Source organism: Lepidochelys olivacea, assembly GCF_965140295.1.
Source record: "Lepidochelys olivacea isolate rLepOli2 genome assembly, chromosome: 6".
NCBI lineage: Eukaryota > Metazoa > Chordata > Testudines > Cheloniidae > Lepidochelys > Lepidochelys olivacea.
This window is the reverse complement of record NC_140416.1, coordinates 8,295,624-8,367,331: the sequence shown is the minus strand read 5'-3', so window position 1 is coordinate 8,367,331 and position 71,708 is coordinate 8,295,624. Positions and strand designations below refer to the sequence as shown.

At 48.4% G+C, this 71,708-nt stretch overlaps 3 protein-coding genes across 3 annotated transcripts; 1 reads left to right on the top strand and 2 right to left on the bottom strand.

The window, feature by feature from the left end:
* Window positions 1-40,973: 40,973 nt before the first annotated feature.
* Window positions 40,974-41,912, top strand: LOC311522354 (olfactory receptor 5B21-like; the record flags this gene model as incomplete). The annotated part of the gene is made up of 1 exon (XM_084631602.1): window positions 40,974-41,912. One exon carries the CDS (start codon window positions 40,974-40,976, stop codon window positions 41,910-41,912), a length of 939 nt encoding a protein of 312 aa, XP_084487728.1.
* Window positions 41,913-58,494: 16,582 nt separating this feature from the next.
* On the bottom strand, window positions 58,495-59,433 carry LOC311522722 (olfactory receptor 10W1-like; the record flags this gene model as incomplete). Its single annotated transcript, XM_084632210.1, has 2 exons — window positions 58,495-58,848; window positions 58,957-59,433. 2 exons carry the CDS (start codon window positions 59,431-59,433, stop codon window positions 58,495-58,497), a joined length of 831 nt encoding a protein of 276 aa, XP_084488336.1.
* Window positions 59,434-70,323: 10,890 nt separating this feature from the next.
* On the bottom strand, window positions 70,324-71,265 carry LOC311521774 (olfactory receptor 10Q1-like; the record flags this gene model as incomplete). Its single annotated transcript, XM_084630351.1, has 1 exon — window positions 70,324-71,265. The coding sequence occupies one exon, from the start codon at window positions 71,263-71,265 to the stop codon at window positions 70,324-70,326; it is 942 nt and encodes a 313-aa protein (XP_084486477.1).
* Window positions 71,266-71,708: the final 443 nt, after the last annotated feature.

Sequence of the window (71,708 nt, the reverse complement as noted above, 5' to 3'; positions counted from 1 at the left end):
CTGTGCTGATGAGCTCTGCATGGTCACCTGCAGCTTGTCACGCTGGCCAAACAGGAAATGAGATTCAAACGTTTGCGGTTCTTTTCCTGTCTACCTGGCCAGTGCATCTGAGTTGAGAGTGCTGTCCAGAGCGGTCAGAATGGAGCACTCTGGGATAGCTCCCGGAGGCCAATACCATCGAATTGTGTCCACAGTACCCCAAATTTGAGCCGGGAATGTCGATTTAAGCGCTAATCCACTTGTCAGGGGTGGAGTAAGGAAATCGATTTTAAGAGCCCTTTAAGTCGAAATAAAGGGCTTCACTGTGTGGACGGGTGCAGGTTTAAATCGATTTAACGCTGCTAAATTCGACCTAAAGTCCTAGTGTAGACCAGGGCTATGATTCAAGGAAAGTAGATCTTCCATAACAGCATCCAGTCTTGATCTGAAGACACCAAGAGATGGAACAATCGCTGCAGGAAAGTGATGGATTCTCCTATTGTTAATTGTCTTTACTGTCAAACATTGGTGCCTATTTTCTAATTTGAATTTGTTTGGCTTTAACTTCCAGCCACTGGTTCTTGTTCTGCCTTTCCCTGCTAGATTAAAGAGCCCCTTTAGTATCTGGTATTTTCACCCTGTGTCACCTCTTGATCTTCTTTTTGATCAGCTAAAATAGTTTGAGCTCTATAAGTTTCTCGCTGTCAGGTATTTGCTCCAGCCCTTTTATGGGTTTTTTTGCAGTTCTTTTCTGCAACCTCTCCAATTTGCCAACGTGCTTTTCAAAATGCAGTCCCCAGAACTGGATGCAGAATTCCAGGATTGGTCTCACCAATGCCATACACAAAGCTAAAATCACCTCCCTACTTACTACTTCCCTGTGATACCCTGATCCACCCAACTCCTCCGCTGCTTTCAGACCTCAGCAAGTATAAATTGCTCAAAGAGAGAAGTACTACTCTGGGCGTCCCTTTGGTTAAGGGAAATCCTGGGCCAGGTTACTGTCTGGTGGCTAGATTGTGCTGATAAGGCCCAGGGCAGAGTAAGGTGCCGAGACAGGAACATAAACCCAGCTCTCCAGGCCAGTACCTCAGTCAGTAGTCATCCTTCCTCTCTACACAGCCAACATGATAGACTCTTCCTGGCCTGCCCTGTAACCACACCAGCTGATAGTCACCTCCCTACTCACTACTTCCCTGTTAATATATTCAAGGATCACATTAGCCCTTTTTGGTGCAGTATCACCCTGGAAGTTACAGTGTTTCATGCTGGATTGTGACTCAGATGAAGAGTAAACCCAGCCCTCCTCAGGTTCCATTGAGGCTCGGTGAAGTGGATAAATAGGCACAGAAGTTGGTGGGGAATGTGCAGAAGTCCAACCCTCTGCTCAAAGCAGGACCAATCCCCAACTAAACCATCCCAGCCAGGGCTTCGTCAAGCATGACCTTAAAAATATCTAAGGAAGGAGATTCCACCACCTTCCTAGGTAACGCATTCCAGTGTTTCACCACCCTCCTACTGAAAAAGTTTTTCCTAATATCCAATCTAAACCTCCCCCACTGCAACTTGAGACCATTACTCCTTGTTCTGTCATCTGCTACCACTGAGAACAGTCTAGATCCATCCTCTTTGGAACCCCCTTTCAAGTAGTTGAAAGCAGCTATCAAATCCCCCCTCATTCTTCTCTTCCGCAGACTAAACAATCCCAGTTCCCTCAGCCTCTCCTCATAAGTCATGTGTTCCAGTCCCCTAATCATTTTTGTTACCCACCGCTGGACTCCTTCCAATTTTTCCACATCCTTCTTGTAGTGCGGGGCCCAAAACTGGACACAGTACTCCAGATGTGGCCTCACCAATGTCGAAAAGAGGGGAACGATCACTTCCCTCGATCTGCTGGCAATGCCCCTACATATACATCCCAAAATCCCATTGGCCTTCTTGTCAACAAGGGCACACTGTTGACTCATATCCAGCTTCTCGTCCACTGTAACCCCTAGGTCCTTTTCTGCAGAACTGCTGCCTACCCATTCGGTCCCTAGTCTGTAGTGGTGCATGGGATTCTTCCATCCTAAGTGCAGGACTCTGCACTTGTCCTTGTTGAATCTCATCAGATTTCTTTTGGCCCAATCCTCTAATTTGTCTAGGGCCCTCTGTATCCTATCCCTACCCTCCAACGTATCTACCTCTCCTCCCAGTTTAGTGTCATCTGCAAACTTGCTGAGGGTGCAATCCACACCATCCTCCAGATCATTTATGAAGATATTGAACAAAACCGGCCCCAGAACTGACCCTTGGGGCACTCCACTTGATACCGGCTGCCAACTAGACATGGAGCCATTGATCACTACCCGTTGAGCCCGACAATGTAGCCAACTTTCTATCCACCTTATAGTCCATTCATCCAGCCCATACTTCTTTAACTTGCTGGCAAGAATACTGTGGGAGACCATGTCAAAAGCTTTGCTAAAGTCAAGGAACAATACGTCTACCACTTTCCCCTCATCCACAGAGCCAGTTATCTCGTCATAGAAGGCAATTAGATTAGTCAGGCATGACTTGCCCTTGGTGAATCCATGCTGACTGTTCCTGTTCACTTTCCTCTCATGTAAGTGCTTCAGAATTGATTCCTTGAGGACCTGCTCCATGATTTTTCCAGGGACTGAGGTGAGGCTGACTGGCCTGTAGTTCCCAGGATCCTCCTTCTTCCCTTTTTTAAAGATGGGCACTACATTAGCCTTTTTCCAGTCGTCCGGAACTTCCCCCAATTGCCATGAGTTTTCAAAGATAATGGCCAATGGCTCTGCAATCACATCCGCCAACTCCTTTAGCACCCTCGGATGCAGCGCATCCGGCCCCATGGACTTGTGCTTGTCCAGCTTTTCTAAATAGTCCCGAAACACTTCTTTCTACACAGAGGGCTGGTCACCTCCTCCCCATTCTGTGCTGCCCAGTGCAGTAGTCTGGGAGCTGACCTTGTTCGTGAAGACAGAGGCAAAAAAAGCATTGAGTACATTAGCTTTTTTCACCTCCTCTGTCACTAGGTTGCCTCCCTCATTCAGTAAGGGGCCCACATGTTCCTTGACTTTCTTCTTGTTGCTAACATACCTGAAGAAACCCTTCTTGTTACTCTTAACATCTCTTGCTAGCTGCAACTCCAGGTGTGATTTGGCCTTCTTGATTTCACTCCTGCATCCCCGACCAATATTTTTATACTCTTCCCTGGTCATTTGTCCCATCTTCCACTTCTTGTAAGCTTCTTTTTTGTGTTCAAGATCAGCGAGGATTTCACTGTTAAGCCAAGCTGGTCGCCTGCCATATTTACTGTTCTTTTTACACATCGGGATGGGAAATTGGATGTGAAGAGCAGGATGGAGGAAAACAAGCAGCTAAACTTGAAGAGCTCCAAACTGTACTATATAGACCCTAGGATATCTGTGGCATGGTGTATAAAATGGGGAGTTCCAGTGGAGAAAATCTACACCAAAGCCCAACGTGATAAATTTGCCTGGGCCATTCACAAGAACAATGAGAACTTTGAATTCTAGTCTCCTGTTTCATGGTGCTCTCCAGCCGAGTGCAGTGCCCAGTGCCTGGTGTGAGCATTTGGAGATGGAAATGAAGATCAAGAGAAACCATGTGTGAGCTGATTCTACAGAATTGTTTAAATGATCAAGCCATGCCAAGAAGGCTCCATGGGGCTAACGCTGCTTAATTTGAATCCTGCTTTACAAAGGTAGCCCAGTGACACCTGCACTAGAGATGATTCTTACTAGGCAACTGTTTCCAAACATGAATAAAGTGATCACTTGCTGTTTAGCTTTAGTTGGAAATTAGTCGGGAGTTTGTGTGATGTCGACAGACCAGCTCTGTAATGCTGATAGGCCAGCTCAGGTCAGAGTCTCAGAACAATTCACTTGGGTGCGAATCTCAAAGAAGTGTTAAGTGTGCCAATTCACTTGTCTGTTAAATGGTAATGTTTTTGTCTTCATTTATCTATAACTGGTTGAATTATATATATATAATATCCTGTACTTAATTAACCCCCTAGATCAAAGGATGTTAAGTGTTTAGATGTGAATTGATATGATGTGTAAAGCTGCATGAGAGCTAACAAATTGATCCTAGATTACAGTAACTAAATGCATTATCTCTGTCCTTGTAACTGAATGCCCCATCAGCTGGGATTGCAGCCTTAGAACTTAAATGAGAAGGTTGTTAACTTCAAAGCATGGGTCAGTATGTAGGACAATGGAAGATCCACAAACTTTGTCTGCAAATAGTCAACCAAGCAAGAGCCCATACTGTGCTGAAGATGCTTGCCACACTATTTTCAATTATTAGAAGGCATACAGGGAGTGATTCTGCATCTTTGATCTATATGGATCCTGCTAGGGGGCATTCCAGATACAAGATAGAGGTCTTCAAAGCCATTTTGGACAGTCCTGAGAGACTTGTGGAAATCCGCAGACATCACATCACTGCTATCAGTTGGAACTACAAACTAAGACTCACCTGTAATGTATTTTACCTGCTTTATGCTCTCAATAACATTCATTTCTTTTTCTTAGCTAATAAATTTTTAGTTAGTTTACTAAAGGAATTGGCTACAGTGTTGTCTTTGATGTGAGATCAAGAGTGTCCATTGACTTGGGGTAAGTGACTGGCCTTTTGGGGTTAGGAGTAACCTAATGTGTGGTGTGGTGAATTTTGTTTTAATAACCTTTCATCATAGAGTCCAGTTTGTCTGGGTGGTACAGAGAAGCTAGAGAGTTTATGGGGATTGTCTGTGGCTCCATGGTATAGTAATATAGTAATCCAGGAGCTGGCTTGGTGAAATCTAATTACAGAATGTAACACCAGTCTGGGATGTCTGCCCTGGTTTTTGACAGTCTGAGCTGAGATCGGCACTCTTAGCTGTACGTTTGTAATGGCAGGTGCAATAATGAAATTGTTTGACATCTCCCCAGCGCTGAACAAGAATGACCAGCTTAAACTCAACCCGCGTTTCTTGGTGATTATTAGAAATACTGTGCCAAAGCAATGCAGGTATTGACAGGTAACGGGAAATTCACACAGACTCGGGGGGGTGTGTGTCTGTGGAGGGGATCCAAAGCTGGTGGAGCTCCCCTGGGGGGCTTGGAGCGGAAGTGCCATCTGTGCTGAGCTGTTGCCCCATGGGGTGTGGGGCAGGGATTCTGCTCTAGGTGGATTTTTGAGGTGGGGAGAGAGCTGTGAACCAGATGCCCCTCCCCACCACTCTCACTCTCTGCACTGAACCTGTTGCCCATCAGCTGCCTATGTGAAAACGCCAGGTAACTCCCGGAGCCCACTCTGGGCAGCGTCAAAGGGCAGCACCACTGTGTGGGGGTCCAGAGGGGACAGGCTATGACTGGGAAGGGAGGGAGGGAGGGGAAAGAGCAAGAATAAATTCTGTTCCTTCTTTGTGCTCAGAAAAGGACAAACAGAGAACAGCAGCAAAGCGGGACGGGAGGGGAGGGGGGAGAGTTGGACTCAGCCCTCCCCCGGGGCATTTCCTGCTCTGCTGCAAGCGACTAGAGAAATGGGAACAGAAACTACCTGTGTCTGCGCCAGGGTCCAGCTGGTTTCTGTTTCCCCAGATGGGTGTGTGTGTGTGTGTGTAGGAATTGGGGCGAGGCTGGGGCATTCACTCTAGGGTGATGGGGGCCGGCACTGGCTGAGATTGCTGTGCAGCAGGGCAATAGACAGAGCAGCATCACATCATAAGGATCAGTGCAATACACTCACACACCACCACCACCACCACACAGGGATCAGGGCACTACACAAACACAACAAACTAGTCAGCACCACACCAAACAGGGATCAAGGCAATACACACTCACACATGCAGCACCACAACTCCAGGGTATTGGCAGAATGGTCCCTTTGGGGACAGCCCTGCATGGTGCTGGGCTGAGAACTCAGAGTGACTCCTCTGAGGCAGCTGTATGGAGGAATTGCCATCTCTCCCTGCCCTCCCAGGCAGCGCTGGGCCACCCACCACCACAACCCCTCAGGACACCGGCCAGATGGGGCCATGCTGGAAAACCGCGTGTGGAACAGCGTCCCAAGGGGACAGGCTGAGAGCACCCACCAGGGCAGGAGTTTGGGTGTGAGCAGCCAGGTGCCTGTCCGTGGTGCTACCAGGGAGTATCCAGGAACAGCCGCTGCCTTTGGCTGACTGGCTGCCATGTCTGTACCGGGACAGCAGGATGACAAGGGCCTTCTGTTGGAATCCAGCCCCCATCCCCGGTGGGGGCACATGGCTAACCTCCCCAGCAGAGGCCACAACGGGTAGCCAGGGCTCCCACCTCGTGGGCAGCACTGCACAGGTGCATTGTGGGACATGTCCCCTTCTGCAGCTGCAGGGGGTGTTGGCTCCTGCCCAGAGACAGGGTAGAGAACCAGTGCGAGCAGATCCCTGTTGTGGCAAGTCCTGTCTCCTGAGGGAACACAGGGAGCCTGGTTCCTACTGCATTGGAGTGCCCTGCAGGTTTGCGGGACAAGCACATGGAGAACAAGGCCTGGAAGGTGCCGGGGGGAGGGGGGAAAGGGGGGGGAAGACGGTGGACAGGGGAAGGAGTGGGGTCCATGAGCTAGTTTAGCTCCATACAAAAGGGGTCACAGGATGGAAATACCCTCCCCTCCCCGGGGAGGCAAGAACCACCCTGAGTAATCGAAACCGAACTTGATTGGTTTCCTGGAAAGCAGTTTGAGGGAGGGGTGCAGCACCAGAAACAATTGTACCAAACCCACATCCTGCTGTCTTGTGATCACTGATCATGTGTGGCTGGCCTACCAGCTAATCACACCCCCTTTGGGCCAGAGAGAGCTTGTCCCCTCCCCACATCCTCCCCCTATAAAGCCCAGCCACCTGTCTCACCTTCACCACACAAGGGTTACACCTTGCACCATGAGCAGGGCTGTGTCCTCCAGCATTGCCACGACTGCAGGACTGTGGAAGAGGATGGCTGTGAGTCAAGGTAAGGGAATCATAGAATATCAGGGTTGGAAGGGACCTCAGGAGGTCATCTAGTCCAACCCCCTACTCAAAGCAGGACCAATCCCCAATTTTTGCCCCAGATCCCTAAATGGCTCCCTCAAGGATTGAGCTCAGAACCCTGGGTTTAGCAGGCCAATGCTCAAACCACTGAGCTACCCATCCCCACAATCAGAAGAGCTGTTCTGATTCTCTGCTGGGCATGGTGGGGTCAAACAGATGGGTCTGACTTGCCTGGCGTAGTTATCTGAGCTATGTGTCACAAGAATCTCAGCTGTTATTCAGAAATAACGATCCAGCCCTCATGGTGGCAGAGACCTTTCCAAAAGTGCCTCAAGTGTTACCAATGCAGACACGTCTTGCCTGAGTCTGCAGAGAGCCTGAAATGATGGCTCAGCGATATGAACTCCTCTGTCCTCTAGGCCTTCTGCGGCACTCCTACATCAGCCCATGGGTAATAATTAAACATGGACCCCAGCCCTCTCCTCTGACTGAGACTGCCCTGTTGCTCTAGCGATCCCCTGAATTCACTGGGCTGTTTCTCTCAGGAGATCGTCTATAACAGTCACAGCTCTTATGGCGTGTGATCTCAGCTCCAGGCGATATACTCAGGTAGCCAGCAGGGGTTGGTCACTATGGAGAGTGGGCAGGAAGTAGGAGTGCTGGGGCAGAGTGGAGCCAATGGCATCAGAGGGGGATACCCCCTGGTAATGTATTATTAGCAGACAGACCCCACACCCCTGGCTTCTCCCTGAGATACCTCAGCAGTGGGATTCCAGATGAGTCAACTCTGCCTCTGTGGAGAGGGTCTGAGAGCAGGAGTGACCTGGGGAAGTGGCTGGCCAGCAGAGGTGGGCTGTGTCCATTGCTTATCCTGCTGAATGCAGTCAGCCCATTGTCCTTTTGTCTGCTTGGTGGATCCTGTGGTGTCTCTGCTCTCACACTGAGCCCGCAGGCTGTTCAGGGCAGGGAACATCTCACTGTGGGGTCTGTGCAGTGCCCAGCACTGTGGGACGCTAATTGTATAAAGCTTATAGAGGGTAAACTCATAAATTGTCCACCCTCTATAACACTGATAGAGAGATATGCACAGCTGTTTCCTCCCCCAGGTATTAATCACTTACTCTGGGTTTATCAATAAACAAAAGTGATTTCATTAAGTATAAAAAGTAGGATGTAAGTGTTTCAAATAATAACAGACAGAACAAAGTAAGTTAACAAGCAAAATAAAACAAAACACGCAAGTCTAAGCCTAATACATTAAGAAACTGATTACAGGTAAATCTCACCCTCAGAGATGTTCAAATACTTTTCTTTCAAAGACTAGACTCCTTCCAAGACTGGGCCCAATCCTTTCCCCTGGTACAGTCCTTGTTAGTTCCAGCAGGCATCTTAGGTGAAAAGCAGGGGTTTTCTCATGACTGGGACCCCCTTTGTTCTGTTCCACCCCCTTTTATATCTTTGGTACAAGGCAGGAATCTTTTGTCTCTCTGGGTTCCCACCCCTCCTTCTAAATGGAAAAGCCCCAGCTTTAAGATAAATTCCAGTATCGGGTGACATGTTCCCATGTCCTGTGAAACCCCTTCCATTCTTCCAGAACTGAGCCCCACATATACAGGAAGGCTTGCAGGTAAATAAACCATTTACAACCAATTGTTCTAGTCAATGGGAGCCATCAAGATTCTAAACCACCATTAATGGCCCAAACTTTGCATAATTACAATAGGACCTCATATTCCTAGTTTCAGATACAAGAATGATACATTCATACAAATAGGATGAATATATTCAGTAGATTATAACCATTGTAATGATACCTTACAAGAGACCTTTTGCATAAAGCAAATTCCAGTTACATCATATTTAAATCTCCTGGACTCCTTTTGCCCCCATTTTAGCCTCCCAGGGGATCCTGCCCATCAGTTCCCTGAGGGAGTCAAAGTCTGCTTTTCTGAAGTCCAGGGTCCATATTCTGCTGCTCTCCTTTCTTCCTTTTGTCAGGATCCTGAACTTGATCATCTCATGGTGACTGCTGCTCAGGCTGCCACCCACTTCTACTTCCCCTACCAATTCTTCCCTGTTTGTGAGCAGCAGGTCAAGAGGCGCACAGCCCCTAGGTGGTTCCTCTAGCACTTATACCAAGAAGTTGTCCCCAACACTCTCCTTGCTATCCCTCAGTGGCTGGAGGCAGGAGGAGGTCCCCTACAAGGATGGGCAGTCTTTGTTGTCAGACGGAACGCGCAGTGTGTGCTTTAGGCACACAGGTTAGGAGGTGTCCTGTAATTTGGTGTCTTGCTGCTCTTTAGGGTCTGCCCTGGGAATTTCACATTTATGCACCCATAATCCCTTTGCAAGAAGGCTTTGATTCACCTAGGGCTGTCAGCTCCCCGCTCAGCACTTGCACAATCAGGCCCCTGGTTTGCCAGCTGAGAGTGTGCCTCACTGAGATCTTTTCTTTGTGTTGTTTCAGAACGCGAGTTGCCGATGGAGACGGAGCCGTATTATTATTACCAGGAGGAGGAGATGGAGACAGACCCGCCTTCAGGCTGCACTGGGGACAGAGTCGGCACCAGGAATGTCCTGAGCATCCCAACAAAAGCCCTCGGGGGAAATTTATCTTCCTCCAAAGCAGACAAAGAAAGGCCGGTTTCACGATGAGTCTAGTGCTCTCAGTCAAGGTTCCAGTGGGCAAATGTCCAAAATGGTTTGGTTGAAAACACGTCCTGGTATCGGTTGATCATCTCGGTTGATAACCTGATCTGCTCCTGCATGTCATTTCCTTGGCTTGGGGTCTCTTGGGCCACTACACAAGCCTCTCATTGGTGCCAAGGCTTTAAGAGGTTAATGTGATAAATTTGTTCTTGTTTCTGGAGTCCTGGCTGCCGCACCTTGTAGGTTACTTCCTCCACAGGTTCAACCACCTCATAGGGCCCCTGCCATTGGGACAAAAGCTTGCTTTCTGCCGTGGGTACCAACACCATCACCCGATCCCCTGGTTGGAACTGTTGGACTTTTGCCTGGCGATTGTAATGGGTTCGCTGGGCCTCCTGCACCTTTTCCAAATGTTCCTGTACAATAGAGGTGACCCGGGCTATTCGTTCTCGCATCTGCAACACATGGTCAATTATATTCTCCCCTCATTGGGTTCCTCTTCCCAGATTTATTTTGTGATATCTAGTATGCCATGGGGGTGGGTCCGTATAATAATTCAAAGGGGGAAAACCCAGTTGAGGCCTGAGGTACCTCCCGGATTGCAAACATAAGGTAGGGTAATAGGATGTGCCAATCCTTCCTGTCCCAACTTACCACTTTCCTTATCATTGCCTTGAGGGTTCGGTTAAACCTTTCTACCAGCCCATCAGTCTGTGGATGATAGACTGAAGTTCTCAGGGTATGTATATGGAGCAGCGTACAAAGGTCCTTCACTAGCTTTGACATAAAAGGGGTACCTTGGTCTGTTAATATCTCCTTTGGTAGCTTCACTCAGGCAAAGATCCCCACCAACTCTTTAGCTATCATTTTAGATGCCGTGTTCTCCAGGGGAACGGCTTCTGGGTGGCGAGTAGCATAATCCAGGACGACAAGTATATATTGGTGGCCCTGGGCTGTCTTCTCCAGGGGTCCCACCAGGTCCATGGCTATTTGCTCAAAGGGGACTTCTATGATGGGAAGGGGTACTAAAGGTGCCCTCAAGTGGGGACAGAGACTGTGCAGCTGACACTCTGGGCAGGACACACAGTACCTCCGCACTTCTTCATGTACTCTGGGCCAGAAGAATCGTCGCAGGACCCATGCCAGGGTCTTCTCTACCCCCAAATGCCCCCCAAAAAGATGACTATGGGCCAGACTTAATACAGCATTCTGGTGGTTTTGAGGTACTCGGATCTGCTGTACCTTCTGCCCCTGTACTGGTGCAACCCGGTTTAAGAGATTCTTCTTCATTATGAAGTAGGGTCCTGGTCCCTGGGTTTTAACTTCTACAGGGACCCCATCTATTTCGATCACCTCCTTCCTAATGTTGTTGTACCTTGGGTCTTCAGCCTGGTCCCGTCCAAAATTTCCTCTCCCGGGGCTAATCTGCCCGAGATCTAGGGGGCCAGTCTCTGTTGCCTCTCCTGATTCAGAAGTGTTAGGGTGTGGGTCAGACTCGGGTGCTTCTCCCTCCTGGCCTCCTTTTCAGCTGCTCGGGTCCACCTACCTACGAGAGCGACCGTCTGGCTTTGGGCCAGTATTTGGGTTCCCAAGGCCTTAGCTGCCCTTCTTTCCCTTTTCATCTTTCTACACTGTCTGGGAGTGCAGAACAAATCTGGGGATATTTCAGAGAAGGTTGGGGGTTGACAGTCTACTGTGGATGCCTCACTACTTTCAGGGCTTCCCTCTTTCTCCAATTCCCCTACCGGGAGTAAGTCTTCAAACCCTGGGAAGACCCTCCCTATGAGCACCAGGTATGGGAGTTTAGGGACTACACCTGCTGCTACCTCAGTAGTGTTCCCCTGAATCTCGATTTTTACTGGGATGGTGGGGTAATAACCAACTGTCCCATAGACGCATGTTATCCCTGTACGTTTAGCCCACAGCAGCTGACTATGCTTCACAAGCTTCCCCGAGACAAGCATGATAGCACTCCCCAAATCAACCAGTGCTGTGGTCTCTACCCCATTAGCTTCACTGGTCTGGTGTACATATGTGGGGTTAGTGAGACCCCCACAAGGTGGATTAGGGAGCATGGGTCTGCCCAGCTCCCCAGGTTTCACTGCATAGGCTCCTTGGCATTGGGACACTATGCACCTACGTGTCCCCACTCCCCGCAGGTGTAACATCTGTATGGAGCCCTAGGCATTCCCCGGTCTCTTGATTTGGGCAGTCTAACATCACGATCCTCTTCCCCCTCTGTGCTATGACTCTTGGTGGCTTCTGGTGGGCCTTCAGCCCCTCTCTTTTTCCACCTGGGCTCTCCTGGTGACCCAGTCACCCGAACTCGAGGGCTTGGTGCTGCTAGTTTAACCCAGGGTGCTTCTTCCTTAACTGGTCGGGTCAGCTCCCTCGCCGTCCTTCACCTTTCTACCAGCGCGACAACCTCCTTGTAGGTGGAGGGTTCGTTCTGGCTTACCCAGGTGCAAAGGTCTGCCGGTAGTCTTCTCATGTACAGGTCGATGACAAGAACCTCTAGTATCTCCTCTGGACTCCGGTACTCAGTTCGTAACCACTTGTGTGTGAGAAGAATGAGGTCATACAATTGGGACCGCGGGGTTTTGTTTTCCTGGTACCTCCACTCATGATATCACTGGGCCCGCATTGCGGTCATTACCCCAGATCTGGCCAGGATCTCTGCTTTCAGTTGGGGGTAGTCTGCCGCAGCCTCTTCAGGCAAATCATAGTAGGCCTTCTGGGCCTCCCTGCACAGGAATGGAGCGAGGATGCCAGACCATTGTTCTTGGGGCCAAGCCTCCCGCAGGGCTGTCTTCTCAAAGGCCAGGAGGTATGCCTCTACATCAACCTCCTGCATAATTTTCTGCAGCCAATTGCTGGCCCGCATGATCTGCGTCCCATCATGGCCGCGGTTCAGCTCTGTAAGGGCCTTTACCTGGTTTACCAGTTCCCTCAACATAGCCTGGTCTTGAGCAGCCTGGTCCATCAGCAGGCGATTAGTCTCTTGCTGCAGCCGCCCTGTCTTCTGTTGGGCGGCTGCCTGCATGCTGATAGATCTGCTAGGGCAGAAGCTGAACCCCAGCAGAAGACTCCAGTCCTGGAATCTGATTGGCAGGATGCTGGGGGTCTTGATTGGTCCACAGATTCTTTGTAAACACAGCACAGGAAGAGGAAGTTGTCCCTGCAGCTATGGGATCTATGCTGCTCCTGATCCCCTGGCTTCTCTGACCTGAGGTTCCTATCTCTGGGCTGTCTCCTGCCTCTGACCCCTGGGTATTCCAACCTGGCCTGACTCTGGTTACCAATTTGTGGTTCTGCTTTCAAGTTTGTCTCCTGCTTCTGATCTCCTGATCAACCAAACTCTTGGCTCCTGTTCCTTGACTGTGAACTCTGGCTCTGGCCACTAGGTCTGGCTGCCCATGACCCAGTTGTGACAGTTTATCACCTTCAGATCAGGCTCAGACTGCCTGAATCTTGTCTTTAACTTTGATATAAACATACATGCATTTATTTTTGTGTGTAATCATGGATGTTTCATCCGTTCTGAGAGTCACCGATGTTCATCTGCTTTGTTGTAAGGGGGGAAACCCCCTCAGGAAATCAAATGTAAAAAATCTCTGTTAATGCAACATGAATAGTGAGATTTTCAAGCGCCCCAAAATTCAGGAATTCTGCCTTTCACAGCACCTGCAACTCAGCCACATATTGAGCGGTGGCTTGACTCTGAAAAGTGACTGTGTCAAAATTGTTGGCGCAAGTGCCTAGTGGGCATATTTTGTCTTTTTTCAATAATATTCACAGTCAGTGCTCAATTCGCCAAAGTGAGCTCAGTCCACCATAGGCCCAGAGAGATGTCTAAATGCTTTGAGAGCAAATGCCTTAGAAAAATTAGTAGATGTTGAATATTGGAACAAATGCCTAGATCCATCAAACAACTCAATACCTCCTCCTCCCCAAAGTTTTCCAGAAAAGAAAATGGAAATCCCTGGGACATGTGTTATGAATGAAAGCAGAGCATCCATCATGGCAGGCTGGAGGAACATGCAAAAGGGACCAACCAAAGGGGAGTCACTCTGTTGAACCCGACTCAGAGAGAGAAAGCTTATGGGGCTCAACAATACGAATGATATGCAAAAAGTGCCCCAGGATAGATGGGGTGGCGGAGCTTTATTTGTGCCCTAAGTGATGTCTAACGGCATGGGATGGGAAGGATTCCAACTCAGATTCAGGGTGTGCTTAGTTTACAAGTAATCAGCTCTTTTCTCAGCCTGGATTCAGAGAGTCAAGCTGGGGTATTTCCTTCTTGGCAGTGATATCAATTTTTCAGGCCAGATTCTGCTTCTGTACGGCCCCGTCACTTTCACCTCCCATCCTCAGTGACTTGTAGAGTGAGGCATGACTCAGAGTGGGTATAGGTGACAGGATGCAGCCCACAGCCACTTTGCACGGTAGAATTGTGTAACCCACTGGCGAACGTGTGTGTCACCGGCTCCTCTTCTGTGTCTGGTCCACAGAGGATATGAGTCTGTGACAGCCCCAGCAACTTTGAGCTGCTACAGCTTGAGCTAAAGAGTAAACCAGTTTAACTGGGGCTGTAACAGAGAGAGGGGTCTGTGTCATACACTCACTAGTGGGTTCCTGTTGCACTTTATGATGTAAAATGTCACACCTGGAGTAAGACAAAGGGTAGCAGATGTACAAAGGAGACAGGGGCCATTTGTAGGGGAAATTGAACTTTGCCTTCACTGATTTTGTGTGGAAAATTGTACCCAAGATGCAGGGGTGGTTATTTTTTTTGTCAAACTCAGATCAATAGCCCACCTCTGTCTATTATTCTATGAAATACAAAAGCTTAATTTATGTAAGGCTCAGTTTAGCACTGGGATTTTCTAAAGAGACTAACATGTGCAAGATGCTCAAACTAATCTCCTCTCTCCCTTTTGCCTCCATTTAGAAGCCCCCCTATGTGGTGTTTAGATGCTGCTTGTAATTATTAGAACTGGGAGCACTGGCTGTTGGGAGTCTGAAAGGACAGGAAACAGGAAGGTGGGGGGAAGTTGAGGATGCGGAGTGAGAGCTACCGAGGGTGCAGCAGCAGCTTGGTAAAGAGGTTTCCACTTTAAAAATAAAGCCCTGTTGAAGTTTGTTAGTACCTTGCCTGGTTGCTACAACATTTTGGTGAAGAGGATGGATCTTCTGCCTCTGAACCCACCTACACTCTTTCTGCAAAGCCCAGGTGAGCCTCCAATTGTTTTTACTGCCTGGGTCCGTATGTTTGAGACTTATCTGCTTGCAATCACTGCTACAGAGATTTCTGAAGTAAGAAAGTGTGCTCTGCTAATCCACTGCCTTGGAGCAGAAAGGCAGCATATATTTTACACTTTTCCTGTTGCAGATGATAAATATGAGACTGCATTAAAGAACTCACTGCATTAAAGAACTTTTTTGTGCCAAAAGTGAATGTATCAGGTAATCACTACAGAGTTCGCCAGCATGAGCAGAAAACAGGGAAGACTATAATGCAGTATATTGCTTCCCTGAGGAGCCTGATTGTAACTTGTGACTTTGGGAATATGGCAGATGAGATGATTAGAGACCAGCTCATTGAGAAAACAACCATGCTTTGTGTAAGAGAACGCTTACTTCTAGAACCACAACTTACACTAGACAAAGCAATAACCATTGCTACTCAGATTGAGTCAGCTACAGCTGAAGCCAAAATAATGAGCATGCATACAGGAGGCACAGTCCAGGCTGTGACTCCTTTGCAGAAAAGTTCACTATCACTGCAGACAAACGCTTACAAGAGGAAAACTAATGGTAAACCACCAAATCAGCAAATTCAAAATACAGTAAAAGCGAGCTTTCACTGTGGATCCCCACAACACCTTGCAAGCTACACAGGATGTCCGGCAAAAGTAGCTCAGTGCAATCATTGCAAAAAGATTGGGCATTTTGCTAAAGTATGTCACAGCAGCCAGTTCAATCAACAGGTGCATGCAGTTACAATACCAGATGTTACTGTGCTGAGTGTGGACAAAATCACTACTGCACATATTCCAGAACAAATAAAGTGCACTGTAAACGTTTCTGCCATACCCTCAGGCAAATCACATTCTATTCAGCTAATGTTGGACACTGGCTCAGCAGTATCTATACTACCTTATTCCATCTATTTGCATTACTTTAAAGATATGCCTCTTACTGAACCCAAACTTCAGTTGGTGTGCTATTTGAAAAACCATATTCCAGTACATGGCTGCCTGCCAGCAATAGTTACTTTTAGTGATTGCTGTGTAATTGCAGAATTCTACATTGTCCACAAAGGCACCCCTATCCTTGGTAGAGATTTATTGGCTGCTTTACACTTTTTTTATTTAAAAATAAATCTCAAGGTAGGCAATGGATGAATTGATCTTCCTCAGCAAAGCACTCTTGCAGTACACACACCAGTTTCAGCTGGGACCCAACACCAGGTTGAGGAGAAACTCGACTGTGCTTATGGGTTCCTGCATAAAGTTAAAATATGGAATAATGTGATGCCTGTACGACAGAAGTTACGGCACTTGCCATTTTCAGTCAGGGAAGCTGTTTCAGAGGAACTTAGAAAACTTATTCAAAATGACATTATTGAAGAGATTGGAATGGGTTTCACCTATAGTAGTGATGCAGAAGCAGGGTGGAGGCATTTGCCTCTGTGTGGACTTAAGGGAGCCAAATAAAGCTATTGTGATTGACAGCCATCCTCTTCCTCACATAGAAGAAGTATTTACAGAACTCTGTGGAGCAAAGATGTTTTCTACTCCTGATTTGCAGACCGCATACTACCAGGTTATGTTGCATGAAGATAGCAGAGCCCTAACAGCATTTATTACACATGAGGGACTATTTCATTTTAAATGTTTTCCATACGGTCTTGCATCTGCCCCAAGTGCCTTCCAAAAAATGATATAATTGATTCTGAAGAATCAACATGGAGTTCAGTGCTATCTGGATGATATTATTGTGTTTGGAAATACTTCTGAGGAGCATGACAATAACCTGCAGTCTGTACTAAACTGCACCAACAAAGCAGGCCTCAAGCTCAATAGGTCCAAATGCAAATTGAGACAAACTGAACTCTCCTTTCTGGGGCATACAATTTCACAGGACTAAAACCTGATCCAGATCATATCCTGGCAATTTCAAATGCTCCTCCTCCAACAGATTTGCAAACTTTACGTTCCTTCTTGGGTCTTACCTCCTGGTATGCAAAATTCATTCCCAGTTATGCTTCTGTCATTGAACCATTACGAGAATTACTATGGAGAAGTTTAACCTTATCGTGGACAATGGATGCAGAAGCTAGTTTCAAAATGGTGGAAGATTTGATTGTACATAGTCCAGTACTTGCACTATTCACTCCTACATTGCCCACAATTGTAACTACTGATGCTTCTGATTATGGACTTGGGGCTGTCCTCACACAACTTCATGAGGACAACACAGAGAGGACTGTTGCATTTGCTTCAAGGACACTAAGTAATGCTGAGAGGAAATATTCTACAGTCGAAAAAGAAGCACTTGCTTGTGTCTGGGCTACTGAAAAATGGAGAACTTACCTGTGGGGCCGCACATTCAAGTTGCACACAGACCACAGCCCTTTGATGACATTGCTCAAAGGACTGGGAAGAGCAGGATATCGTATTGCTAGTTGGTCTGCAAGATTACTCTCTTTCAATTATGAACTGGAATATAAGTCTGGAAACCAAAATGCGGTAGCTGATTGCCGTTCTCGCCTGCCTTTGCCTTCACCAGATGGTCCATCGGAGGATGAGGATGTAGTAGTTGCGCTTATTACAAGCACTCTCACTGCAGTTACAAGAGAACAATTTCAACTGAGAGAGAGACTGAGAGAGAGACTGCTTATTCAGCATGTCCAATTCAACAAAAACTACGGGAATTTCTGACAAAGAGATGGCCCAGTAACCCTAAAAAAGTTGACCCAGTTTTGTTGCCTTATTTTAGAGTTTGGGATGAATTTTCTTTTCTTGATGGCTGTGTGCTACGAGGTACATACTGGCTACTTGTGCCAGAAGAATTACAGTCAAAACTCATACACCTGGCACACGATACTCATCAAGGAATTGTCAGAACCAGCAACGACTACGGGATCTGTATTCGTGGCCAGGGATGGACTCTCAAACTGAAGCACTCATAAAATCCTGTGTCACTTGCCAAATGCATGATAAGACAGCAGTGACATGTACCCCTCCACTACAGCTTGTTCCTCTTCCTGAATCTGCGTGGGAAAAAGTGGTGATTGACTTAGTAAGACCCTTTGATACAGCTCCAAGTGACTGCTGTTATGCCATCACTTTAATAGACTATTTCAGTAAATGGCCTGAGGTAGCATTTACATTGCAAATATCTTCTGCTACAGTAATTAAGTACCTCTCTTCAGTTTTTAGCAGGGAAGATAACCCCAAAGAACTAGTTTTAGATAATGGTAGTCAATTTACTTCCCAGGAGTTTGAAACTTTTCTAGCAGAGAGGAACATTTTACATAGAAGGTCATCCCTATATTACCCTCAAGCCAATGGGGAAATCAAATGGTTTAACAGAAATTTGAAGACAGTTTGCAGACGGCTAAACTGGAAGGGCGATTGTGGATAACCTTCACTACTGATTTCTTGCAAGCATACTGGGCAACACGACATGCCACAACACAAAGATCACCCGCAGAGTTACTGCATGGGAAACTGATGAATACTAAACTGAACATTGCTGGATTGTTAAAGGCATGACCTAATGCCCCAACCGAGGATGAAGTGAGAAAAACAGTTGAACAGAACCAAGCAAAGTATAAGATTTTCACAGACAAGCGGCGGGGTGCTAAGGAACCAAAGTTTGAGTGTGGTTCCTTCGTTAGAATACGAAAACCTGGAATTTTATGCAAAGGGGACCATAAATTCACAGTTCCTCTTAAAATCATAGAGAAGAAGGGACCTTACACCTATCGACTTTCTGATGGGTGGGTATGGAATGCTTCTTATCTTGCACCTGCCTATGCACCAAGTGGAGATTATGCCAACACCCAGTCTGCATTGAATGACTTCACCATAGTATCAACACAACAAGACATTGCACTGGAACCGGGGCTTGAGAGATGGCCTGTCAGACCCAGACAACCACCTGTCTGGACTAGAGACTATGTTATGTAGTATCTACAGTGTGCGGCAAATTGCCGGCACTACTTTGATGGGTCTCACGCTTTCTCTTCTTGGGGAGGGTTCAGAGCACCGTTTCTCACCCCTGAGCTGGGGTATTAATTGCCCCACTAGTGTCCTAGAGGAGGGGAGGGGAGGGGAGGGGAGAGGGAGGGACCCAGGCCCGCCCTCTACTCTGGTTTCCAGCCCAGGGGCCCTAGGGATAGCGGTAAACTGCTTGAACTAGCAGTTCCTTCCTCTGGGCTACTTCCCTCTTCCTGCCCTCCCTCTGTGCAAACCAGGTGTCCCTTTACCTAGGGTCTTGGTCTTCTTAGCCCACCACAGCACTTCTCCAGACTCTCCTCTGCTTCCCTCCAAACTGCTCTCTGCTCCAACTCCAATACACTCTCCTTCAACTCCTTCCCTTGTCTGATTGAAGCAGGGGGGTTTTATCAGGTGACTAGCTTCAGGTGCTCTAATTGGCTTCAGGTGCTTTAATTAATCTATAGCAAACTTTCTTCCCTCTACAGGGAACAAGGCTCCCTTCTAACCCTCTTCTGCTTGCTGCCCTCTGGCCTGGGCTTTCCTTGATTTTTGCCCCTGCTTTCGGCTTCCCCCCAGACCAGGCCAGACACTCTCCCCACTTTCTTTTCCTTTTGTGTTGTTTTTTTCTTTCTCTGCTGTTGCTAGAGAGCTGGCTGGCTGCCAGCTGGCCGGCTGTTAGCCCCCCCCGCCCACCCTCGGACGCTGCTGCCACTCCAGCTGAAACCCTCCCCAAGAGAGGGGTGGCCTGCCGGCCCGCTTCCCCGGAGGGGGGGCGTAGAAGGACCCAGCCCCCAGACCCAGCTGCTTGCTGTTTGTCTGCAGATCCGTCTCCAGTTGAGAGGAATCTTATCACTTGCTCCAGCATTTCTGGAATGCAAAAAAGAAAACCCGGAACAGACAGAAAAAGCAGTCCACCCGGGGAATACCGCCCGGGGAATCTACAAATTGCCGTGGAGGGGTCCTAAGACTGAGTAACTTTCGAACTGTGCTCTCGTGTGGGGGGAGGCCTTGACTGTGTCGTGACAGTGTTTGTAGGGACACAGGGGGTGTGGCACAGAGCTGCCCCCCAATCCATCTGTGTCCTCCCAACCCCCACACTACTATCCTCATCACTGCTCCCTCCATGGTCATTGCTGGCTGTTTAACATCTGCCTCTGGACTTAGCTGCTCGCCCTGATTCCACCGTGTGGGCCAGAAGCTCCAGCCAACCAAACAGGACTCTCTGGACAAGTTTATGGTGGTTCATGTGCCCCCCCCCCGAACTGCCCATCCCACAGCCTGTCCCTTTTTACCTGACCCCAACTCCTGTTAACCACCTGCCATCGCCCCCGCTGGGGCATCGGCAATGGAGGGCACCGGGGTAACCTCCGCCGCTGCCATGCCCACCGCCTCCCTAGACTCTAGGGGAGCCCCCACAGCTGGCAGGAAAGGCCAGGGCAAGAAGAAGGGGAAGGGCCCCGCTAAAACCACCGGGCCCTCTGTGGCAGGGGCCACCCCCACTGTTGCGGCCCCGCCACCAACCATGGTGTCTCTCCCCACTGCCCCCTCCACCAGCTCTGTGGATGTCCCTCCCTCAGCCCCCAGGACGTATGCCTGGGTGGCGGCAGCCCCCTGCCTGCCGCCTCGTCATCTCTCCCACCCACCGCCTCTGCCACCATCAACAGCAGCTGGGGCCCGTTCCCCCACGTGGAGACCTACGTGCGGTCATTCACAAGGGTGGTGGGGCCCTCGGCCATTGTGGCGGCCTCCAAAATATATGGGAAGGTCGTCTTCTTCTTAGCATTGGAGGCTGCCGCCCAGGGGGCGGTGGAGAGGGGCCTGGCGGTGGGGGTGGGGTGTTTGTCCCCCTAGAGCCTCTAGAGGACCTGGGCGTCCACCTGGTCCTGACCTCTGTCCCTCCTTTTCTCCCCAGTGCTGCCCTGTTACCCACCCTTTCCACCCTGGGGAAACCTGTTTCTGTCATCAGCCCTCTCCCGTTGGGCTGCAAGGACCCCACCCTCTGTCACATCTTTTCTTTCCGCCGGCAAGTACAGCTTCTACTGCCGTCGGCTGACTGTCACCTAGTCACCGTCTGGGCTGAGTCTCTGCAGAGCGGGGTCCTCCCTCTTTTGTGCAGGCGAGCTGTGCTCACCTTATTGCTGAAGAAGGGGGACCTTCGCGATTTACGAAATTGGCGTCCTGTCTTGCTCCTCAGCACGGACTACAAAATCGTAGCGAAAGCAATCTCGCTGTGGCTAGGGTCTGTGCTGGTGGACGTGATCCACCCAGACCAGACCTACACCCTCCCGGACCACAGTATCTTTGATAACCTATTTATGGTTCGGGACCTTTTGGAACTCGGGCGTAGAGACGGTCTGTCGTTTGCCCTCCTGTCCCTAGATCAGGAGAAGGCATTCGATAGGGTGGACCACGGGTACCTCCTGAGCACTCTGCAGGCGTTTGGCTTCAGACCCCAGTTTGTGGGGTTTCTCCGGGTGCTGTATGCTTCCACAGAGTGTCTGGTTAAGCTCAACTGGACCCTGACCGAACCTGTAAGCTTCAGGCGAGGAGTACGGCAGGGGCGCCCCCTCTCAAGCCAGCTGTACACTCTGGTGATCGAGCCCTTCCTCTGTCTTCTCCGCAGGAGGTGCTGTGGGAGCCGGAGCTGTGGCTGGTCCTGTCGGCGTACGCTGATGACGTGCTCCTTGTGGTCCAGAACCCGGGCCACTTGGCACGGGTGGAGGCTTGCCAGGCCACCTATTTGGCAGCCTACTCCACCTGGGTCAACTGAGTCAAGAGCTCTGGCCTGGCGATGGGGGACTGTTGGCAAGTAAGCTCCCTCCCACCCGCGCTTCAGACCATCTGGTGGAGTGCGGGTCCACTGCTCTATCTCGGCGTTTACCTTTCCTCCACTCACCCTTCCCTGCAGGAGAACTGGCAAAATTTAGAGGGCGGGGTGATAGAGCGGATCTGGAAATGGATGAGGCTACTCCGATGTCTCTCCCTCCAAGGGAGAGCACTGGTGCTTAACCAACTAGTTCTGTCCACGCTCTGGTACCGGCTCAACACCCTGGCCCCGGCCCCGGGTTTCCTGACCCACCTCCGGAGATTGATTCTAGAGTTCTTTTGGCCAGGAATGCACTGGGCCCCTTTTGGAGTTCTTCATTTACCCCTGAAGGAAGGAGGGAAGGGCCTGAAGTGTCTGTACACTCAGGTCCGCGTTTTCCGCCTCCAGGCCCTGCAGAGGCTCCTTTATAGTGCAGGTAGTTCGACGTGGAGCATATTGGCGCACGCCTTCCTGCGCCGTTTCCAAGGGCTCTGATATGACCGGCAGCTCTTTTATCTTTGTCCGAGAGGTTTTCCGCGAGACCTCTCCGGGCTGCCGGTCTTCTACCAAGACCTCCTCCGGACCTGGAAACTGTTTCTAATGACCAGGTCCATGGTGGCCACCGTGGGAGCAGATCTCCTCATGGAGCCCCTGCTACACAATCCCCAACTCCATGTGCAGGTGGCGGAGTCCCGCTCGGTGCACCAGAGGTTGGTCCTGGCGGAAGTCACGAGGGTCGGAGACCTCCTGGACTACAACCAGAGAGACTGGCTGGATCCCCTGACGCTCACTCTGCGCATGGGGCTCTCCAGCCCTCGTATCCCCCGGCGCGTACTTCAGGAGGTGAAGGCAGCCTTGACCCCCGCTGCTCGGGCTTATGTCAACCGAGCCTTGCGCGAGGGCGCACCCCGCCCATCCTCTACCCCAGGCCCGCCGGACCTTTCCATTGGGCCTCTACCCTGCCAATCCCAACAAACCCCTCACCCTTTCACTGCAAGCCGGCTGCATGAACTGCAGCTGGTCAGTTTTCAAATTGCACCACGGAAATATTTATACACACTCACGCTTCACACCCTTCATGCCCACACCCTGGTGTCCCGCCCCGATACAAAGTGGCGGGACCTCCTGCCACCTTTGGAGGGTGAGCAACCTTGGTGGGCCAGCCTGTATTCCACCTTGGTCCCGAGGCCCGTCAGGGACATCAGTTGGCGGCTTCTTCATGGAGCTGTGAGCACGGGTGTGTTTCTGACACGGTTTACCCCCATCCCGGATACTTGCCCTTTTTGTAATGTGAGGGAAACCCTGGTGCACGTATATCTAGAGTGTGCCAGATTGCAGCCCATTTTCCGGCTCCTCACAAATATTCTATTGTGCTTTTGGCTTCATTTCTCCCCTCACCTTTTTATCTATACACTCCCCATCCGTGGCCCCACAAAATCGCGAGATCTCCTGGTTAACCTCCTCCTAGCCTTGGCTAAAACAGCCATTTATAAAACCAGAGAGGGGAGGTTGGCCCGTGAAGCGTCCTGCGATTGTAGGGCCTTTTTCCAATCCCCAGTACATTCACGTATCCGGGCGGAGTTCCTCTGGGCGGCGTCCACCAACTCCCTTGATGCCTTCGAGGAGCGGTGGGTGCTGTCCGGGGTTCTCTGCTCAGTGACCCCATCCGGTTCCCTTCATCTGACCCTTTGATTGAGGGGAAGAGTGAGAGACACCAGCCCCAGCCGTTGCCGCTGTGGATACCATCATTACTGTCATCTAGGAGGGGTCCTATAATACATGGGTGTCTACCCCCCCACCCCCAAACCGCCCACCCCGCAGCCATGCCCATCTTGCCGGGCACTCTCAGGAGAGGGATAATCGGTGACACTGGGCGCGGCACTAGGTAACTCGAGGGGGTGGAAGACCATGAGTGTCGAGGAAGCCCCCCCGCTCTATGCCACCAGGTAACTCAGGAGGATGGAAGACCACGAGTGTCGAGGAAGCCCCCCCGCTCTGGGCCAGGCTAGCCTGAACACTTCTCCCTCCTGAAAGCTGCTGTGTTATACCTTCTGTTTGCGTTGTTTTGTTGCATAGTTTGTTTTGTTTTCTTTGGTAACTCTTTGCAAGTGTTACACAATAAAATTCTTTTCTGTTTCAAAAAAAAAACAACCCTCTCCTGCTTGCTGCCCTCTGGCTTGAGCTTTCCTTGCTTTTTGCCCCTGCTTTGCAATCGAGCCCTTCCTCTGTCTCCTCCACAGGAGGTGCTGCGGGAGCCAGAGCTGTGGCTGGTCCTGTCGGCGTACGCTGATGACGTGCTCCTTGTGGTCCAGGACCCGGGCGACATGGCATGGGTGGAGGCTTGCCAGGCCACCTATTTGGCAGCCTCCTGCACCTGGGTCAACTGAGTCAAGAGCTCTGGTCTGGCGGTAGGAGACTGGCGGCAGACGAGCTCCCTCCCACCCGCGCTACAAACCATCCGCTGCTCTACCTTGGCGTTTACCTTTCTGCCATGCATCCCTCTCCACCGGAGAACTGGGAAAATTTAGAGGGCAGGGTGATAGAGCGGCTCCAGAAATGGACAGGAGTACTCTGATGTCTCTCCCTCCGAGGGAGAGCACTGGTGCTTAATCAACTAGTCCTGTCCCTGCTCTGGGTACTGCTCAACACCCTGGTCCCAGCCGGGTTTCCTAACCAACCTCCGGACATCGATTCTGGGGTTCTCTTTTGGTCAGGAATGCACTGGGCCCCTGTAGTGGTTCTTCATCTACCCCTGAAGGAAGGAGGACAGGGCCTGAAGTGTCTGCACACTCAGGTCTGCGTCTTTCACCTCCAGGCCCTACAGAGGCTCCTCTATGGTGCAGGCAGTTCGGCATGGAGCATACTGGCATACGCCATCCTGCGCCACATCCGAGGGCTCCGATATGACCGGCAGCTCTTTTATCTCCGTCTGGGAGGTCTACCACGAGACCTCTCCGGGCTGCCAGTCTTCTACCAGACCTTCTCCAGACTTGGAAACTGTTTTTAACGACCAGGTCCGTGGTGGCCACCGAGGGGGTAGACCTCCTCGCAGAGCCCCTGCTACACAACCCCCAGCTCCGTGTGCAGGTGGCGGAGTCCCGCTCGGTGCGCCAGAGCTTGATCCTGGCAGAAGTCACGAGAGTCGGAGACCTCCTGGACTACTACCGGGGAGACTGGCTGGATCCCCCGACGCTCGCTCGGCGCATGGGGCTCTCCAGACCTCATACACCCTGGTGTGTACTTCAGGAGGTGAAGGCTGCTTTGCTGCCCGCTGCTCGAGCTTACCTCAACCGGATCCTGCTCGAGAGCATGCCCCACCCACCCTCTACCCCAGGCCCATAGACCCAATTTTAATTGGACCCCTGCCCCATAGACCCAATCAACCCCCTCACCCCTTTACTGCGAGCCGGCTGCATGAACTGCAGCCGGTATGCTTCCAAACCGTGCCAAGGAAACATCTATACACGCTCGTGCTCCACACCCTTCACGCCCTCACCCTAGTGTCCCGCCCCAACACAAAGTGGCGAGACCTTCTGCCATCTTTGGAGGGTGAGCAGCCCTGGTGGGCCAGCCTATATTCCACCTTGGTTCCAAGGCCCGTCGGGGACATCAGTTGGTGGCTCCTTCACGGAGCTGTGAGCATTGGCACGTACTTGGCGCGGTTCACCCCCATCCCAGATACTTGTCCCTTTTGCGGTGTGAAGGAAACTCTGGTGCACGTATATTTGGAGTGTGCCAGGCTGCAGCCCCTGTTCCGGCTCCTCACAAATCTTCTATTACGTTATTGGTTGCATTTTTCCCCTCACCTTTTTATTTATGCATTCCCCATCTGTGGCCTCACAAAGTTGCGGGATCTCCTAGTTAACCTCCTCCTGGCCTTGGCTAAAATGGCCATTTATAAAACCAGAGAGAGGAGGTTGGCCGATGGAGTTTCCTGTGACTGTGGGGCCGTTTTCCAATCCTCGGTCCGTTCACGTATCCAGGCGGAGTTCCTCTGGGCGGCATCCACTGACTCCCTTGATGCTTTTGAGGAGCGGTGGGCACTGTCTGAGGTTCTCTGCTCGGTACCCCCATCCGGTTCCCTTTGTTTGACCCTTTGATTGGGGGAGAGAGTAAGGGACCCCAGCCCCAGCCATTGCTGCTGCAGACACCACCACCCTAGAGGGGTCCTTTCACACATGGGTGCATGTGCCCCCCCCCCCGAATTGTTCACCCCACAGCCTGCCCCTCTTGTTGGGTGCTTTCAAGGGAGGAATTGTTGGTGACACTGGGCGTGGCGCCAGGTAACTCGAGGGGGTGGCAGACCTTGAGAGTCGATGAAGCCCCCTCCCTCTGGGCCACCAGGTAACTCAGAAGGGTGGAAGACCAAGAGAGTCGAGGAAGCCCCCCGCCCTGGGCCCAGGCAAGCTTGAACATTTCCCTCCCCTGAAGCTAATGAGAAAACAATTGTGTTTGGTTGCTGTGTTACACATTGCATATGCTGTTGTTTTTGTCTTGTAAGTGTGTTATGCAAATAAAAATACCTTTTTTTGCTTCAAAAAAAACCACTCTCCTGCTTCCCTTTGGCCATCACGTGTTTTCAGTGTAATATTTCTGCCAACAGTATAGTGTCTTGTTTCATATTTGTTTCTGTGGTTAGAAAAACAATGTTTATTTTAATTGGGAGAGTTTTTTAAGTGAGGAGGGAACGTGGTGTTTAGATGCTGCTTGTAATTATTAGAACTGGGAGCATTGGCTGTTGGGAGTCTGAAAGGACAGGAAACAGGAAGGAAGGGGGAAAGTTGAGGAGGCGGAGTGAGAGCTACCGAGGGTGCAGCAGCAGCTTGGTAAAGAGGTTTCCACTTTAAAAATAAAGCCCTGTTGAAGTTTGTTAGTACCTTGCCTGGTTGCTACAACACCCTACTCCCCACCTTTTAACACCCAGAAGTCAAGAGGCACAAAATTAAGGTTAGGTGGCATTGTTTATACTTTCATTTCAAGGTTATCCTGCATTCCGGCAACGAAAGTTGTACATGACATTTTGGACACTGCAAATTTGTGACGCCAGCTTCTGTGACATGGATAGAGACGTCTGTGATACAGGACTTCATTAACGGACATTGTTCCCTGCAGTCATCTACTTTCACCATTCAAAATGTAGCTCTTTTGAAGTTGAAAGGAGCTGTAACAAAGCTGCTTTTTAAATATGGGAAGAGAGTATTTTGAAATGTGTTGTAACTTTAGAACCATGTCACGAAATTGCTTGAAACTTAAGGATGAAATTCAACTCCATCCTCACAGGCAAACATTCAGAGGCAAAAATCTTTCCCGAGTCCTCAATCTAAGGCAGCGGTGTGTACATTTCTGAGGAAATCGGGCCTGTAATGGGGGCTTGGTTGCAACCTTAAAATCTCTAAGAACATAAGAATGGCCATACTGGGTCAGACCAATAGTCCATCTAGCTCAGTATCCTGTCTTCCAAAACTGGTCAATGCCACTGGTGCTTCAGAGGAAATGAACAGAACAGGCAATCATCGAGTGATCCATCCCCTGTTGTCAGTCCCAGCTTCTGGCAGTCAGAGGCTATGCAGGGCCATCCAGAACATGGGGTTGCATCCCTGACTATCTTGGCGAATAGCTGTTGTTGGACCTATCCTCCAGGAACTTCTCTAATTATTTTTTGAACCCAGTTATACTTTTGGCTTTCACAACATCCCCTGGCAACAAGTTCCACAGGTTGCTTGTATGTTGTGTGAAGAAGTACTTCCTTTTGTTTGTTTTAAATCTGCTACCTATTAATTTCATTGGGTGACCCTGGTTCTTGGGTGAGATGTGAAAGGGTAAATAACACTGTTTTATTGACTTTCTCCACACGAGTCATGGTTTTATAGACCTCTCTGGACTAAATAGTCAATTTGCCCATCACTGAAATGCAGCCACCTCTGGGGTGGGGGATGGAAAAATAGCAGTCATTTCAAACAAGCCACATTACACAGTGGGATTTAGGAGAATAATGGTCCAACTCCCCACTTGGTATGCACTGGTGCAGTGCAGTGAAGCGATGCAGATTTACGCCAGCTAACGATCTGGCCTAATGCATCCAACCGGCACTTAAACCCAGCTGACTCAGGCCTCTCCCAGCCAGCATCCAGACACTCCGAGGTGGATTTAGCTGGAGCATCTTGCACATTACCCCAGCTGAGACTTGAATTTGGAGCCTCTTGTGGGGTCTTATAGGCAGCAGCACTGCTGTTTTACCTATCAGCTCTGTGTTCTTGGGGAACCAGGGCTCAGTACCCAGCCTGTCTGACTCACAAAAGACCTTCCCCCCACAGCATCTGGTTGAACCAAAGCCAATCAGAAGAAAGACTTACAAAAAGCTATGAAAAAGCAGGGAGAGACACACCTAAACCCTTCTGGACAAGGGTGACAGGATTAAGGAAACTCCCCTAGCCTTATTTGCATCTGAGATGGGACAGGGAGGCCTTTTCATTAGCATACAGAATGGAGAACAGAGATTCCAAGGCAAGAACCTCACGGAACTCTGGGACCAGAATAGCAGGAAAGCGCTGCATGATGGGGAATCTCTGCTCCAGATGTGAATGAACCCATACCTGCACACACCCAGCTCAGTAGTTATCAGACCAATTCTAGTAATAAATCCTTTATTGGTATCCAAAATACTGAAGCTGCCTAATTGCATTGTGAGCTCCCTTGAAGGAACACCTCCCATAGCCAGGAATGATCAGCTCCTATTGTCTAGCCTGAACAAAACAACTTTGGTATACTCCCTTGAGCCATCAGTTTACCCATAAACAAATCTAGTGTTCTCCCTTGAACCATTGTTCTTCCCCTTCAGAAACCCCATACCCATGCTCAAGTAAGTGTTCTGATGCCTGTATCCAACATTTGCATCAGTTCCATTGGGACTTCATCTTCTCCTGACTGATCGTGCTGGGGGCTCTGCCTGTCTCTAGCATTCTGGACCCTCAGCTACCACCACCACCTGGGAACCCTGATTGATTCAAGCTTCATAGAGTGGTGAGAGCCCAGGTCTCTCTTTCTCTCTAGGTACAGCCTTCTGACCCACATGCTGACTTGTGTGATCAGTTAGAGTTTTCTAAACCTGACTTTTATAATCAAATTTAAATTAGATTTAATATTATCACTGTTTTGTTTGTTTGGTTCCCCTTGTATGGTTATTACCTGGCAATAAATAACTTTCATGGTTAAACTGGTTGCCTGTCTCTCTCTCTCTCTCTCTCTCTCTCATAGAATCATAGAAGATTAGGGTTGGAAGAGACCTCAAGAAGTCATCTAGTCCAACCCCCCGCTCAAAGCAGAACCAACATCAACTAAATCATCCCAGCCATGATTTTGTCAAGCTGGGCCTTAAAAACCTCTGAGGATGGAGATTCCATCACCTACCTAGGGAACCCATTCCAGTGCTTCACAACCCTCCTAGTGAAAAAGTGTTTCCAAACATCCAACCTAGACCTCGCCCACTGCAACTTGAGACCATTGCTCCTTGTTCTGGCATCTGCCACCACTGAGAACAGCCGAGCTCCATCCTCTTTGGAACTCCGCTTCAGGTAGTTGAAGGCTGCTATCAAATCCCCCCTCACTCTTCTCTTCTGCAGACTAAATAACCCCAGTTCCCTCAGCCTCTCCTCATAAGTCATGTGCCCCAGCCCGCTGATCATTGTCATTGCCCTCCACTGGACTGTCTCCAATTTGTCCACATCCTTTCTGTAGCGGGGGTACCAAAACTGGATGCAATACTCCAGATGTGGCCTCACCAGTGCGAATAGAGGGGAATAATCACTTCCCTCGATCTGCTGGCAATGCTTCTACTAATGCAGCCCAATATACCATTAGCCTTCTTGGCAACAACACTGCTGACTCATATCCAGCTTCTCATCCCCTGTAATCCCCAGGTCCTTTTCAGCATAACTGCTGCTTAGCCAGTTGGTCCACAGCCTGTAGCGGTGCATGGGATTCTTCCTTCCTAAGTGCAGGACTCTGCACTAGTCCTTGTTGAATCTCATCAGATTTCTTGTGGCCCAATGCTCCAATTTGTCTAGGTCACTCTGGACTCTATCCCTACCCTCCAGCCTATCTACCTCTTCCCCCCAGCTTAGTGTCATCTGTGAACTTGCTGAGGGTGCAATTCATTCCATCCTCCAGATCGTTAATAAAGATGGCCCCAGGACTGATCCCTGGGGCACTCAGCTTGATATTGGATGATTTAGTTGGGGATTGGTCCAGTTTTGAGCAGGGAGTTGGACTAGATGACCTCCTGAGGTCCCTTCCAACCCTGATATTCTATGATACTGGCTGCCAGCTAGACATGGAACTATTAATCACTACCTGAGCCTGACAATCTAGCCAGCTGTCTGTACACCTTATAGTCCACCTTATACTCTCTCCCTCCCTTCCCCTCCCCCATGGGTGTTTTTTTGGCTTCCCCATTTGCTCTGCAGCAACGTTCCTCATATCTAAGCTAAAGATCCCTGCAGTGCCCAAAAATCCTGTGGGGTTTGCTCATCAAGTGGGTTACTACCAGAACAATTGTAATGTGAAAGTGGGGATAGGGACGTGCTGAACCTGGGACATATGAGGGTGGCAGCTTGGAAGTGCTCTTCGGCCCAGCCTGCTGAGTCCGGGGACATATGGGGCGTCGGCTTGGGAGTGCTGATTGACCTGGTCCTCTCAGATGCACTCTGTTAATGTATGTGTGCGTGTTCATCTGATTCTGGGGCTGGAAGAACCCAGCCCTGGGGAACGGGGTGAGGGATAGCTCAGTGGTTTGAGCATTGGCCTGCTAAACCCAGGGTTGTGAGTTCAATCCTTGAGGGGGCCATTGAGGGATCTCGGGCAAAAAAAAAAAACAAAACAAAAAACTGGGGATTGGTCCTGCTTTGAGCAGGGGGTTAGACTAGATGACCTTCTGAGGTCCCTTCCAACCCTGATATTCTATGATTCTAACGTAGGTCCTGCAGGATAGCTCCATTGGGAGGGTACTTGCAGAAGGGAGAAGTAGAGCTCTGTGTGAGAACATGGTTGACAGAACACTTCCCCCACCCCTCAGAAGATTAATCCTAATAAATTGACACGTTCCTGCAGTTTTGACAATTGGCATTTTCTGGCAGAATAATGGGCCACTGGAAAATTTTCAACCAGCTCTACTTGTTAGGCAAATCAGCATGCACATTTTCATATGTAAATCTGAACCCCTAAAGGAAATAAACAAGCCACTTGGCACCAAAATGTTGGAAAATTAAAATATTCTTTCGTAATCTGAATTTGCTGTGTCTCTTTCCCTGCATTTCTGCAGGTTCCTGTCTGTGCTTTGGGAGGCCTGGTTCAAAGTCCTTTCAGAGCTCAACTGCTGAAGTTCTGCATGGTTGGTTCAGCTGAGTGGAGTTGAAATGAATGGCCCAAGGAGGCGTGAAAGCAGACCCTTGGCAAATCCTGCAGATATGGGCTTCCTCTCCTCATGTCACCCAAGGGGCTGTCCCTGGCTGGTAGCATTTGCCCACCTACAAACGCATTCTCAATTTGACACATATGAAGGCTGTCACCGACCAACACACAAGGACAGCTATAAACACATGCCTAAAGGGCTGGACTCAATGCTCCATGGGGTGTCCTATGGGTGGGAGGAGAAGTGTAAAACAGAGAGATTTTCTAAAGCGGACTTGGCAGAATTAAAATTTTATTTTTGGGATGGATAATCTCAATGCTTATTCTAAAGCATTTTTGTTCCAATTTAAATTTTCAGAGTTGCACAAAATTATGGGGCTTAAGCATTCTGTGTGTGTGTCAAAGTAAATTTTCCCAGTTGTTGGCAATTATGGGGGTGTCAGGCAATAATTATTCAATGACAGTGGATGCTGAGATTCAAGAAGTTAAAGCTTTAGAGCTGGTAAAACACAGATTGTCAACATCACATGTTGAAATATGCAAAGTCAATCGCCTTAAATCAAACTCCGCTAAGTTCTGAAGCAGCATTTTTCTTACTTTGCCTGCCTGTAACTGTCAGTTATCGGGGTGGAAATGTTTTATCATTGGTTTTGTATGAGTGGTGAAAATGACGCTTACCAGCATTTACTGATAAAAATCATCCTTCCCAGCCTATCTATAGTTTTAATACCCATGCAGCTTGGGTGGGGGAAAGAGGGAGGCAGGAAGGTCTGTGGTTTGATATTGGTTGTAATAACTGGCAGGGTGCATCCAGTGAGTCTGGCCCATGGAGGGGGAACTCCACTGACGACATCCGGTCACCTTGGTTTATTGTAGATATTGCCGACTTGGGGGTGCAAAGGGTTGTCCTCCTCCCCACCACACACACTTGGGGAGCTTGGGGTGTGTGTGTGTGGTGGTGGTGCTGGAAATCCATTGGGTTATATGTGTGTGTACGTGTGCTCATTTGTGTGCATGGGCGTGTATGTGCATGTGTGCTTGCATGGGCACGAGTGTCTGCTCACTTACATGCAGCGGTGCGCATGTGTGTGCCTATGTACTCACTTTTGTGCATCTCGTACGTGGGTGCTCGCGCGTGTGTGCGAGCTCATTGGCGTGCGGCTGTGTGTGTGCGTGTTTGTGTGCATGTGCTTGTCTCCATGCACGCGTGTGCGTGTTTGTTTGCCTGTGTGCATGTGTGTGTTTGTGTGCCCATGTGCGCTCATTTGTCTGCAGATGTGTGTGTTCAAGTGCATGTGTGCATGCATGTACTAATTGGGGGGCAGCGGGGTGTGTGTTTGTGTGTAAGTGTGCATATTTGCACATCTGTGTGCATGTATGTGTGTGTCCATGTGTGTATGTGTGTGCACACGTGTTTGCATGCAGCTGTGTGTGTTGGTGTGCATGTGTGAGCTCATTTGTGTGTAGTTATGTGCCTTCGTGTGCGCGTGCAGGTGCATGGACGTGCAAGTGACAGGTCACTCAATAATGCCGTCGATGATAGTACCCAACGTCCAAAGAAGACACTGATGGGCGAGATCAGGGCACTTGGAGGAAAAGTACCATCAAACTGGGTGAGAGCTGGGATGCTCACACAGTGGCAGGATCACCCTCTCGCGGCTCCTGGGGTCTCCAGATCCTTCATGCCCCAGGAGTATCTTCCTTCCTGCAAGAGAGAGATGGAGCAGCTGCTGGAAGGAGAACCATGCACGCCCTCTTGTGTCCTAGCAGTTTCCATTGGCATGTCACCTTCCAGAGAATCATAGAATCATAGAATCATAGAATATCAGGGTTAGAAGGGACCCCAGAAGGTCATCTAGTCCAACCCCCTGCTCGAAGCAGGACCAATTCCCAGTTAAATCATCCCAGCCAGGGCTTTGTCAAGCCTGACCTTAAAAACCTCTAAGGAAGGAGATTCTACCACCTCCCTAGGTAACGCATTCCAGTGTTTCACCACCCTCTTAGTGAAAAAGTTTTTCCTAATATCCAATCTAAACCTCCCCCACTGCAACTTGAGACCATTACTCCTCGTTCTGTCATCTGCTACCATTGAGAACAGTCTAGAGCCATCCTCTTTGGAACCCCCTTTCAGGTAGTTGAAAGCAGCTATCAAATCCCCCCTCATTCTTCTCTTCTGCAGGCTAAACAATCCCAGCTCCCTCAGCCTCTCCTCATAACTCATGTGTTCCAGTCCCCTAATCATTTTTGTTGCCCTTCGCTGGACTCTCTCCAATTTATCCACATCCTTCTTGTAGTGTGGGGCCCAAAACTGGACACAGTACTCCAGATGAGGCCTCACCAATGTCGAATAGAGGGGAACGATCATGTCCCTCGATCTGCTCGCTATGCCCCTACTTATACATCCTAAAATGCCATTAGCCTTCTTGGCAACAAGGGCACACTGCTGACTCATATCCAGCTTCTCGTCCACTGTCACCCCTAGGTCCTTTTCCGCAGAACTGCTGCCTAGCCATTCGGTCCCTAGTCTGTAGCTGTGCATTGGGTTCTTCCGTCCTAAGTGCAGGACCCTGCACTTATCCTTATTGAACCTCATCAGATTTCTTTTGGCCCAATCCTCCAATTTGTCTAGGTCCTTCTATATCCTATCCCTCCCCTCCAGCGTATCTACCACTCCTCCCAGTTTAGTATCATCCACAAATTTGCTGAGAGTGCAATCCACACCATCCTCCAGATCATTTATGAAGATATTGAACAAAACCGGCCCCAGGACCGACCCTTGGGGCACTCCACTTGATACCGGCTGCCAACTAGACATGGAGCCATTGATCACTACCCGTTGAGCCCGACAATCTAGCCAGCTTTCTACCCACCTTATAGTGCATTCATCCAGCCCATACTTCCTTAACTTGCTGACAAGAATACTGTGGGACACCGTGTCAAAAGCTTTGCTAAAGTCAAGAAACAATACATCCACTGCTTTCCCTTCATCCACAGAACCAGTAATCTCATCATAAAAGGCGATTAGATTAGTCAGGCATGACCCTCCCTTGGTGAATCCATGCTGGCTGTTCCTGATCACTTTCCTCTCATGCAAGTGCTTCAGGATTGATTCTTTGAGGACCTGGTCTCTGCAAGTTGACTTGGAAGTCACCTGGCCAAGCATCTCTCCTTGGTCTTAAATGTCCAACAAGATCCTTGGCACCTTCTAATCCTGTCTGGTCCTGAGAACATTGAGACCAATGTGGGGAGGGATAGCTCAGTGGTTTGAGCATTGGCCTGCTAAACCCAGGGTTGTGAGTTCAATCCTTGAGGGGGCCATTTAGGGATCTGGGGCAAAAATTGGGGATTGGTCCTGCTTTGAGCAGGGGGTTGGACTAGATGATCTCCTGAGGTCCCTTCCAACTCTGATATTCTATGATTCTATGAATTGCCTATCCATGAAGAAACTTCATCCCCAAAACTTCCCAGCTGTCAGATATTGGGGTCCTTCTGGCAAGGAGGCATGGCCTTCCCACCCCACACTGCTGTGCTGTGGAGACCTTGTTTTAATGGCTAGTTTCCAGGATTCCCAGGCAGTGAACAAACCAGAGCATGTGCAGCATGGGGCCTATCAGGGCAGTGAAACGGAGTATCTAGGATTGTGAAAGAACAGTTTTAAAGAGAATGTTTGTTAAGAAGTGGGCTGGTCATTACAGTCCAGACATACATGCTGCTCCTCCCTCCCTCCTACCAATGGACCTCAGCCTAGACCATGAAGAATCTAGGATCAAGAGAGGAGTCCAGTTCCCATGGCCATTCAAGCTTTGGTCTCTCTGCCTAGACTCACAACATGAGATGCAAGTTGTTTTTGAGATGTGTCCTTCTGGGAGCTAGATGGAGAATCTCCATCTCTTTTCACAGAGGCCAGCAAATAGCCATCGCACAATAACAGAGTTTGGTCTCTACAGATCTGGGACTAGACTGGAATCTATGACCCTAGCGCTGGATGGTCAGTATCCCATTCCCCAGAACCCTGAGCCATCTGGATTGCCCAGGGGCTAGTCTGTGTCAGCAGTGAGTAACACCAGAACAAAGGGCCATTCAATGAAACGGAGAGGTGACACATTCAAAAAGGACAAAAGCAAATATTTTCCCCACACAACACATAATTAGCCTGTGGGACTCACTGCTACTGGATGTTGCAGAGGCCAAGAATTTAGCAAGATTCAAAGAGGGACTGGAAGTTTATATGGGTAACAAGGATATCCAGATAGTTAAGGCTAGGGGAGATAGAGAAGGGAGATAAAGTCTCATGCTTTGTGGATTAAGCAGATCAGACGATTGGGGGTAAAGTTGAGACTTCATGGGGGACCATCCCAAATCTGCCTGCCTTGGGGTTTCTTGTACCTTCCTCTGAATCTTCTGTTACCAACCACTGTTGGAGACAGGAGATGAGACTAGATGGATCACAGGTCTGATCTGGTATGGCAATTCCTATGTTCTTATTAAACAGTGCTTTTCCCCAGTGTGTACGCACATACAGACAACTTCTGAAGTGTGGTGGGATCCTTTGAGGATGGACGGTGCAATTCATGAGGGGATAATTTTGAAGGATACAAATTGCCAAGCTGTGCCACTCACTCTGCAGCACTCTGCCGCTGAGCAGCTCTGAGCAACAACTTTGGCTGCCTTCTCAACTGCCTCTGCACCTTGTGCGTCACTCACCATCAGCACAAAGTGTGTACAAAGAGCTGCCATTGTGATCTGGTAATGTTTTACCCTAGCTTTTCACAGGGGTAAGTGATGACATAAGGTGCAAGATCAGGGAGTCTTTAGCCCTTTGAATGAGGTGACTGACTGTGTTGTGTACCTGGGAGGAGAATCCAAGGGGCTCATATAGCCCCTATATGAAGCTCCTTAAGTGAGTCTGTGATGAAAAGTCCTAGCATCTCCACAGGTCAAGTTGGTCTTCAAACATCTGTCCACGAACAAGAAGAGCAGGAGTTTCTGCTGCAAGGTGGGTCTTTAGCTGCTTTGATATCACAAGCATCCTCTCCTTTGTAGATTTGCCTTGTGCCTCGGTTCTGACGACCAGGGGAGTTGGGAATCAACTCAGAGAATAATCTGTTGTTGTCTGGTTGCGTATAAAATTCTGTCTCAGTCACAGGTATTGGTTACTGCACCTATCTATGGCACTTGCATGGCCTGCGTCACCACAGTCTCTGAGTACCTCACAATCATTAATATATTTACCCTCACAACTAGAGCCAGATGGATAATTGATTTTTCAGTTTTCTGGCAATTCAAAAACAAAATAATTGTTTTGGATTGTCCCGAAAAAGAATTTCAATCTTTTTTCAGCAAATTAAAAAGTTGGAAAAAATTGTCATGGGTCAAATGAAACATTTTGTTTCAATTCCAAGCATTTTAATTTTTTTTTCTTAAAAATGTAAATGAAGTTGATGGAAATTTCAGCTTGATAGGAAATTTGGTTTTAATTGAAAAAAAATTGATCTTGGGGGGGATTTTTTTTGTTGGGTTTTTCCTTGATTGAAACAATTTGGCAAATTTGCCACAAATTTGCCAAATGTTTCGGTCAACCTGAATCTGTGTTTTTCACTAAAAGAAGGTTTTATGGAAAAATGTCACCAAGCTGTATTAACAATCCCCTCTGTGGCAGAGGGGGAACTGAGGCAGAAGCTACGGGCCAGATTTCTAAAATTGTTTAGGTACCTCAAAAGCCTCAAAAGCCCCTACACATCTAACTCTGGAGTTAGGCACTTAAGCACCGTGAAACTCTAGCTTTAATTGACTCACACAAGGAATCTGTGGCAGAGCAGGGACTTGAAGCTGAGTTTTTTGGATCCCAAGCTAGTGCTACTGGATCAACCTTCCTTTCTGCCTGCTTTCTTTAGGATAGGTAGGTATCTATGGGCAATGGGACACAGTTATGCACTTCCATGTAAATTAACTCCACTGAGATGTCCTGCTCAACCAAACTTAAGAGACATTCATGACTGCAGTTAAGTCTTTTCCAGTCTGTGTGCTGGGCACCAGACTGCCTGAGCCTGAATTTGGTTCCTGAGTGACACTGGTCAGCTCCAATGGCCTAATCCAAGGCCCAGTGGAAGTGTTTTGGGGCAAAAGACTGTCTTTTTTATTCTGTATTGGTACAGCAGACGTCACAGCCCAGCCGGAATGCAAATACAGAATAATGATAATTATTGATTGCAGTCCAGAGGAGGCTTTTTAACTGACTGCAAAGGGTTCCAGCCATAGAGTCATACAATCATAGAATATAAGGGTTGGAAGAGACCTCAGGAGGTCATCGAGTCCAAACCCCTGCTCAAAGCAGGACCAGCACCAGCTAAATCATCCCAGCCAGGACTTTGTCAAGCCAGGCCTTAAAAACCTCTAAGGATGGAGATTCCACCACCTCCCAAGGTAACCCATTCCAGTGCTTCCTAGTGAAATAGTGTTTCCTAATATCCAACCTAGACCACCCCCACTGCAACTTGAGACCATTGCTTCTTGTTCTTCTTGCCAGTTGTAAGTGGGTCTTGATTTTTGCCAGTTTAAAGATTTGGAGCTTGATCCAAAACTCCTTGAAGTCAGTTGAGAGATTCTTTCTAATGTCAGTAGCTTTAAGGTCAGACCTTTGCACCTCATTAGTTTGTCTTTCATTTTCAGTAGCTTAAGCCTCATTTTTGTCCTGACCAACCTACAAGCACCGTCCTCTGAACATGCTGTCTGGCTTAGCCAGGGTTCCTGGAACATGGGGCTGAGTCTGTGACTTGCTGAGCTTTGTGCTCCCCCAGGAGGTTGAGTGGGATGCATTGTCCCACCATTGTGTTCGACAGCTGTTGAGTGCACCAGGTTTTTTCTGCCTTCCTCTGGAGCAGCAGAGAACATCCACAACTGAAGATGGGAAACCAGATAGGGTGGACCAGTGAAGTGGTACAGAGAATTGTATTTCTCAGGCACCTGGCTGGTGTATCTTGCTTGCATGCTCAAGGTCGAACTGATCCCCAAATTTGGGGCCAGGAAGGAATTTTCCCCCAGGTCAGATTGGCAGGGACATTGGGGTTGTTTTGCTTTCCTCTTCAGCATGAGGTGTGGGTCACACCTGCTGGGATCATCTGGGCCTACCTCACCTGAGCAACACTCTGCCATTGCAGGGGCTTCAGGCACTGCTGACATCTTGGTCTCGCCTGTCCTCTGCCTGTGGCACTGTAAGTTATGAGCGCAATACAATAGCTCATTGAAAGGTGACAGGGCCAGAAAGAGTTAATTAACTCACAGACTGATCTGACCCATGGCCAAACTTTAAAGACTGATTAGGAAGATATGTAAATGAATAGAGCACACCCAATCAGCCAGTGAATTCTGTTAAGCAAGAGAAATCAGGGTTTGATCCTTCAGGGCAAGGAGAAAAGAGAGACCTTAATTTTGCAAAGGGAAGCCACAGGTTAACCCTAAAACGCCAAAACGCCAATGGTATTAAGCCAAAGGTGTGGCATGACCAAAATGATTGTAGATGGACACTTACAATGAATTTGTTAAAAAGAAAAGGAGTACTTGTGGCACCTTAGAGACTAACCAATTTATTTGAGCATAAGCTTTCGTGAGCTACAGCTCACTTCATCGGATGCAATTTGTTGTTATTGCTGATGGTGATTGTTTTAACTAATGTGTTGCTATTACCAAGAACTGTAAAAATGTACAATGTGCCTAATCTTCTGAAAAAACCCTTAAACATGTTAAAAGGAATTCATGAGAACACACTTGGTGTTAGAAGGCCTTGTAATGCTAATGCTTCACAGTTAATGCCTGTAAACAGTCTTGGAACTTTTCACAGGGGAAAAGACATTCCAAACCTAATGTGCTGTAGGAAAAGGGAAACTGAGGCACAATACCACATTGCTTTCACCACTAAATGCCAAGATTCCTGTACTATGAACAACATTAATATCTACATTGACTTGATGTTAATTGGGTTCCAAACATTTGCCAGAGCTTGTATGGATAAAGTAGCTATGTTCTTTAGCTCTTGGCAAGATCACATGAGACATACAGGAACCACGCTGCAAGAGCAGATCCAATCCATTATTGTTCTAACCAAGTTTTACCTTGAGTTTGTAAAAAGATTCAATCATGTTATGGAACATGACTTTGATAAACCATTTCTGTTATACACTGGTACAGCTTCTATCTCAGTACAAGCTGTAGTGAGACAGAACCCAAGATGGGGAGCTCTTGGGATGCACTCAGTGATGTTTGTGTCATCCCTTCTTGCATCAATTTTGCGTTGGGGGTGTGACATTATGAGTGTAATATAATATCTCATTGAAAGGTGACAGGGCCAGAAAGAGTTAATTAACTCACAGACTGACCTGACTCATGGCCAAACTTTAAAGACTGGTTAGGAAGCTATGTAAATGAATAGAGCTTTGAAATGCAAGTCTGCATTGTTAGAGGTAGAAGGGTAGATGTTTGCTCAGGTCTTGTGATGTAAGCAAACAAGTCTTGTCTATTGCTATAGCTTTGATTCAAAGATCAAAAAAGTAATATTAACATTTAGGAAGGCACTTGAGTGAAATAGTATTATTGTCTATATGTCTCTTTAAAGGTTGTGATAACCTGTATCTGAACTGTTTAATGGGTAAATTATCCTGTGCTAATGGCCGTGATGTTTGCAAGAAGGAAAGCTAAGCCTATTGTTTTCTCAGGCCAAAAGGCTGCAGGAAATGTATAAAGACCTTGGGACACGATTCTTCTCCATCTCAGATCTGCTTTGGGTTTCAAGAGGGGGAAACCTTAAGCCATAAGGATTGAGATCCCCAGTCATTGACTGGAGTCACCCTGAACATGGACATTGGACTATAACCTCTGGACTATTTCTGAAAGGACTTTTGACCACTACAAACTCTGCTGTGTATCTGAACCTCAAGAATTGAACTCAAGTCTGTATGTGTACTGGTGTTTTAACCAACTCTCTCTCTTTTTTCTTTTTTAATAAATTTTAGTTAATAAGAATTGACTATAAGCGTGCATTTGGGGTAAGACCTAAGTTATTATTTGACCTGGGTCTGGGGCTTGGTCCTTTGGGATTGGAAGAACCTTTTCTTTTATACGATGAAATAAGATTTTCAGAATTTATCATCATAGGTTTGACATGTGTGTCTGGATGGAGGCCTGAGGCTGGGTACTTTAAGGGAACTGCATTATTTGGACGTCTGAGTAACCAGGGAGGTACCTATAGAAGCTGTTTTGTGCTGGCTTGGTAAATCTAAGTATTGGAATATCCACGAGCTCTGGGGATTGTTTGCCCCGTTCTGTTTGCAGTTCACCCTAAGTGAGTGACCTCAGCTGGATCCCACAGGCAGCACCGTCACAGGCACATAATAGTTTAGTCTCCTGAGGACTGAAATGCTTTGACCTAACTAAAGTCTTTGAGCTTTATATGAGGGTGGCTGAATGAAAGTTAATGGCTTGTGTTATACAGGAGGTCAGACTAGATGATCACAATGGGCCCTTCTGGCCTTAAACTCTATGAAACTATGGAATGAGATTGGGGGCGGGGGCGCCAAGGCCAGTCCCTAGTTTGCCAAGTGTTCTCACCGCAACAGTCTCAGTCAGAACTGACTGCAGTTGGCTTTCCTGCTAGCAATGGTGATCGGCAGGCCAAGCATGGGATGGGCCAGAGACTGAACTGACTCTTGCCTTGTACCTCAAGGTGTGTCTGAGAATGAGTGGTGAGGTGATCAGCACACCTCCCGCTGCCCATGTAGTGCCTGTTTTGTGGGCTCAGGCGCCGGGAGTCCAGCACTAACCATATACTGTGTCTCACTGAAAGGTGTCCAATGTCCACTCCCCATGGCAGGTGAAGCACCCCAAGGCGATGGCTGCTGGAGAGAATGGCACCGTTGTGACCCATTTCATCCTGCTCGGCCTCACAAACCATACAGACCTGCAGAGGCTGCTCTTCGGGTCCTTCCTGCTGATTTACACCATGACACTGATGGGAAACCTGGGCATGATGGCCTTGATCCAGACTGACCCCCATCTCCACACCCCCATGTACTTCTTCCTCAGCACGCTCTCCTTCGTCGACATCTGCTACTCCTCCGTGGTCACCCCCCGGCTGCTGGCTGATTTCCTCGCCACCGACAAGTCCATCTCCTACACTGGCTGCATGGCACAGATGGCATTCTTCTTACTCTATGGCACAGCGGAGTGCTTGCTCCTGGCCACCATGGCCTATGACCGGTTTCTGGCCATCTGCCACCCCCTTCTCTACCACACTCTCATGTCCAGGGGGATGTGCATACGGCTGGTGGCTGTGGCCTACATCCTCAGCATGGCCAATTCAGCTGTGCAGACCAGCAATGTCTTCCGACTTCCCTTCTGCGGCCCCAACCACATCAATCACTACTTCTGTGATATCCCCCCTCTGCTGCAGCTCGTGTGCACCGACACCACCATGGCCAAGGTAATTCTCTACATCTTCTCCGCCCTGGCAACCATGACCACCTTGACCATCATCCTGGTGTCCTACAGCTACATCCTGGTCACTGTTGGGAGGATGAGCTCAGCAGAGGGCTGCCGGAAGGCCCTGTCCACCTGTGCCTCCCACTTCACGGCCATCTTCCTCTTTTATGGCACTGTCTTCTTCATGTACATCAAGCCCAGAGCAGCAGACTCAATGGACCAGGACAAAGTCATCTCAGTGTTCTACACCATTGTCATCCCCATGTTGAACCCCCTGATCTATAGCCTGAGGAACAGGGAGGTAAAGGACTCCCTGAGAAGGAAGATCTGTGGGAAGATATTTCCTTAATAACCTCGATAGAGAAAGGTAGTGGAAATTACCAGGGAGGAAGGGAGCTCACAGCCCCACATACAAGGTCACTTGGTTTCATAAGAGGGAGTGGCTAACCACTACAGCTAGGGCGCAGAAGGCATTTGCTAAACAGTAAATGTCTAACATATTAAAAAGAAAAAATCTGCAGCCTATTTTCTGTTCAGGGAAATGCAAGATGACTTCAGTTTGGCCCTTCTGTGAGGAGCCGAGTCTTCTGGCCAGACTGAACACCACTGTGTTTGATGTTCAAAGATTTCACAGATTCATAGATGTGAAGACTGTTAATATGAGCTTGTCATAGGTGATGACTCTGGACTATTCTGTTATAGATTTCGGAGATTCATAAAAGTTTAAGGCCAGAAGGGAAAATTAGATTATTTAGTTTCATTTCCTGCATCATACAGGCCATTAAATTTCACGCAGTTACCCTTGTATTGAGCCCAACAACTTGTAATTGGCTAATGCAAATCTTCCAGAAAGGCTTGATTAGAAGATTCCAAGAAATGGAGAATTCCACCAAATACACTGGGAATTTGTTTCTCATAGACTCATAGATATTAAGGTCAGAAGGAACAATTATGATAATCTAGTCTGACCTCCTGCACAACGCAGGCCACAGAATCTCACCCACCCACTCCTGCAATAAACCTCTCACCTATGTCTGAGCTACTGAAGTCCTCAAATCAATGGTTAAGCAACCTCCCTGTGTGCCTTATGTCCAGTATGAATCTCTCTAGCTTTAACTTCCAGCCATTGGTTCTTGTTATGCTATTCTATACTATTAAAGAGCCCTTTTGCAAATGGGTACTATCACTAATTGCTAAATCATGCTATTACTGACAGGAAAGTACTGATGTTGGAGAATGGTAGAGTGAGCATGAGCAGCGTGATGCTTTGATGAACTGAAATAAAGTTGTTCTGACAGTGTTGCCAATCCCACGTGTTCAGAAATTATGAGTTGCCTCTCCACCCCAATCCAGAGATCAGCTTAAAAGTCTTGAGATTTAAAAAAATCATAAATTTGGGATTCTTATTCACTTGCTGGTTACCGAGCCTTCAAGGTGCCCTGGCTTTGCATTTGTCAGCTTTCTTCTGTCACCATCAGTGGTAGAAACTGGCATTTTATATTGAATGGAAGCTGTGAGTCTTAGTCAATCTTGTGAGTCCAAGAGCTGGGGCTTGAAGAAAAACATGAGATATTGCAAGATACATGATAACATCTCAAGAGTTGGTGACACTGTCCTGAATGCTCGTTGACGCTCGGCTGGCTTTTGTTGACCTGGAAATCACTGACTGTAACCTCCCTCACACTCTCGTTAGTCCTTTGTGACACTGCACCCCATATTCTTCATAGTGATATTAGTATAATATGATTATATCATAATTATGATGCATTTTACGCAAGATGAGGCATGTGAGATGTCATTGGAAAGATTATGATTTGCTGAATACGATTATCCTAGTTGTATGCATGTATCATTTCTGTATCTAAAGTTATTAATAATCACTATGTATCTGTATCTCACATGTAGTTACACCTGGGTAATCATAGAATCATAGAATATCAGGGTTGGAAGGGACCCCAGAAGGTCATCTAGTCCAACCCCCTGCTCGAAGCAGGACCAATTCCCAGTTAAATCATCCCAGCCAGGGCTTTGTCAAGCCTGACCTTAAAAACCTCTAAGGAAGGAGATTCTACCACCTCCCTAGGTAACGCATTCCAGTGTTTCACCACCCTCTTAGTGAAAAAGTTTTTCCTAATATCCAATCTAAACCTCCCCCACTGCAACTTGAGACCATTACTCCTCGTTCTGTCATCTGCTACCATTGAGAACAGTCTAGAGCCATCCTCTTTGGAACCCCCTTTCAGGTAGTTGAAAGCAGCTATCAAATCCCCCCTCATTCTTCTCTTCTGCAGGCTAAACAATCCCAGCTCCCTCAGCCTCTCCTCATAAGTCATGTGTTCCAGACCCCTAATCATTTTTGTTGCCCTTCGCTGGACTCTCTCCAATTTATCCACATCCTTCTTGTAGTGTGGGGCCCAAAACTGGACACAGTACTCCAGATGAGGCCTCACCAATGTCGAATAGAGGGAAACGATCACGTCCCTCGATCTGCTCGCTATGCCCCTACTTATACATCCCAAAATGCCATTGGCCTTCTTGGCAACAAGGGCACACTGCTGACTCATATCCAGCTTCTCGTCCACTGTCACCCCTAGGTCCTTTTCTGCAGAACTGCTGCCTAGCCATTCGGTCCCTAGTGGGCCATTGCCCACTAGGCAAAATTCTCTCAGTCTAGAGTGGGGGACATGCCTGGGGCAGGGCAGTGGTTGGAGGGGGTGGCCCTGTAGTGTCCAGCACTATGGGGATTCTGGGAGCAGCCATAAAATTCACCTTTGCCCCCCCCACCCCAAGGCCATATGTTTTGTGGCTCAGCACCAAATCTTCCCCTCCTCCTCTACTTCCACCTTCTTAATGGTGGTTTGTTGTGACTGGTGCAGGGGTGGGGAAGTACAAGGAGATCATAAATTCAGGGTGGTCTTGCTGAAAATGCAATGTGTCATGCAGAGAGTGTTATTTTCACTCAGTCGTAGGGCAAGAGCAGTAGCTGGGCTGGCTCGGTAGACGAGGCTGGTGGTACGTGCGAGCAACACGCTGCTTGTTGGAGTTAAGGTTGCTAGGAATCTGCCAGTCTTCTTGAAAAACACACTACTGCCTGCCCAATCCTCAAACAGCCAGCACTAGACCCTCTTTTGACCTCACCCACTACCTTGCCATTTCCAACCTCCCTTACCTCAGTAAGAACACCAAGGAAGGAACCCCCCCGCAAACACCCATCAATGTGTGACATTTGCCAACATTCACAAATACTGCCAGTTCTAGCTCCAGTCCCAATCCCAGCACTCAAAGTTAACTTCCATGTGTCCCTGGGTACGGGCAATGTCTCCATTCCCATGCAGCTAGATTTCTGTACATAGGACTGGAAGGGACCTTCTAGGTCATCGGGACCGGGCCCCCTCATGTAATCCCATTGACATCTAAAACTAATTAGATTGTTTGCCGACCTTTCCACCTACTTGGAGGCCGTTCAAGAACCTCCCTCCTCTGATGGATAGAAACCTTCTTGTATGCAGTGTTGTTGTAGCTGTGTTGGTCTGAGGATATGAGAGAGACAATGTGAGTGAGGTAGTATCTTTTGTTGGACCAACTTCTGTTGGTGAGAGAAGCGAGCTTTTGAGCTCATACCAACCTGAAGATGAGCTCAGTGTAAGCTGGAAAGCTTGTCTCTCTCACCTCCAGAAGTTGGTCTAATAAAAGATATTACCTCACACACCTTGTTTCTCTAGAAACCTTCTTCTAATTTCCACCCTGAATTTACTCATGGCCAGTTGTAATCCATTTGTTCTTGTGTCAACATTGGACAGAGGTGCTGACCTAGCAGAAAGCTCATCATCTACTCTTCCAATGGGTTTAAAGAAAGATGTGTGGCTGATATAATTCGTAGTTCTTCCCCTTTAAAACGAACTCTTCTCTATTATGGATTTTTTGGGGCGGGAGCACTTAGAAAGCTCAGCACTACACAGGACTTGGGCCTGGAAGTCGCATGTGTACATCTCCAGGACACAATGACACATGGTAGGTTGCCTTAGCTAGTTACAAAGCACTTGGATGCACCCCTTAATTCTACAGAGAAGAGGAAAGATGGGCCAGTAGGAGTCTAAGATGAGAGCCAGTGGGATGGTCCATTGGGATCCTAGCATTGGATGTGGAAGACTCAGGTTAAATTAACTGATTTCCTGTGTGCACCTTGGGCAAGTCACATAGGTTCAGATCATCAAAAGTATTTAGGTGCCTAACGCCTATTGAAATAGGTGTCTTAATACCTTTGAGGATCTGTGCTTTAGTCTCTCTGAGCCTCACTTCCCAACCTATACAATGGGGATAACAGCACTGCCCTGCCTGACAGGTGTATTGTGAGGGCAAATACATGAAGGATCATGAAGCACTCAGATGCTGTGGTGATGAGGGCCACACAAGTAGCTAGTACTCAAGTACAACTAATCCTGAGATCGTCCCCATGACATATTCAAAAGCAAAAATCCTATCCCAGGCAGAGTTATTAATCCTAAAAAGGAAGAAGTGCCAGAGACTCCATGAAGTCTAACAGGGACTTCGCTGTTGCTGTTCATTTTACATGGATGGCACACAGACTCTGCGGTGAGGGGCAGCAAGATGAAACCCTAAGATTAGTGCTGGTTTTTGCCCTGACCTACGTCCCAAGGAAGCCACCAAAGGTGCAGTGGGCATAATAAAGGATAATGCCAGGTCCAGTTGCTGAATCATCAAAGGTTCAATAGGAGGGAATTGGGAGAAGAAAATCCATTGAAACATTTCAGTGGATGAATAGAAATTTCTTTGAGACAGCTATCAATTTCCAGGATGCTTTTACTGAGGTAATACATGTTTTAGGGGATGAAAATATTTCTGAAAGGAAAGTAACTTTATTTCTTGTCTCCCACATTACACTGATCACTAAGTCACCATGCCCAGCCTTTAAAATAATCCCTTGATATGGCAGAGCAAGCGCTACCTTCCAATTAGTCAGCAAGAAGTTAATTGTTTTGGGGCTCTGTCACAGAGGCAGCAAAAAAGGGAACCACAAGGTCTCTGGATGGAGTCAAAGGCAGAGCAACTTCTAACAGAGACTTTAGCGCAACAGCTGCTGTCTCCTTTCGTTCATCTGGTGCAGTGGCCACAGATGGGACCCCACGAGGGTCCCTCGGTTCTGGTCGTGGGTGTGGGGATGCCCATCCAGCAGCTCACTCAGGTCCAAGGACCCAGATAAATATTTCCCCTTGAAGCACCTGGCTGCTGGTTCTAGCAAAACCAGACATCAGCGAGCATCTTTCCTCTCTCCAGAAGAACATGACCTGCTGAAGAACATGATTTTGGAGTGATCCCTTTCTTAGTGAACCAGGGGAAGCTTGGCAGCTATAGTATGGACTGTCTATGTCTGCAGTGGTTGCATCTCCATGTAAGAGTGATGGTCTTGCAATTAGGCATGGAGCTTTGTTCATGAATTATGGCAGTGCAGCAGTGATTCTATAGTTAAGGCTGAGTTTGGAATTCCATTGCAATCTTCTTCTGACCTGCCCTCCCTTCCCACCCTAACTTTTGATCTACATGAGCCATTTATTTGCAAATTTCTCTGTGTAAGAGCCAAGAGTGAAAATTTGGTACTCAACCTGCTTAGGCATCTTTGAAAATCCTGCTAGGCACCCAAGTGCGTTTTTAGTAGCCTAAATACCATAAGAAAACGCCCTAAGTCCTGTTGAAATCAATTGGAGTTGTTAGGGCTGAGAAGTTTTGAAAATTTGGCCCAGTGTTTAAAATTCTCACATGAAATTCTCAGCTGATGTAAATGAATGCAATCCCATTCACTCCTCTCTCTCTGTCTCTCTCACTCTCATGGCCCTAACAATATCCTTCCATCTTTGCCAGTCTCCTGCTGAATCATAGAACCATAGAATCATAGAATATTAGGGTTGGAAGGGACCCCAGAAGGTCATCTAGTCCAACTCCCTGCTCAAAGCAGGACCAATCCCCAATTAAATCATCCCAGCCAGGGCTTTGTCAAGCCTGACCTTAAAAACTTCTAAGTTTTTCTAAGGAGATTCCACCGCCTCCCTAGGTAACGCATTCCAGTGTTTCACCACCCTCCTAGTGAAGAAGTTTTTCCTAATATCCAACCTAAACCTCCCCCACTGCAACTTGAGACCATTACTCCTTGTCCTGTCCTCTTCCACCACTGAGAATAGTCTAGAACCATCCTCTCTGGAACCACCTCTCAGGTAGTTGAAAGCAGCTATCAAATCCCCTCTCATTCTTCTCTTCTGCAGACTAAACAATCCCAGTTCCCTCAGCCTCTCCTCATAAGTCATGTGTTCCAAATCCCTAATCATTTTTGTTGCCCTTCGCTGGACTCTCTCCAATTTATCCACATCCTTCTTGTAGTGTGGGGGCCAAAACTGGACACAGTACTCCAGATGAGGCCTCACCAATGTCGAATAGAGGGGAACGATCACGTCCCTTGATCGGCTTGCTATGCCCTTACTTATACATCCCAAAATGCCATTGGCCTTCTTGGCAACAAGGGCACACTGCTGACTCACATCCAGCTTCTCGTCCACTGTCACCCCTAGGTCCTTTTCCGCAGAACTGCTGCCTAGCCATTCGGTCCCTAGTCTGTAGCTGTGCATTGAGTTCTTCTGTCCTAAGAGCAGGACCCTGCACTTATCCTTATTGAACCTCATCAGATTTCTTTTGGCCCAATCCTCCAATTTGTCTAGGTCCCTCTGTATCCTATCCCTGCCCTCCAGTGTATCAACCACTCCTCCCACTTTAGTATCATCCGCAAATTTGCTGAGAGTGCAATCCACACCATCCTCCAGATCATTTATGAAGATATTGAACAAAACCGGCCCTAGGACCATCCCCTGGGGCACTCCACTTGACACCGGCTGCCAACTAGACATGGAGCCATTGATCACTACCCGTTGAGCCCGACAATCTAGCCAACTTTCTACCCACCTTATAGTGCGTTCATCCAGCCCGTACTTCTTTAACTTGCTGACAAGAATACTGTGGGAGACTGTGTCTAAAGCTTTGCTAAAGTCAAGAAACAATACATCCACTGCTTTCTCTTCATCCACAGAACCAGTAATCTCATCATAGAAGGTGATTAGATTAGTCAGGCATGACCTTCCCTTGGTGAATCCATGCTGACTGTTCCTGATCACTTTCCTCTCATGTAAGTGCTTCAGGATAGAGTCCTTGAGGACCTGCTCCATGATTTTAATGGGGACTGAGGTGAGGCTGACTGGCCTGTAGTTCCCAGGATCCTCCATCTTCCCTTTTTTAAAGATTGGCACTACATTAGCCTTTTTCCAGTCATCTGGGACTTCCCCCGTTCGCCACGAGTTTTCAAAGATAATGGCCAATGGCTCTGCAATCACAGCCGCCAGTTCCTTTAGCACTCTTGGATGCAACTCGTCCGGCCCCATGGACTTGTGCACGTCCAGCTTTTCTAAACAGTCCCTAACCACCTCTTTCTCCACAGAGGGCTGGCCATCTACTCCCCATGTTGTGATGCCCAGCGCAGCAGTCTGGGAGCTGACCTTGTTCGTGAAGACAGAGGCAAAAAAAGCATTGAGTACATTAGCTTTTTCCACATCCTCTGTCACTAGGTTGCCTCCCTCATTCAATAAGGGGCCACACTTTCCTTGACTTTCTTCTTGTTGCCAACATACCTGAAGAAACCCTTCTTGTTACTCTTGACATCTCTTGCTAGCTGCAGCTCCAGGTGTGATTTGGCCCTCCTGATTTCATTCCTACATGCCCGAGCAATATTTTTATACTCTTCCCTGGTCATATGTCCAACCTTCCACTTCTTGTGAGCTTCTTTTTTATGTTTTATGTTTTTATGTTTTTTTATGTTTAAGATCCGCTAGGATTTCACCATTAAGCCAAGCTGGTCACCTGCCATATTTACTATTCTTGAATACTGTGTGCATATGTGGTTGCCCCATCTCAAAAAAGATATATTGGAATTGGAAAAGGTTCAGAAAAGGGCAACAAAAATGATTAGGGGTATGCAAGGTTTGCTTTGAGGTTTGGTTTTAAGGAGTCTGAGGGCCTGAGCCAAAACCCATTGGAAACAATGGGAGATTTTCCATTGACTTCTGTGGAATTTGGATCAGGCCCTAAATAATAACAATCCCTAGCTTTTCATCAGCAGACCCCAAAGCGCTTTACAAAGGATATCAGGATCATTAGTCCCATTTTATGGATGGGGAAACTGAGGCACAGGGAGGGGAAATGACTTGCTCAAGATCATCCAGCAGACCAGCAGTGGATCCAGGAACAGAATCAGCTCTCTGGAGTCCCATTCCAGTGCTATACCCTCTAGAAAGCACATAGGACAGGGATAGTCAACTATTTTTTGTCAAGATCCACATTTCTTGGTCAAGGTATAGTAAAGATCCAGACACCAGAGAAAACAAAATAATAACAATAATGGTAATAATAAGTAAATAAAAAGATTTTGGGATCCAATCAAAAGTGTCTGGCGGTCCAGATTTGGCCCACAGTCCACCTACTGACGACCATGACATAGGTCTATGTGTGGACTAGTGGGCTGAGCACTGGGCTAGGAGCCAGAGACTCCTGATTATATAATCCTGGCTTTGGCACTCACTCCCTTGCACATGTCAGTTCCTCCCATGCCTCAGTTTCTCCATTTAACCTACGAAACATGGAGTGCAGATTTCTCAGTGCATTTCTGTAATATGCGGGGTGTGCGCAAAGGAGCTATGGATGATTGTTAACAGAGTTGGGCAAATAACAGGTTTATTTCTTTGTTGGCAATTTCAAAAAGTTAGAAAAAAATAGTTGTGGGTCTGATGAAAAATAAAACATTTCTGAAATGTTTGGTCAATCTAATATTTTTTTAAAATGTAAGTTTGGGTCAAACAAACTGTTTTGTTTCGCATTTGACCATTTTAAAATGGGTTGGAATAAAAAAAAGTAAAGGAATTTTTGACATGAAAAGTTATTTCAAAGTGAAAAATCAAAACACTTCAATTTTTTCCATTCCCTCTTCCACATACACCCACACCAAAACGAACAGTTTGGCCAAATGATCATGAATTCATGAACCATTCTGGTGCTGAGGAATCTGCATATTTCACAAAAAAGGTTTAATTTGAATAATGTCACCCGACTGTAACCATGAACCCTGACGTCTGCGTTTCTCTTGTGTCTTCTTTGGAGAGATGGCGGGACGTAGCTTCATAACTGAGTTCAGCCGCTATGAAACCTACAGGTGGTATTGTCAGCTCAGTCCATCCTCTGGTACCTTATATGATATACTTTGTCTCAAATTTAGTGCAATTGTGCAACAGTGGTATAAACAATTATATAAATGGTTATCTTCAATCATACAGCATCGCACTGTCTACAATGATTGTCAAGAGGTCATGAGGGTGAAGGGAATAGGTTATCTGAACTGAAGGTCCACAGCCAGCTAAGAGCCTGCTTGTAGCCTGTATAGTCACAATAATGTCCCCACACTTATCTTCTCCCAAACTATGGGGATAGTAGGTAGGACCATGCGGCACCTAAGTGAGACCACCTCCCATCAGCACTTACTGTTTCATTGTACACACCCATCACTCCATATCTCTGTCTCCACCTGTTGTCTCTTGTCTAATACTTAGATTGTGAGCTTTTTACCCAATACCCATACTGTAGGGTTAAAGAGCCTGTAGGTGGGGCTCCCTGCCCTAGGGTTAGGGTTCCTCTGGGTAGGCCACTTGGAGTTAGGGTTAGGGTTCCTACGGGTAGGGATCCATGCTCTAGGGTTAGTGTTCTTATGGGTAGGGCTCTTGGTCCTAGGGTTAGGGTTCCTATAGGTAGGCTACTTGGAGTTAGGATCAGAGTTCCTATAGGTAGGCCATTTGGAGTTAGGGTCATACCCCCTTTGGAGTGTAAACACAAAATTGTATTGTCTTGCGCTGCATATAGCTCTATACAGTGTAAGCTCATGAAATTTGCTCCTTCCCTCAATGTGCAGGAAGATACGCACCACTTTTTGTGACCCCTCCCCCCGTTATGAATTACACAAACTGGTTATAGGGTTCCTATCGGTAGGCGACTTGGAAGTAGGGTTAGGATTCCTTATGGTAGGGCTCCCCGGTCTAGGCTTAGGGTTCCTATGCATAGGCCACTTGAGGTATGGTTAGAGTTCCTATGGGTAACACTCCCCACCCTATGGTTAGGGTTCCTATGGGTAGGGCTCCACGTCCTAGGCTTAGGGTTCCTATGGGTAGGCCACTTGGTGGTAGAGTTGGGTTCCCATTGGTAGGGCTCCCCGGCCTAGGTTCAGTAAGGGGCCAACCCCACTAAGGGTCAGTAAGAGGCCAACAGTCTCCTTACTGTGTTTCACCACAGTTCTAGTGAGCTCTTTCCTGATCATCTCCAGGAGAAAGCCTTCCTTCATCCTCTGTAGCAACCTGTGTTTCAATTCTGCAGCAAAGTCCCCACCCTTCTGAATCCACAGTACATCAGACTGGGAACCGTGGTCACTTGGAATCAATTTAAGAATAGACAGTTTTAATGAAAAAAATATGAAATTAAGTAACATAATTGGGAGAAGTATAACCTTTGGGTGTGCTACAGTTTGCCTCATTGCCCTACTCCTGTGCCTAAAAAAACCCAACTCCCATAGAAAAGCAGCTGGAGACCCAGAATTCAGCCTCTACAGATTTTCAGCAAGGATTGCACAGGGTCAACCTCCCCACATTCAAGTCCCAAAAGGAACAAAAGCAATGAATTTAATTAAATAACAACTTTATAAAATCTTATGATAAAGAAACAAATAATAATTTAATTTTTACAAGACAACATGGCTATTTTATAATCCATATATATTATCCTCACAGTTATACATAAACATAAAGAAAACTAATTAAAATCTGAACTGTTTAGTCCCCACAGAAACACAGTGAGAAGAAACTGAGAGTTCCCAAAAGCTGAGGTTGAGCTAACCTGAATCTCGGTTAGAGGCTTTGATCACCGAATCCATACAATCTGCTGAGTCAAAAACAACTTCTTCCCTCCACTTGCTCCTAGGACTCTTCAGTTGGAATCCATGAAGACTCTTCCTCTTCCTCTGCTGAAATCACTGCTAGCCAGTCAGCTGACTGATTAACCAACCACTCAGTTAAGTGTATAGACTTACAAAAAAAACAAACAAAACCCAGTTACGAGAAAACACAAAATGGAGACTAGCAAAATATAAATGACTCTTTCCCCAGTACTACATGTTAGAGAGCTTATTCCTTCACTCTCCCACTTCCCTGGTCCTTCTCACATGAACAGAGAGCAACAATACCCGAAGTCCGAAGGTGCAAACAATTCGATGTTTATTGGGGTGAACTTCCAGCAAGCTTAAATACAAGTTCCTTTTCCTTATTTCCGAATCCCAACTTACTTCCTGTTTGCCCCTAATTTATATAGTAATATTCTTAGCTATACCTTAACCAATCATTCTACTAAAATTTAACTAACCAATCCTAACATATTGTAACATGATTATGTAACCAATTATATCCCACCACCTTAATTAGTTTACACCCAGCAAAATTAATTATACAGCAGACAAGAACAATCACAAAACCAGACAGAGATTATACAGACAAACAATAGCAAAGTGGGAACTATAATGGCAAGACAATACAGAAGTGAGGATTTCACATCCCAGTATTGATAAGTGAGTTCTTGCCAGACAGGATGCTATCAAACTAAGTCTTCTTTTACATTTTCTAGGCACTTCCCTTTCTCTGGAGCTGATAGGCACTATCAGGACAGGATTGTATTCCTAACAGCCCAATAGCACCTTCTTTCCATGTGACTACTTTGGAATGTGAGGATGTGATCCGTCGCTTCCCAGCTTATGGCTGCCTCTGTCACTTAGCCAAAGGCCTTAGCCTAAGAACAGGGCCCCAGACTGTCACAGTAAGAGAAGGACCTTACATTGGCAGACAGTGATTTTGATTCTTTCTTTTATACCTCTAACTAGCCAAGTGATAAAAATACGCCTAAATTCTTAAAGTACAGGCCTTTACAGACAGGCCTGAATATCTATATCTATATCCTAACACTCCACCCCTTTTTTTCTTTTTCTTTTTTTCTTTTTCTTTTGGGATCCTCCTGCCCAGGTATCCCTGGAAAAGCATAGGACATATGGCGACACATACTGTTGGAGTATTAGTGGTACATCTTTCTATGGGGAGATTCTCATAGTCTTCATTAGCTTTATTACCACAGGTTGCATGTGTAGCCGTCCATGTGTTTCCTCCTTTTGACACTTCACATCATGGGATCTGAATAGAATTTGTAAATGTGACAATTGTGATTAGCACTAGTAATTGTTCCATCCAGGGCCAGGGAATTTTCATCCTTTTCTCCTTTTTGAATTAACCTGTAATACACACATAACAAAATTTACACGTCCCCTTTCCCAATCCCCTGTTTGTACCTTTTTATTTGCCTGCAGTGGACCCACTCCCGTCCTCCATTCTCTGTACCCAGTAATAGCAGACTGGGCCCTAATTGGTCAAGGACAAGATAGGGGCCCTTCCATTTAGGAGCTGGGAACGGATGGTGTTGACCTGGAATCTTGTACATCACTAGATCTCCCACCATGGGTAGATTACGCTCCCCAGGCAGGTCATACCATGCTTTAACTCGTGCTGCTCCTTGCTCGTCTCGCCAGGCCACCGCCTGCTGTACTTGTTTTACATGGTCAATTAAAATTAAAATCCATTCTTGTGTTAAGCCGTGTGTAGTGACTTCCCCAGGTACTGGGGTAAGTAGATTTTCCCACCGTTCCATAGGCCTTCCCATGAGAGCTTCATAGGGAGAAAATCCTGTGCCCTTTGATTCTCGGGCCCTTATTCTCATTAAGACAAAGGGCAGTAACTGTGACCAGTTTTTCCTCCCATTTCCACTCCCTTTCTTAGCTCACTTTTAATGGTGCAGTTCATGCATTCCACCTGCCCCGCAGCCTGGGGGTGATAAGCAATATGGAACAACTGTGTGATTCCAGTGAGGGCTGATAGCTCCCCTAACTGATCTGACCGAAAAGCAGCTCCTTGGTCTGAGTCAATCACCTTCGGAACCCCACAGCGAGTGAATACCTCATTTACCAGTATTGCAGCAGTTACCCGGGCAGTTTGATACTTTGTGGGGAAAGCTTCCACCCACCGGCTGAAAGCATCCACTACCACCAACATGAATCGGTTTTTCCTGTGATCTGGTGGTAGGGGTCCTGTGTAATCAATTTGTATTCTTTCCCATGGTCCCCTTGGGGCTTGTCTCATTAATTCTCCCCTTAGCACCTTGTGAGGTGGGCTGTGCCTGGCACAGTCCAAACAACGTTCCAGATGTGATTTTAAATCAGCTGCCATTCCTGGCCACCAGCACAACCTTTTTAAAGTTCCCAGTGCCTCCTCAAACCCGGGGTGTCCCCCTGCCAAGCTCCCATGCACCCAGCTTAAGAAAGCTGTCCGACTTCCCTGAGGGCACAACATTACCGGTCCCTCAGTTGTTAAGACACACCAAATCCCTTCCATTAGTTCCACCTTTCGCGCATGCCTGTCTCCAAGTTTCATGATGCCTTCCAGTCCTGGGTCAGATTCCTGCAACTCTCGAATTCGCCCTCCCCGATCTGTATCCATCCCGCTTCTTGTTAACACTGTGACAGGCACACTCTCTTCTGGCTCCCAGGGCCATGGGGGTGCCTCTGTAGCAGCCCGCTTGGCCTCTACATCGGCCAGATTATTCCCTTTGCTTAGGGGTCCTGTTTTCTTGTGTGCCTTTACCTTTACCACATTGATCCGTGTAAAACAGTGACTCAGCTCCTCCACTCGCTTCCACCAGGTAGCATGCTTGATTGTGGAGCCGTCTGTTGCCCTGAAATGATTATCTGCCCACCATCTCAGCATTAATGTGGCACCACGAAATACATAATCTGAATCTACCACCACCCAACATTCTGGCTCAAATTTGGGATCCACTTCATTTAAAGCTGTTAGCAAGGCTGCCAGTTCTGCCTCCTGAGCTGACTTCGCTTCTAGTGAGAAACCAATGGTGCTGACTGACTCATTGCCTCTGATTCCCACAACAGCTAAGCCTGCAGTTTTCTGTCCCCTTTGATACATACAACTTCCATCCAAAAACCATACCAGTGTCCCCTCCTTTACCTGATTGGGGTTAGCCGCCCGAAACACCTGATGTTGGGTTTTACCTGGGCTGGCTTCACATTGGTGTGGGGTGCCAGCCAGATGTAATTCAGCTACCCAGACTATGGGTTCCTTTAACACCTCTGCTTTAATGTTTTCTGCCTGTAGAGCCAGCAACCATTTAGCAGTACGCTGCCCACTCACTTGTCCCTGTAAGATAGTGTGCATGTTTAACAGCCGCAGGGGGTCATGATGAGATCGGACTATGACTTTCTTCATTCCCGGGAGGCATTTGAATTTCCCTGCCCCCCAGTAGGTGCACCAGAGCACCTTTTCACACCATCCACACTTCAATTCCACAGCACTCAAAAGTCGAGAGGCAAAGGCCACAGGTCGGTCCTTTGCTCCATACTCCTGTGTTAATGCACAACCAATGGTAGTGTCTGATACCAAAGGATACAGATAAAAGAATTTCTCCCCATCTGGGGAGGCCAGCACTGGAGCACTGGCCAGGTTTTCCTTTAGCACTCTCACTGCCTCAGTACACTCTTCTGACCACTCCCAAGTTGAGGCTCGGGTTAGGTCAAATAGAGGCTGGGCTATTTCTGCATAATTGGCCACAAAATCCCTGCAAAATCCAGTTAGACCCAGAAAACTTTGCAAGCTTTTAACATCCGTAGGCAGTGGCAGGGACTGGATCAGTTGCACCCATCCCTTATCGATTTCCCTTCCCATCTGAGACACTTCCACTCCTAAGTAGGTCACTCTTGTCTGTCCCATCTGAGCCTTTTTCCCATTGACCTTCAATCCTGCTCTTGCCAAAGCTTGCAGGACCTGCTCGGTTAGTTCCCTGTCTTCTTCCTCTGTCCCTGACATTAGCAACAGGTCGTCTACATATTGTATGCACCTTGCTGAATCCACCCCCTCCAGAGCCTGTCTCATGTATCTGTGAAAAATTGCAGGGGAGTCCCTATATCCCTGGGGTAGGACTGTCCAGCAGAACTGTCTGCCCTCCCATGTGAATGCAGTTTTATACTGACATGAGGTAGCTAGTGGCAGAGACCAAAACCCATTAGCTATGTCCAAAACAGTGAAAATTCGGAATTGGGGTCCAATACGGGCCAACATTTCAGGATACGCTGCCACCACTGAGGCTGGTGAATTGGCCAGAGCATTTAGTGCCCTGTAATCCACAGTGAGACGCCAGGTACCGTTTGGCTTCCTCACGGGCCACACAGCAGCATTACAAGGGGATGCAACTGCCCGAATCAGTCCCCTCTGTTCCAATTCCTCAATAGTTGCCCCCACCTCTGCCAATGCCTCCTGAGGAATGGGATACTGTTTCTGTGGGGGAGGGTCCCCTCCCTCCATCAGTACCTCCATGCTGCCCCTCCCACAATCCAGGTTATCCTTCGCCCACACAGGGATGTGTTCCCACCCAGCCGGGGGTGGTGGGAGGGCATGTGCCGCCTTAATGGTCATAGTGGCTATCCCCATGGGAATGGTAAAGCCCTGACCGTCCTGCGTTTGCCCCAGTAAACACACCCAATTGGCTAAATCCAGTACGAGTCCCAGTTTGTGTAAATCTCCTGCCCCCAACAGATTAAGCATATCATTACAACCCCACATAATCTCCCCTTCCCCCCAGATTCCTTTGATTTGTCCCCGCCTCAGGGTTAACTGTGTCTCCCCTCCCGTTGCCCCTACAATTGTCACAGTCCCTTCTGAGGGTCTCCCCTGCCCCCATGTGGTTAAACTGATGGCTGCTCCAGTGTCTATCAAAAAATCCCTCATGGGTCTCCCTTCGATTGCCCCCTGGAGCGTAGGGCGACCAGACACATCCCGTCCTAAACTGAGAACATGGACAGGACGCCTCCCAGGGCACCCCTAAGTTGCAGCACCCACCTCTGTCCCTCCCACTGGTTCATGAGGGGACCGGGGGTCCTGGCACCGAACGCATTCCTGTCTCCATGCAAAATTGTGTGTCTGGCATTTCAGGCAGTCCCAGTCCCTTGGCCTCCGGGACCACTTTCCCCCTGATCTGGTAAGATCGTGGGTAGTCAATTTAGCCTGCAGTCTCTGGATCTGTTGCTCTATAGCTGCCCGCTCGTCCCTGACTAGCCCCCCAAAGCCACGAACTCTCCCTCTACCTCCTCCTCTCCAGGCTGACCCACTCCTTTCCACCTTGTATTGATCCCCCGCAGTAATAGCATGGACTGGCTCTTCCCCCTGATGCATCTGCCTCCACACATCTGCCTGAATCGCACTAGTTGAGAAAATTTAACTAAAACAGTTTGGCTAAAATCAAACAACATTCAACGCATACAATTAAAATAGAAGAAATTTTCCCTCCCAATTTCCCCTTGCTATAATTAACATTGCCCAGCCTTCCCTGTTGGAGGGTAACAATATCACTAACCTGCTACAAAATGCTTCAGAATTAGGGGAAAGAGCCTGCTTTCTGCTCCTGGCTCAGCTTCTCCCAACTCACACAGAACACATGGCCTTTTGTAAAGCAGCTGCCCTGACTGCTCGCCTTCATGGAGTCTGATCCCAGCAACAGGGAACCTATGGGAACAGACTCAAAACTACCACACCAAACATCCAGCTTCTGAATGTGTAGTACTAAATCTACCTAGTAACAATGACCCAGACACAACTCACTCTTAGCTCCCTCTCCAAGGGCAGCTACTGACTGTGGGAGATCCAAGATGTCATTTCCCATCTTGACCTGTATCCTCTGCAAAGCTGTTAACCTGTGCGTCTCCTGAGGACTTTTGCAATGGCCTCCTTGAGCTCCTTGTTTCTCAGGCTGTATATCAAAGGGTTGAAGATGAAGATGGGACTTCCAAATGTGTATCCCAGTGAGATCAACCGGTCCAGTTCATCCGACCAGCTGCCTTTTGAGTGCAAGTAGACCAGGCGGAGGCAGCCGTACTGCAGCAGCACCACCATGAGGTGGGAGGAGCAGGTGTGGAAGGCATGGCGCCGGCCCTTGGCTGAGTGGAAGCGCAGGATAGTAGTGATAATGTAGACGCAGGAGACACAGATCAGGAGGAAGGGGAGGATAACTATCAGGACACTGGCGATGAACTGGGCAATCTCCTAGGAGTGGGTGTCGGTCTTGGCCAGCTTCAGCACCTGGTTGACAACCCAAAGGAAATGGTTGACCCCATTGGAGTCATAAAAGGGCAGGTGGAAGATCAGCCCCACGATCAGAAGGGAGAGCAGCCCCCGAAGGGCCAGCGAAGTGGCCACCAGCCACAGGCAGAGCCGCCACATCATAATGAGCATGTAGTGCAGTGGGTGGCAGATGGCCACGTACCGGTCATAGGCTATGGCCACCAGCAGGAAGCAATCTGAGCTTCCCAGACCAAGAAAGAAGAACACCTGGGCCCCACAGCCCCCAAAGCTGATTCTCTTCCTGTCCTGCAGGGCATTCACCAGCATCTGTGGGAAGATGGCTGCAGCATAGCCAAGCTCAACAATGGACAGGCCCTCCAGGAAGAAGTACATGGGGGTGTGCAGACAGGCGTCCCCCCGGATCGCCACCAGGATGAGCAGGTTCCTTGTCACAGTGGCTGTGAAGACCAGGCTGATGCTCATGAAGAACAGGGTCTGAAGATCTGGGTGGGTGGGAAAGGCCAGGAATATAAACTCCGTCACCACTGTGCAGTTCCCTGGGGGCATTGGTCCCACTGTCTCATGCTCTGCTGGGAGACAATGAGCGACATCGTGAGATGGATAAGACACCACCCATGGGGCCAGATTCCTCAAGGCACCCAATGCCACTCCTTTACCCCATTGCTTCTCATAACTCTCCTCCCTGCATAAATCCCACAAATCTCCTCCCATCTTGCCTCTTCCAGCCTGGGAGACCTCGCAGGTTCAGAGGACATGTTCTCTCCAATGCAGCTGTTTTAAAAGAGGAAACATGAAGGCTGGTGTCACTGTCTCTCATGAGGCGCACACACACACACACACACACACACACACACACACACACACGGCATCATTTGCGCCTCAGCAACCCCCCCCCAGGCATCATTCGTGCCTCAGCTCAATTCGGGCAGCCTGGGTGACCTTGCTAAATTAGCTACTCACTCGGAGTCCCCTGACCTGGATCTGAATTGAACCTTGGTCTCTCTTTCAAACATTTCAGGAGACTGTGGGCCAGAAATGACTCCCTAAAAATGACTCCTCGGCTTAGAGGATCACACCTGTATTAGCACTGAGGATCTTCTAGCTCCTCTTTTCCTCTGAGCGGCCTTAATTATTCTCTGCTCTTCACAGAGCAGAGGCACCACACTCCTCACAAGGAAGGGAGCAGTTATTGTTACCCCACTCACATAGGTGGAGCTGGGGCCTAGAGAGGTTTCGACCTGTGTTCTCAAAATGGTCTCTGAGTTTGGAGGGGAGGAAGCCAACCCGGGATGTGAGTTACAGCGTCTGCCATGGATGAGAGTCCCTGCGGATACACAGGCAGAGATGGGATGGAAGGGTTGGTCAGCACACAGTGTGAGATGCTGATAAATCGGGAAAGAAGGTACCCATACTAACGGAGCTTTCACTGTACCCAGGAGCCAGTGGGACCCATGGGCCAGCCCCTCAGCTGGAGTCCTTGGCACTATGTTGATTTGGGAGCCATGTGGGGAATTTTTGGTGTCTGGAATGACAGGGTCACAGCCAAAATATTTACAGCTGAGTGTAGGGCAGGCCTGGGGCCCATCGACTCCATTGAAAGTTGCACCCAGGTTTGAAGTTAAATATGTGCAGAGGTGCTGTCCTGAACAGGGACGTTTTGCTGAATGAGGGCCTGTAGCAGTAAAATCTGATTAACTTCAGGCACCATGATACCTGGGAGCTGCTGCATCATGAAGCCATTTGCAGTGCGACAACTGCAAATATCACATGTGCGAACTCCACATAGTAGGAAGTCACCAGAGAAACCCTGCAAAGTCGCTAGATGTCGCTATTTAGGCATTAAAAAAGTGTCAACATTGTCAGTAAACAAACTTCCCACAGAATTCAAAAGAGAATTTATATACACCTGCCCGGGCAAGAGGACACTCCCAGCTGCTGAACAGAAAGCTGCAGCAATGCTGGGTGCTCCCTCTCCGGCTGGATCGTCTTGGCAGCTGAGTTTATGAAGTTATCACTGACTGGCTCTGTTGGTGTCTCTCAGCTGGCAGGGGGCTGGCAGGGGGTTTCTGGCTGTCCTGGCTACACAAGATGATTTCAGGCAAGATAAAAGAGGGCTTGGGGACCTGGTGCAAGGAATCAAACGTCACTTTACAGGGTCATCATTTCCATGGCACCAAATTGCCCAGCCTTTTGCTCTCTTCCTTGCCTTCTTTTTTCTGTGTATCATCTTTCCTTGTCTTTCTTCCCCCTATTTTTAACATTCTTCATTTTTTAAATTTTAATTCCCCCTCTCCTTTATGTAAAGGGCTATTCTCTTTCTCCGGTTTCCCTCTGAATGAATCTCATGGAGAAGCAAAGTCCCTTTGCATCTCACTCCTCTGAATGTTTGCTGTTGCTGGAGTGGTCTAGAAACGTGCAGATCCCTGTTCCATTCCCCCCCCCCCCCCGCCTCCAACCACCTTCCTCTCCAAACAACTAAATCCCAAGCAGACAAAATGCGCACACAGGCTGACGGAGAGAATTGAAGGGAAGTTCAGAGAATTCAGAGTCAACAATTGCAGCAAAGCCCCTAGTGATCCCAGGCATGATTTGGGGGTTTTGCTGGCTGGGAGCTGAGCCCTAGGATCTAGGGGAGCAGTGACCCTCTGGTGGGATTTGATCGGCACAAAGAATAACCTGTTCTATGGCTGGAGAGACCAAACTGCCCCTCTTGGGTGGCATGGAAAGAATTCCACACAAGCTTTTTCTCAAGGCAACATCTGCTCCGGGGGAGGCAGGTTTGCTGCCCAGGACAGCTCAACCCCGCAGGGGCTAGGGGAATCTGGGCTGTGCCCCCAGACAGCAGAGCTCCAAAAGGAGGATTGGAGGGGCAGCCAAATGCCAGGTTAAGAAGTAGGGGGACCCCAGCCCTGCCCCGTGTAGCCAAGACAGCCAGAAACTCCCTGCCAGCCCTCTACCAGCTGAGAGACACCAACAGGGCTGGTCAATGATAACAAAATAAACTCAGCTGCCAAGACGATCCAGCTGGAGAGGGAGCACCCAGCATTGCTGCTGCTTTCTGTTCAGCAGCTGGGAGTATCCTTTTGCCCAGGCACGGTGAGCACAGAAGCCAGTACCAAAGGCAGGTTCTGCAGAATCCCAAGGAATTGCTCTGCTAGACGAGCCAGCTTCCCACTCCTTGGAGAGGGTTTTTGAACAGGTAACATTTCAGTGGGCAAAGGCTCAAAGATCTGTTGACAAATGTTTTTTCCTGCGTCAACCTCACCCAGGGAGTGGTGCCTGTCCTGGTCACTAACAGTTTTTATTAAGCAAAAGATCATGACTTTTCCCCTTAGAGGCAGTTGTATCTTCCCCTCTTCCAGCCTCCCCTCCCCATTAAATCTGGCTTTTCATCCCCTCCCCGCCACCAAGGAATCAAAGCTGAGTCCCAGTTATGTGCTAAGCATTTATTCTGCCACCGGGAGCTCTAGTCAAACCCAGCCTCTCATTCGCAGCCTCTAAGCCCAAGAAACCCTGGAATGCACTTCCTTCTGAGGCCATGCCCAAGTGAGCTTTGACATTGACTTGGTATGTAAAAGAATGCAGTAAGAAGAGCATGGAATGGATTTTATTAATACTATTGAGCTACTTGTGAATGATTTTGTGACTATACAAATTGGCAACTTCTTTCTCTGAATATCACTGTAATTGGCAGTGAAAGTCTCTAGATTTGTCACTTGTCGCTTTGAACTTATTTCCTCGCTAGGGAAACCAAAAAGTCTCTAAATCTAGTGACAAAATCACTAAGTTGGCGGGGGGGGGGGGGAATGGCACATAGCGCATCCCCTGACGTCTAACCATTGACAGCCACGCTGGTGAGGTGTAACTGGATTGCAAACAAAGTGGCAGATAAAGGGCACATTTGTTTATAGGCGAGTTCCTGTGCCTACCTAGGCAGTTTTACACGTTGTATGGCATGGATTGTTGGACCCTGAGCATGCAGATGGATCTGCGGGCATATCTGTGGAACTCTATCCAGAGTCATATTTTAAAATAGCTAAATTGGCAGCAGGATCCCCGATAATAACAATCCCTAGGTCTTTTGTAGCCCTTTTGATCAGGAGATCTCAAAGTGCTCCACAAAGTAGGCCAGTATCATTATCCTTCTCTGTAAGATGGGGAAACTGAGGCACGGAGAAGAAAAATTAATAGCCCCACATCCTTCCACCAATACCCTTTGCCCACTCCCTGCATGGGTTTCCCAGCATTCACCACCTCCTGAGGAGGGAAGGGTGGCAATGGGGAAACAGTGTCTTCAAGCCAGAGGGGATAAATCTGCACAGCAGGACTCTGAAGGTACCTGCCTTATCTAGATGGGTGGCTTCTCCCGAGCGGTCCAGCCTGCACAGATGGGAGTCTCCATTGGATCCCAGCCACCAGAAGGGGACATGGGAGTCAGGGAGACCAGCACAGGGGTCAGATGGCTCAACCTGGAGCTCAGCAAGTAGAGATGGTGAGGAAAACTGGAGCTGCCCAGCAGGGAGGGGTTTTTATCTGCCAGGCGAGACAAAGAGCTCCTCCCCTCTGAGCTGTCAGGAGGAGCTGGGCTGAGAATAGGAGAGGGCTGGAGGGCCTGGCTCCCTGGAGCGTATGGTCTCAGCCCCTGGAGTGAATCCTGTGCCAGGCTCCCCTTGGATGGACTTGTTCTCCCATCTACATTCCATGAGGCTCAGAAGGATGCTAGGGAAGGCCTGCTGTCACTCCAATGTCAATGGGCTGGTTAAAAGGGCCCAGCGGCTGAACTAACCCTGTCTCAGGAGCTGGGGAAAAGGTGCAGTTCATGCTAACGGCTCCCCCCACCACTACCCGGGACATTCCAGCCACATCAGCTAGCACTTTGACTGGAGTTCTTTCAAGAGCCCCAGAGCTCATTCCTCTGATGTGGAACTGAGGCCCCAAAGATGAAAGGTTCCACATCCTCTCACCTCCCTGGACCAGCCCCTCCCCCTCAATCGAGTTTGGTGGATTGTAAAATCTTTGGGGTGTCTTTTTGTTCTGTGTTTGTACAGCACCTAACCCAGGGGGGCCTGCTCTGGGTCTGGGGTTCCTGAGCAACAGCAGAACACAAATAACAATGGAGGTGAGAAACCATGGATCCCGTTCTCCCATACCCGGGGTTATCCAGCCTCAGGCCAGGTTAAAACCAGTGACTTAGAGCTCAAGAGATCCTGCCTCAGTCTCCTGAGCAACCCATTCTCCCTGCCCTAGCCTACATGCAAACCACTGAGCTACAAGTGAAGTAGAAGGACGGAGAAGGTGATGTTACATCTGTGAGGGCATCAGTGCTGAATCCTTTGGAGCCCTGGGGCATTTCCTGTGCAAACCCTTGGAGAGGTCGGGGGTGTATGAAAGAAAGGTGGGAAATTGACCATCCCAGGGCAACCTATTTGGCTTTTCTCTTATGGAATCTCATTGCAGCTTTCCCTGCACCTAGCACCGTGCCCATTTTAATATATCCCTCTGAGTCCCCTGGAAAATGTTCCCTTTGCCACTGGGAAATGATTCAGGTGGCAAAGGGGCTCGTTAGGGAGAGATGACAGGTCTGATCTGAGAGACGCAAACTTGGCAAAATGACAGGTAAGACACGGACTAGGGTTGTGCCCAGCAGAGACAAAGGGACCACCATGAGTGGGAGGGAAGTAACTCCATTAGGTGCAGGGTCAGCTCCCCACACACAGCTCTGATGCTGCACCTCCATTCCCACTGCTAGTACAGTCCCACAACAAGTACACCCACAGCTCCTAGCCTGCAACACTCCTGCCAGTCCACTTCTCCACCCCTCCCAGCTCTACCAGTTCCTCTTGGTCCCTTTTCCCTGTAGCACCTTGTGCTACTTCAGTCCTGTCCCTCACCCACACACGCAGCTCTACCCCATCACCCTCATCCTCTCTATTACAATCTTCCTCCTGATCAATCAGAGTCAGTCATTGAAGATTGACCAGGCTTAATGGTCTGACACACGCCAGGCCGAGTTGTCATTCAGATCTCTTTAGGCCCTACCTTGATGGACCAAGAGTGTGGTTCTAGCTCAGTGGCATTATCTTGACTTGACTGAAAAAGCTCATTAGGAGATAGGTTGACATATGAGAGGTGACTAAAGGCACTTGGCTTGTTTGTTAAGCCTATGTTAAGGACCAGGACATGGGTGGTCTTGCCTAATGGTCAGGGCGGGAGGCTGGCCTAGTGGTTGGAGCAGAGGTGACCAGAGCCCAAATCAGGAGCCATATTACCAAGCCTAGGGAGTGATCTGGAGCCAAGAGCCAGGAATCAGGAGCCCAGGGTTGGAGCCAGAGTATCAGTTGTAGCAGGAATAGGAGTGGAAGCCAGGATCCTGGACCCGTGGGAAGAAAACCAGGAGTGAAACGCAAGACCAGAAACACAGCTGCAGGTGTGGAATGCCACTGAACAGCCAGAGACCCATGGCTGTGGTAGTGTTTAAGAATGTGCCTACTGGAGTCATTGGCCAATGAGAGGGCCAGGTGTGTTCGATGTATCAGCTGAGGGCAATGAGCTGTGTCTGGGCTCAGCTGTGGGTCTCTGACAGCCTAGCAAATCGGCAGCTGAGAGGGGATCTGATTGCTCTCTCTAAATACACCAGGGAGGGAGAAGAGCTGTTTAAGCTAAAGGATAGCATTGGCACAAGAACACATGGAGATGAAACTGGCCTTGAGTTACTTCAGGCTGGAATTTGGAAATCTGTTTCAAACCATCAGAGGAGGGAAATTCTGGAGCAGCCTCCCAGGAAAAGTAGCAGGGACAAACAACCTAACTAGTTTGGAAAAAGGCTAATGTAGTGCCCATCTTTAAAAAAGGGAAGGAGGAGGATCCTGGGAACTAAAGGCCAGTCAGCCTCACCTCAGTCCCTGGAAAAATCATGGAGCAGGTCCTCAAGGAATCAATTCTGAAGCACTTAGAGGAGAGGAAAGTGATCAGGAACAGTCAGCATAGATTCACCAAGGGCAAGTCATGCCTGACTAATCTAATTGCCTTCTATGACGAGATAACTGGCTCTGTGGATGAGGGGAAAGCAGTGGACGTGTTATTCCTTGACTTTAGCAAAGCTTTTGACACGGTCTCCCACAGTATTCTTGCCAGCAAGTTAAAGAAGTATGGGCTGGATGAATGGACTATTAGGATAGAAAGCTGGCTAGATTGTCGGGTTCAACGGGTAGTGATCAATGGCTCCATGTCTAGTTGGCAGCCGGTATCAAGCGGAGTGCCCCAAGGGTCGGTCCTGGGGCCGATTTTGTTCAATATCTTCATTAATGATCTGGAGGATGGTGTGGATTGCACCCTCAGCAAGTTTGCAGATGAAACTAAACTGGGCGGAGAGGTAGATACGCTGGAGGGTAGGGATAGGATACAGAGGGACCTAGACTGATTAGAGGATTGGGCCAAAAGAAATCTGATGAGGATTAACAAGGACAAGTGCAGAGTCCTGCATTTAGGACGGAAGAATCCCATGTACTGCTACAGACTAGGGACTGAATGGCTAGGCAGCAGTTCTGCAGAAAAGGACCTAGGGGTTACAGTGGACGAGAAGCTGGAAAATAGTCAACAGTGTGCCCTTGTTGCCAAGAAGACCAATGACATTTTGGGCTGTATAAGTAGGGGCATTGCCAGCAGATCGAGGGACATAATCGTTCTCCTCTATTTGACATTGGTGAGGCCTCATCTGGAGTGCTGTGTCCAGCTTTGGGCCCCACACTACAAGAAGGGTGTGGAAAAACTGGAAAGCGTCCAGCGGAGGGCAACAAAAATGATTAGGGGACTGGAACACATGAGTTATGAGGAGAGGCTGAGGGAACTGGGATTGTTTAGTCTGCGGAAGAGAAGAATGAGGGGGGATTTGATAGCTGCTTTCAACTACCTGAACGGGGGTTCAAAGAGGATGGATCTAGACTGTTCTCAGTGATAGCAGATGACAGAACGAGGACTAATGGTCTCAAGTTGCAGTGGGGGAGGTTTAGGTTGGATATTAGGAAAAACTTTTTCAATAGGAGGGTGGTGAAACACTGGAATGCATTACCTAGGGAGGTGGTGGAATCTCCTTCCTTAGAAGTTTTTAAGGTCAGGCTTGACAAAGCCCTGGCTGGGATGATTTAGTTGGGGACTGGTCCTGCTTTGAGCAGGGGGTTGGACTAGATGACATCCTGAGGTCCCTTCCAACCCTGATATTCTATGATTCTATGAGTTTTAAGGTAGAGTTTGATACATTTTTGAACGGGCCTATATGATGGAGCTTCCTGTGAGAGCAGGGGACAGGACTCAAAGACCCAAGATTCAGTCCTATGTTCCTATTTGATGGCTAGCTCCCTTCTAGGCTATGAAATGGCCAGCTAACATGGCTGCACACGGCAGCCCGTGTGCTAAGGGAACTCCTTTAAGCTAGCAGAGTGGAAAAGCACATTTTTTGCCCATGAAGAGAAGGACCTAGCAGCTCGGACCGGTCTGCAGGCAGCATTACTTTGACTACATTCCCTGCTTTTCTTACCTGTGTGGTTTGGGTTTTGCTGTTGTTGTAACATTACTGTTTCTTTAAAGTGTAGAGGGGACACCATGATGGAGCATTTTCTCCAGGGAGATTTTCCAGCAGCTGCATCTGGGGTACAGAAGTTTCACACTGATATATTCATAGATCATATGGCCAGAATTCAAACTGGAACAGGTGCAGGGAAGGGCTACCAGGATGAGCAGGGTAGTGGAGAGCCTATTTTATGAGAGGAGACCAAAAGATTCATAGATTAAGTGACCATAAGAGACCATTGTGATCATCTAATCTGACCTTCTGCATATCACAGACCAGAGAACTTCCTTGACTTAATTCCTGGTTGGGCAAGCAAAGAAAAACATTCAATCTTGATTTAAAAATTGCCAGTGATGGAAAATCCACCACAACCCTTGGTTCATTATCCTTACTTAGAATCATAGAGTATCAGGGTTGGACGAGACCTCCAGAGGTTGTCTAGTCCAACCCCTTGCTCAAAGCAGGACTAACACTTAAAATGTTGCACCATATTTCCAGTCTGAATTTGTCTAGCTTCAGCTTCCAGCCACTGGACTTTTGGCAGCTAGATTGAAAAGCCCATTGGCAAATATTTGTTGCCCACATAAATGCTTATTAACCAATGTTCTGGAAGGCAGCCACAACTTTAACTGCCCTCCACAAAGTTTTCTGTAAATGAATAGTGTCTCCACAGGACAGACTGGGCAATATTGGTATTATTTCAGGTGAATGAGGTGCCTGCCTCTGTGTGTCTGTTTGTGAAGGGATATTTGTTATGGAGTAGACTGCCCAGCATCCCAGGATTTCTTGGCTCCCGCCTCTGGGGCAGCGCTTCCAGGCTTTTCCTTCAGCTGGGGAGATCACTGTCAACCCAGAACAAAACATTTTGATATTTCTGAATCAACATTTTCGGTACTTTTTGTTGTGTGAAAAGTTTTTGTGTTCACATTTCATCCCAATTTAGGACAAAAACAATGATCAAAATATTGGACTCTCCCACAGGATGGAAATTCCAATTTTTTGACCCCCAGCTCATTATTCTTAATTATTAGCCACTAACTTTGGGTGCTTCCATGGCTGGTGCCCAACTTAAAAAGGGCTTTTCAGTGAAGCTGAGCACCCGTAATGCCAGTCAGTGTCCCTGGGAGTTGTGGATGCTCAGCACCTCTGAAAATCAACCCAATACCACTCAGATTGGGCACCCAGACATGTAGAGATCCAATATTAGTTGCCACTTTTAACAACCCAGACACCTTAATCATAGGTTTTAGTAACACATGATGCCAGAGAAAGGAGAATCATTTGTCATATATTTTATTAACCAGGGTGCCACGTAACCAATAATTTTTTCTCCAGGGTGAAGCAATTCCCTGGCATCGCTATCCGGAGCTGACTCTAAGAGGATTCTTGGCCTGCCCCTTCTTTATTTCCCCCTTCCCACACAACCAGTCCAGTAAGAGACAACAAGAACAGGAAAATCAATGATCACTTGGTTCTGGTGTATTGTGACCCTTCACCCAGGTGTTGTCAGCAGCAAAAAGGTCTGGGTAAAATATCTCAGGGTTCCCCTTAAAATCAACAAACACACCAGCTCAAGCACCCACAAGAAACCTGGGAAAACCCTTCCCTGTGAGCCCTTAACAGGCAACACTTCCCCTCTCACGAGCCATGAGTCTGTGTATAGAAACAAGGAAATGTTATTAAGTGGGAAAGGAACACAGCATTGATTTGGGAAAACACAACAAATCAACTGTATATTTACGTGAATAGTAAGTAAAACATAATATCATGGGCAGTAGTCCTTTGCCTCAGTTTTCCCAGAGGCCAGTGTGCCTGTCTGATGGACAAATGTCCCTTTCACGCACCCCTTTCTTCCCTTCCCCCCCAGTCCATGGTTAGCATAGTCCAGCCCAGAGTGCAGTCAGACAGGTCCATCCCAAGCCCCCGGGGGTGGGGGCGTGGTGCTTGATTTCTATGAAGAAATGATTTGCCTCTGCCTCTCTATCATGTACCCTCTTCTAGCTGCAATGCTAGCTTTGTGTCACCTCACACCACACCATCACTTGTAGCCTCAATGCCAGATCTGCAGCCTGAAGTGCCAAACACAGCTATTGCTGTTATATCTCTAGTGGTACTGAATAAGGGCATCTTGCCTCAGAGGACTATCTGTCAGCACAATGGTAGATTCATATTCTCAGGATCCTAACCCACACCCCTTCCCCCATTCACAGAAGAAGTTAAAGAGCTAAGATGAGGCTTGGGCATAATCCTTGCATGTTTGTTTGCATGCATACATGCATTTGCTCAACAAACCAAACGAAAACACCAATTGTAGCCCCACTTCCATTACCCAGACGTGCCAGATGGAGATTTTGGTTAGTACACACTAAGTACAGTCCCATTGTCTTTTTGCCACACAGAAAGGATGAAAACATTTCATATCCTTATCCCCCAAAGGTAATTGTTCACATTGGAAGGGCAGCTAACAAACATGCGAACGAGGTCAGGCATTGTGCCTTTTCCTCCAGTTCACCAAGAGATGGCGGCAGAGAGCTCCTTCCCTATAGCAGCCACAGGCTGACGGCTCGTTTTCACCTTGATCCTCTGATTTCTCTTGGCCTCCACAGGTTTACACTTCATGCACTGCAGCAACTAGGGCTGCATTTCAGAGCCCGTGTACGTTCCACTCCCAAATCGGGCATCCCTGCCTCCTTCCTGCCTGTGGCATGGAAATAGGTGGCTTCTGCTGCATGGAGCGACCAGGCCTAAGAGTGGAACCTGGATTGGAACTCCACATTGCAGAGGGGCAGGGGAGGCAGGAATGGGGCTGACAGGCATAGCCTGGGTCTGGGAGGCAGGGACTGGTTGCAGAGACGTGGCCCTCTGGCCCCTCACCGAGGCTGGGATGCCAGTGCCCGCCTCATGGCTCTGCTCAGGGCCTGCTTGATGTCCTTGTTCCTCAGGCTGTAGATGAGGGGGTTGAGCAGTGGTGTGACAAAGGTGTAGATCAGAGCGATCTGTCGGTCCTCCTCCTCTGTTGAGTCGGCCTTGGGGCGCAGGTAGACCAGGCCGCAGCAGCCGTATTGCAGCAGCGCCACCGTCAGGTGGGAGGAACAGGTGCGGAAGGCGCGGCGCCGGCCCTCGGCCGAGCGGATGCGCAGCACGGCAGCTGTGATGAGGGCGTAGGAGAGGCAGATGAGGAGGAAGGGGACGGCCAGCACAGCCACGCCCACGCTGAACAGCGCAGTCTGGTGGAGGCGCGTGTCGCCGCAGGCTAGACGCAGCACGGGTGGCACATCGCACAGGAAGTGGTTGATCCGGAGACCGCAGAAGGGCAGGGCAAAGACCAGGGCTGTCAGCCCCAGTGAGAGAAGCCCCCCGAGGCACAGTGAGGCAACCACCAGCCACCGGCAGAGCTGTCGTGTCACGATGAGGGCGTAGCGCAGCGGGTGCCGGATGGCCACGTACCGGTCGTAGGCCATGACTGCCAGCAGGAAGCAGTCAGCGCTGCCGAGTGCCACAAAGAAGAACATTTGGGCCCCGCAGCTGGCCACGGTGATGGTGGCGTGGGCATCCCAGACACTGACCAGCGTCTGGGGCACTACTGCAGTGGTGTAGCACACCTCCAGCCCTGAGAGGCTGCCCAGAAAGAAGTACATGGGGGAGTGGAGGGTGTGGTCGGTGCAGACCACCCAGAGAATGCAGGCGTTGCTGATGATGATGGTCAGGTAGAGCAGAAGGAAGAGCACGAAGAGGAGCTGCTGTGTCGTAGACACAGACGAAAAGGGGTGGAAGACAAACTCGGTGGCGAAAGACTGGTTGGTGTGGCCCATGTGCCCCAGATTCACCTCACCTGCTGGGAAACCACAGAACCAAGAGTTACACAAGGGGATGTATGTCTCACTGCATCTCCTGGCTCTCACTGTGCACCACACTCAGACTCCTCATGCTTAGGCACTGCGTTTAGGGTACTCTGCAACAGTGCACCTGGATACAGCACCTTGCTGGGAGCCTGCAGCCCTAGGCCCTCATCCCTACGTTACTGTATGAGCCCAGTGGCATCATCTCAGCTCATAGGGCAACTTTAGACTTTCACAGCTAAGAGTTTCAAAAGCAACTGTTGGTTTTGGGACCCAAATGGATGTCTCTTAAAGGAGCCTGTTTTTTAGAGGGTGGAGCCAGATCCTCAAAGGCACCCAACTTCCATTGATTTCAATGGGAATGAGGGCTGAATACCTTTGAGGATCTGGGCCTGAGTACTCAGGACTTTATTAAA